This window comes from Helianthus annuus, chromosome 2 (assembly GCF_002127325.2).
Source record: "Helianthus annuus cultivar XRQ/B chromosome 2, HanXRQr2.0-SUNRISE, whole genome shotgun sequence".
NCBI classification, from domain to species: domain Eukaryota; kingdom Viridiplantae; phylum Streptophyta; class Magnoliopsida; order Asterales; family Asteraceae; genus Helianthus; species Helianthus annuus.
The window spans coordinates 73,134,515-73,206,603 of record NC_035434.2 but is presented as its reverse complement, the minus strand read 5'-3'; the positions used below and the strand labels follow the sequence as shown (position 1 = coordinate 73,206,603).

General features: G+C 36.2%; 2 protein-coding genes and 2 long non-coding RNA genes across 4 annotated transcripts; 1 reads left to right on the top strand and 3 right to left on the bottom strand.

Annotated features, from left to right (window-relative positions):
• Window positions 1-13,405: 13,405 nt before the first annotated feature.
• LOC110917264 (biotin carboxyl carrier protein of acetyl-CoA carboxylase 2, chloroplastic) lies at window positions 13,406-16,423 on the top strand. Its single transcript, XM_022161855.2, has 7 exons — window positions 13,406-13,668; window positions 14,161-14,217; window positions 14,309-14,427; window positions 14,607-14,928; window positions 15,651-15,722; window positions 15,965-16,030; window positions 16,197-16,423. The coding sequence occupies exons 1-7, from the start codon at window positions 13,531-13,533 to the stop codon at window positions 16,218-16,220; spliced, it is 798 nt and encodes a 265-aa protein (XP_022017547.1). The 5' UTR covers window positions 13,406-13,530; the 3' UTR covers window positions 16,221-16,423.
• Window positions 16,424-29,192: 12,769 nt separating this feature from the next.
• On the bottom strand, window positions 29,193-31,891 carry LOC110935331. Its single transcript, XR_002589051.2, has 3 exons — window positions 31,697-31,891; window positions 29,872-29,938; window positions 29,193-29,423 (listed from the first exon to the last, which is right to left on the bottom strand). It is a non-coding gene; the product is annotated as an uncharacterized LOC110935331 (long non-coding RNA).
• A 7,771-nt stretch (window positions 31,892-39,662) lies between these two features.
• LOC110904756 lies at window positions 39,663-42,376 on the bottom strand. Its single transcript, XR_002572760.2, has 3 exons — window positions 42,182-42,376; window positions 40,342-40,408; window positions 39,663-39,893 (listed from the first exon to the last, which is right to left on the bottom strand). It is a non-coding gene; the product is annotated as an uncharacterized LOC110904756 (long non-coding RNA).
• A 2,793-nt stretch (window positions 42,377-45,169) lies between these two features.
• Window positions 45,170-46,740, bottom strand: LOC110919100 (protein Asterix). Its single transcript, XM_022163379.2, has 3 exons — window positions 46,534-46,740; window positions 45,688-45,788; window positions 45,170-45,407 (listed from the first exon to the last, which is right to left on the bottom strand). The coding sequence occupies exons 1-3, from the start codon at window positions 46,672-46,674 to the stop codon at window positions 45,344-45,346; spliced, it is 306 nt and encodes a 101-aa protein (XP_022019071.1). The 5' UTR covers window positions 46,675-46,740; the 3' UTR covers window positions 45,170-45,343.
• Between the last annotated feature and the right edge of the window lie 25,349 nt (window positions 46,741-72,089).

Sequence of the window (72,089 nt, the reverse complement as noted above, 5' to 3'; positions counted from 1 at the left end):
TACACACATGCATTTCTACGTAACCTGAATACGAATTTAGTGATTGATATTCAGTCATACTTAACATACCAATCGATACATAACATATATGAATATGTGAATATTAATTCAACCAAGTTATCAATTCATCTAAGAATAAAACTAACATACCCAATCGATATATGAATATATGAATATTCAATTCCACTAAGAATAAAACAATGCACCAATATCAAATATGAACAACATGGTCGAAATCATGGAGTGATCATTATATTATTTGGCTGCACTTTCCAATACAAATCACATGCCTACAATTCTTAATAACATGATTGATTGGCATTTAAGTATTAGTGGACCATTGCAATGGCCAATGGCCTTCATGGGGCCGCCCATCACACCAATCGGAGATGGGCATCTCCTCTGACCAAGGCATTCTTGATCGCCACAATAGAAATTCCTAGTAACATAAATTTCGGTTGGCAATCACCTGCTATTGGGCCGCTAATACATGCAGGCAACTAGAATTCCCATTTGGCCGCTCCTCTTATTATGTGGATTGGTAAGACTTTATTATTTAACAAAATGAAAAACTCAAATCACATGCCATACAAGTCAAATATGGCCGACAAGTGTAGCTTGTTTTCAAGCTGCCATTTGACCGAACATCAGCATAATGCAATCCTATTGGACCAAGTTAATGGATACTATGCAACAACTAAATTCTAATTCGTAGGGCCTTTCATGTGATGATCTGACCACAATTATTAAATGGAAGAGAATGATTGGGGCCGATTATTGGCATGTTCTACCTCACTTGTTTTACTGCCACACATACAACCTTAAATCTCAATATGGCCACTTTAAGAAATCATGTGCAATGTCAGAGAATCAATCATTATATAAAGAATCATCAGTCTTATATTCATAAATAATCACAATTACGACAATACATCACGATTAAATATTCCATAAGTGACAAATCAACGAAACAAGATTACATCATAAACATGTGTTAAGCATTTAAATCACTAAACATGTAGATCACTAACCGAGGGTCAAATAAGAGAGGTTTGGCTTCGACTAAGAGAAGGGCTGCCGTCGGTCAAAAGAGAGTGAGAGAGAGAAGTTGAAAGATGATTAGGGTTTTCCAGTTATCGATTACGTACACTGATTAAAAGAAATCCTATATTCAAAAACTACTGGGGCGAAGCCCATGAGTTGTTTTCGACGGTAGCAAGTAGCAGTGGGCCAAAACACTTAAAGTGTTTTCATCACTTGTGTTTTCGACTGGTAGTGATTTCGTGTGGGGTGATTTCAGCCAAAACTCCATTTCATTGTTATCAAACATATAACCATAATTAATACCAAGCAAATTATTAATATGCACCCACATAACGCACACCAAGAACATATAAACAACACGTATATTGCACAACAAATAAATACAAGGACACACTTGCCAACAAGTACAAAGTTAAGTCGATTAGAGACCTCAAAAACTCGGGTTGTCACAATATGTATCAAAACGATTTCGATGTTTTAACGATGGTTTCACAACGAGTAAGATGGTTTATATCAAACTAATAACGATTTCGACAATGTGAATGAGCTTGTTGGTTGTAGTTACATAACAAATGACATTCATTAATTTCGGCCAAACCGACCAGTATTAGGTTATGGTACCATTGGATCCGACAAATCCCGTTATCAGACCGGACCCATGGTTATGTGTGGGTTAGGTGGGTAACGACTGAATCTGATGATTGTTAACTTACCCTTTGGAGGTTTGTTAATGCGAAAACGAGTTGAACAATAGACGAGTCACACAGGTTTGAATGTTATTAGCGAGACGACCAAAAGTAGTTTCACGATCTAAAACGAGAATGATTTAAACGACTAAAGAGATGTTCAACGAATTAAACGATCTGGGTAAACAATTGGAAGCGATGTCACACAAACGAGGTTTTCGAAACGAAATAAACTATACGAATTTTATTACGAAAATGATTTACGATTTGGTTTACGAAAAACAAATGTTTTGGGTAAAGACTCATGGCTTCGAGGTTTATAAATTATAACCAAACTATTTTGATTCGGTTATTCATTTTACGATACAAACATTTTATAAAACAAGGTTTTCTAATGACAATTAACAAGGTTGCACAATTTATTCCAACGTATAAACGAGCCATGAATCTGACACTCTCACAAAACCTATGTACTCGCCAGCATTTCTTTGCTGACTTTGTTTTTACATATGTTTCAGGTGAAGTTGCTTAGTCTTGATTGCGAATAGGAAGCATGCTCACTTAGGACCGAACGAGGCCTTAGTGATTTAATAATGATATTAGTCTATGTTTGATTTGTTTGTTTAACTTTAAAACAATGTTTAATATTTAATGAAATGAAACTCTTCGTATCCATGGTTTGAAACAATAATTCTGTTACAACACTCCCCGGCGTTTCCGCCACGATTTGTCGTTTTACGTGGTCGGGGTGTGACAACTGGTACATCATATGAAGAAGCTGCTATCACACTTAAGCAATTTAATTTCAATGTCATTGTGACAGTCTAACTTGCTGATGTAATATCCTTTCTTCTTTTTCACACCATGAAAACTCATTTATTTTAATTTTTCATTTTTTATGTTTTTAACTTACTCCCTCTAAGCACACGCACTATCTAAACTCTTTTTGACTTAGGGAAATTTCTCCCCCTAAATTTTTGTTTTTATGGAGCAATTTTTTTGAAAAACATAAATTTAAACACAAACAGACTCCCAATTTAACCTGACAATAAGTTTTTCAATGTTAAAGTTTAGAATAATCATAACAATCATCATAGAAAATAGTTCGTTACCAATTTTAACCAACTAATCACCTCAGAGACTTTACAGGAACAACCACTTTGAACACATCAAACAGTCCTTCTTGGTCATCCTGTACAATCTCAACAACTCAGTTAGACTTGAGAACCCAAACCTTACTGGTTTTGGGTTGACCATACAAATCCACATAAGATGCTTCTAACCAATATCCATCACACCCTACTGGTGTCTTGGATGTCTTCCCTGTTGTTGACCAAGATTTTTAATTTCCACTAGGTCTTTGATCATGAGAGTTCTAATAAACTCTGGGATTTTTCGACCTTTGAAAACCATTATCTCGAAACCTTCTTCTCCCATTATCATACCATGAATTTTGAAAAAAAAAATTGGATGTTGTTGAACATTTGAGTTACTAAAACCCCTATGTTCGTTTCTTCTTTGAAAATTTTGATTACCAGAAGTCTCGTATCGATTTTGATATCCAAACTTTCTATTTTGATTTTGAAACCGATTTGATTTACCAATATAATTACTAAATTGTGGAGAAATACTTATTGGTCTATCAAATCTTCCTGATGGTGAAATCTTTGATTGAAATCTTGGTTGATTACTTTGACAATGTTGTTGCACAATATTATTCAAACCAACCCTATTCCCATCCTTAACTTCATCAACTTTCTCCTTACCTTTCTTCAAATGACAACAACTCGTCACATGTCCTTTTTTATGACATTTAAAACATCCTTTGTTGTGACATTTAAAACAACATTTTTTCTTATAAATTCTCTTTTTGTTAATTCTCTTTTTAAATGTTTTGTTCTTTTCATCTTCAGTGTCCTCATCCACTTTATGAGGTGTACAGTTAGATCCAACAAATTCTTTCAAAGGAACTGGACAATTTGGCAAGTCCACAGTTACCGGATCCACTACAGCTTGTGTAGTAGGCACAAAATCAGTTAACTCATTCTCATCAGGTAAAAAAGAGTAGTCTTGATCCTTATAAGGTGAAGCTTTACTAAACCCCACTCCTGTTTTATCATTACTCTTTTTCAGCCCTTTTTCAATTTGAGTCTTAACTAATGAAGATATTCCAAATTTGTCTAACTTTCCAGCAAGTCAGTCAACAAATCCGCCGGAAAATGCTAAAAATCCAATCTTTTCAAAATTTGAAAAGATTTTATCCAAATTCTCCAAATCTTTTTAACACTTTCCTGCAAAATCAAACAACCAAAATCAACAAAATTTTGATAAAAATCTGAAGAACACAACGAAGAACACGATGAACAAATCTTCAAGTTTTTCTTCAAAATCTTCAAATTTCCTGCAACAAAAATGCAGAATTTAAATATACCAAAAGATCAAACACTCCAAGAATTTTAAAATTTTCAAAACCCTAGTTCCCTTAAACTTCAAAATTTTCAAAAATCTTCAAAATTCGAACCTTTTCTGTCACACCCCGACCGCGTAAAACAACAAACCGCGGTGGAAACGTCGGGGAGTGTCGTAACAGAATCATTGTTTCACAACACATGGTGATTAAAGATTTGTTTTATTTCATTAATGAACTCATCGTTTTATTACAAATCAAATAAATACAAATAATTGTCTTTCAAGTTTTAAAGTTGCTAAGGCACGAGTCCATCCTATGTGTAGCATGCATCAACAATCATCACATAGTAGCACCTGAAACATATGTGAAAATGAAACATCAGCATAAAAATTCCTGTGAGTAACATAGGATTTGTGAGTTTGATTCATGGCTTTGGATAACACAAGAAAAGGTTTTATGTTTTCAAAAATAGCCATGAATCCTTGTAAAAATTTTGTTTGTAAAATGCGTCGTTTTGGTAAAATGTTTATAGTATATACAAAAATATACTTTGGTTTTGAAATAAGCGGATGAGTAGCATATCTAAATATACTTTAGTTATGAAATAGTTAAATAGATAGTATATCAAAATATACTTTGATTTCTGAAATAATAGACTTGGTAGTATATCATATGTATACTGTGGTTTAAGAATATAAGCATTGATAGTATATTAAATTATACTTTGGTTTTGGAAGTAGCATATCAACTATGCTTTGGTAGTATATCAACTTATACTTTAGTTTATGAAATAGCAAAGTCGGTAGTATATCAAACTACACTTTAGTAAACAATATCACATTGGTAGTATGTCGAAACATACCTAAATCGTGGTTTGGTAGTATATCAAACTATACTTTAGTAAACAATAGCATATCAAATTATGCTTTAGCAAAACAGTATCACGTTGGTAACATATCGAAATATACCATATATCGCGATTTGGTAATACATTCAAAACTTAGAGCATCAAACTACACTTTAGAGACTATAGAGATACCACAAAGGCAATTCTATTTGGTTAAAATTTTGGTTTCTGACATTCCATACAACAGGAATGGGGTGTCTAGTCCTATAGCACTATATCGTACTACCAATTGGCTTGATCATTGTTAATGAATGTATAATAACAATATGAATGAACAAATAGTCTAACAAACTTTGAAAATCAGTGTTTAAGTCATGGACAATAGTTTAATTCGTCAAAAGATAGTACTATGCATGTGTAATCATATAATCGAAATCATGAAAATAGCGTATCAGCACATATGTATCACCCCAAAACATTTGAAAACGTAAAAGAGGGGACTATGTACTCACTTGAGATTGCAAGTATCCTTGATTAAGTGTCCTAACGAAGCTTGGGAAATCAAGGAATCAAGTGGCACCTAGTATGGAATCACTATGTTCAATAATCGGTACCTAAATCGGAAGATCGGGTAGAATGAGGTCTCGTAAACCAAATGAGTATTGAAACTGATGTGATATGGTTTAACAAAGCCTAGATTCTAAATCGGAACCTATCCTAAGTGCTTATGACCCGTTATGACTTGTTAAGGTAGCTTACGCTAATTTGCGTCATTTGCGCAAAAGCGCGTTCGAGACGCCTAACTAGTCCTATGACAAGTATTATATGTCCTAACATGTTTAAATATGTTGCATAATCAGTTTAAGTGACAAAAATTAAGTTACATATGCTTAAATACAAGTTATGCATGAAAAGGGCATTTTGGTCGTTTACCTAAGGCATATAAACTACCTATTATACAACTAATTAAACTAAGTGACCATAAGGTATAACCTTGGAAGGTTATTCCCTATACAACTATGGTCACAATATATATGTGTGTTCGGATCCTAATGATCGACCAAATGGGTCGGGTTTGAAAGTCTAAGAGATTGTCAAGACCGCTTGACTTACGACCCTATACAAGCACTAAACTAAAAGTGACGAGTTAAACATGTTAAAACATGTTTAACTAAGTTAGAAAACAAGTTTGATATCAAAACAAAGTGTTTTGATACCCGAAAATAGTTTCGTCACAAAATGCGCATAAACGGCATTTTGACCGAAACTTTGACTCGTCACTTCGACTAATCGACGTGGTAATCAATAGGTATAGTCACAAGGGACTATAACCATCGTGATTACGCTCACGTTGCAAAGTTTGATTGAACTTTGACTTGACCAATTCATAGTCAAAGCAGAAAGTCAAACAATGTTTGACTTTTATGCTTGAAAAGCATAAACAAGCATGAAAGAAGCTTACAAAGGGTCCAAGCTAGGAAGAATTGAACTAAAATACTCAAGTATGAAGCCTTAGCTTCAACTTAGAGCAGATTAGATCAATTTGAGCAAGGAACAAGAATGAACTTGATGGGTATTTATAGAAAGCATGAATTAACAAGATCATTACAAGTGTTTCTGCAAGGATCAAGGCATGATCTTGGCTATACACATGTGGCACATGGTTTCTAATACAATGGGAGTCCAAAAACAAGCAAATGGTATGCTAAATCAGGGATTAAAACCATGAGAATAGGTTGTTTCAACCATATTCAATGTTTCTGTCCAGATAGGGGCCTTGTCGTACGCTACGGGTATTCACCCAGGGCGTCGCCATACGCCAAGCCCCCCCTTCTAAAGTTTCAAAAATGGCAGAACAGGTCCCTGCACATGATTTTGATGATTTTTGACGTTTTAACACTCGTTAACCCATTTTCAAGGCTCAATGATGAAGTTAAAGCATAGGGAACATGAAATATGCTTGAAAACATCTCGGATGTCGGTTCGTTTGGTCGTACGGTCACGTTATTCGGTTAATTACGACGAAACACGAACGGACGCGAAAACCGATCCAAATTGCGCGACGAATGGTATTTTAGCATTCCAATCACTAAAATAAAATATTTTAGTGATCACAAAAATTTTTGGATGTCTGGATATGTTCAGAACGTAAGATATGCGCGTAAATGCAAACCTATGCACTTTTTGATACTTTTAGTCCCTGTTTGATCAAATAAGTTTATTTTCGCATACCGAACCCCTCAAAGCCTATTTCTAAGCTATGTAAAGGATATTTATGGTATTTTTAACTTATGATCATGTTCCAGAGTGTACGTTACTATAAGAATCGGCAGACTTTCGCAGTTTGACGCAAATAGTCCATGTGATCGAATAAACTTGTTTTTGCCATACCAAACCCTTTAAAACTTATTTCTAAGTTATGTAAAGGTTATTTAAGGTATGTTAAGCATATATTGATGTTCCGGAGTGTTTGTCGCGTTAAACTGATTATGTTTACGTATCAGTTTGCATATAACTCTCCAGAAAGCGATTTAAAGCTTGAAATTGAACTAGGATTGATATGTGCAAAAGTCAAATGTAATCATACAAATTCCTAGAATGAAACACAAGACTTCATTGGATTTTGCATTTGTATGATGGTCGTGGAGACACAGATGTCACATTTTCTACAGCAACCAATTCTGAACCGAGCCAATCAAGAGCCTAATGCTCTGATACCAATTGCAGGTCCCTTAATCCTATGGATCTTTCACAAAATTGTCTATCTAACCTAGAGTGAGGAATCCTCTAGATCAGATTGTTACAGAAAATAGTAGAAACAGAATTCAAAATTAAATAGTCTTCTATTGATTATCCAAACTTGCAGTTTTACAATCAATTCAAGACTCACACAACCTCACAGCCTCTCTCTATGATATTGTCTCTCTCAAATTCGTTTTTCCTTTCTCTCTCTCTACGAAATTCTGTTTAGTTTTCTCTACTTATTATAAACCCTAATCACAAAACATGTTTATATACCACATGTCTGTGAACTGGGCTTCCAACTAGGCTAGGCCGTTTTCCAAGCACAATACAACAATTAACTCATTAACCAATATGCTAAGCCCATTGAAAAATGTCCAAAGACTAAATAAACAATCTATTAAGTTGTTGTCACCAAATATGCACCAACAATACAAGTTACTAATATGCTGAACGGGTGTAAGCTATATGTCAAACCAAAGTTACAACGCAATCGTGATTACCCAACAAGAGACGATGAGGGTGTAATGTGTTTTACTTAATAATACCTCAAGAATACGGGCGAGGCGTTAATCCTATAGTGCTATAATTGGTAAGGTAGACTCGCAAAGTTAATGAGCATATAGACACAATGTATACAGAGCATACAAGATTAACAAGTATAACATGTTTTCATGTTTAATTATGGATAGAGTGTGATTTAAGTAAACAAGTATCATAGTGTTGCGTGATTTTGTATAATGTACATGCTGCACCCAAAGTGATTAAAATGAAAATAGGACCGAGTATACTCACAGTTTTGCGTAGGTTTCCACGAACACCAAGAGCTGAGTTTGATGAAGTTTGGAATACCGAAGTTACCCTAAAATGGGTAAGCAGAAGTGTAGGTATTCTGATGTCAAAGAGGTTCATATCAGATTGTAAAACATAAGAAATTACGGAATAAAATGGTTAACAGACCCTTTCGTACGAATGGGCACTTTCAGACGGATGTGCGTTTGGGACGGATGTGGACATCTGTACGAATGGGCACATCCGTACAAATGGCACTTTCGTACAAATGGGGTTGTTTTGTCGAGAAACATATGTTAGATCCATTTAAAACAGATCATTTCCTGGTGGAAATTAACCCTAATGCAAACCCTTAACTATGGAATGAGTTGAGGGCCTGATGGGTTCCAGATTCCATCAAGATTGTATATAAATTAAGATGTTAAGAACAAGTTGTAAAAATGTCTAAAGTTTATGAATCTTGATTCGAATATCGTATGTGTGATGCTCCAACAGTAGTTTGCCCGAGCAAACTAATGGAAACCATCTTCGAGATGTGTTGAATCAAGAAAGTTTTGTAAGAAAGTTTAAGAATTATGATTAAAAGGTAAGAAATGAAATGAAATTAAATGTAATAGAAAAATGAAAGAAACCCTTACAAAGTGCATCTGGTCGCAAGGAGGAAGTTGAGAGCGTTTGAGAAGAAGTAGGCGAGTGAAAGTGTGAAGTAGTGTGCCTATTTATAGGCTTAGGGTGAAATTAGGGTTACCGACAATTTTGGACGGATGTGCATTTGGGACGGATGTGTGCATCCTTACGAATGGGCACATTCTTACAAATGAGCACATCCTTACGAATGTGGCTTCCCTTTTCTTTCGAGACTTCCATTGTGCTATCTGTGTTTGTGTCTTTGATGATACCAATCTTACGTCACGATACTCCCCACTCGGGCCCACCAGGACTTGTGGTAAATATCGGGGTGTGACACAAGCTGGAGAGTTTTGGAAAGGATAGAGTTTGTAAAAGAGCAGAAAAGACTAGAACAGACTGAGGAACGCTCACAAAACGCAGCTGCTTTGGGAAGATTGAAGCTGCAACGCAAACCGTTTGAAACTGATCAAACTCCTATCTTGAGTGAAGAGAAGAAAAAAGTTAGATTCACAAAGTTCTTTGATACCAGCTTGAACAGAAGAGAATGGTGGTTAACTAAAGGAAGATTCGAGCAGAGAAAGCGAAAGAGGTAGAGTTTTTGAAGACCGAACATGACTGCGGCTACATCCAAGGGGGAGTCTGTGAGTACATATGTCTACAGCCTACGTCCACAAGTCGTGTCTAGGTTTAATATATAGATTGTATAGATTAACGTGACGAAAGAACGAGATTATGTGTTGGAAGCCCATCCGCACGAATGAGTCCTTCGTGCAGATGGAGCCCCAAATGTCCCTTTCGTGCGTGAGGACCAATCGTCCTAAGGCTTTCATGCGGATGGCATCAGCCTATAAATAAGGAACTTGGTTCATTTTATTGAGAACTTTTGGCATTTGAGGCGAAGCTTTGCCAAATTTGTTTCCTGGCATTGTAACTTCAGTTTATCAACAGAGAAACGACAGTTAATCAACATATTCTTGTGTTTGTCATCACTTTACATGGATTCCGCACATGATAAAGTGAATATCTGATCGGCCGGAGCATTTCAAGGAGCAAAACGGTCCTTATAAATATAAATATTAGGGATGTAAATGAAACGAAAAAACGAACAAGGCCTTGTTCGTGTTCGTTCATTAAGGAAATTAACATGTTCGTGAACTGTTCACAAACACATACCGAACATAAGTTTATCTCCGTGTTCGTTCGTTCGTTAGGGAAATTCAGTTGTTAACAGTTCGTGAACACTGATCTCAAACACAAACGGAGGCGAGCAAATAAAAACGAACGTAAGTGAACATTTACCATGAAAAAAATTAAAACATTATTCTCCTTGAACATTGAACAGACTTAGTTAAATACAACCATCAAATGATAAATCAAAACACAAGAAGTCTACTACAACCACTAAATGATGAATCAAGTTTAACTAACTTAGACATAATTATTCAAAGTTTAGCTAATTTAGACATAATTATCCAAAAATATGTCTTAGAATCTTCAAATTTTAGCTAACTTAGAAAAAATAGGTTTCAAGTTTTCAATATGTTTAGATAAAATGTTTATTATTTATTATTTTTTAATTAATACAATCAAACAAACACGAACGAACGTAAACAGACGAATATGAACGAACGTAACCGAACATATTACCGAACGTTCACGAACATAGTCAAATGAACGAGACCTGTGTTCGTTCTAAGCTAACCGAACGAAAAACTTTATTCGTGTTCGTTCGTTAAGCTAATCGAACGAACATAAACGAACTTCCTACGAAACGGTTTAGAAACTGTTAGCTAAACATTCGATAACGCGGTTCTAAAAATGGGAAAAAAAATTATTGGAGTGGAGTCATAAACTCATAAATCTATCTACTATAACTAAAGAAACCAATTTCTGGACACGTGTCATTCATTGAAGGTATCCTCAAATTTATACTTATCTTATATTAACTAAATAAATTATAAATTAATATTAAATCTTATCATACTTTAATAAAATAGAGTTAATTGCCAAAAGCGTCCCTGAGGTTTGAGCACGTTTGCCATTTTCGTCCAAAATGACACTTTTGTACCAAATTGCCCTCAAGGTTTGTAACTTTTTGCCATTTTCATCCAAACCACTAACTTAGTTTATTTTTTCTGTTAAGTTGAGGATATTTGGATAAAACTGGCAAATATAAAACCACAGGGACGATTTTGGCAATTTACTCAAACCCTTTTTAATTTCTTTTATTTAATTATTTTTTCATATATAATAAAAAAGAATATACATGGAGTTTTTAGAAAAAAAATTAATAGTTTTGTCACATAATTTTTAAAAATTTTCATCCAAATCATTAACTCAATTTATTTTTCTGTTAAGGTGAAGGATGTTTTAAATTTTATAAATTAAGACAGAAATTAATTTACAGCTTCTTTATATAAATCAGTTTTATAAAGAGAAAACGTCATTGGTGCAACACATAACAATTGATTACAACTTTTAGTATTTATCAGTTGTAGAGATAGAAAAAAATTGTAAAACATTACATATTTTTTAAATGTGTTGAGCACCTAGGAAATATGTTGGTAGAAATAAAATATTTATTTAATTAAGATTATGAGGGTAACTAACTAATACTTATTCTGAGTGGCTTGAGTAAAGAAACTTTTGGTTCATAGCATTATAATTACAATAATTACAATTTCATAGCATTATAATTACAATTTGATGGGTAATTTTAAGGTTTGGTAACGATGCGTTGTTTGATATAGGGGGGCACTGACTTCTGGTTTTCCTTAGGAACGAATTTAAAAGAGTAGAACATGAATTACAAACTTGGTACATATGATAGGATTTTTTTTATTTGACATTTTTCAATAAGGTCACCGGCATTTTAGTTTTATAATATTTAGAGGTTTAAGTAGATTTTATTTTTATAAAACTGATCTATATAAAAAATTAGAAATTAATTTCTGTCTTAATTTATAAACATCCTTCGCCTTACTAGAAAAATTAACTTAGTTAGTGGTTGGATGAAAATTTACAAAAATTATGTGACAAAGCTATTATTTTTTTCATATAAAAATTGTATGTATATTCTTTTTTATTATATATGTAACAAAATTAATTAAATAAAAGAAATTTAAAAGAGTTTGAGTAAATTGCCAAATCGTCCCTGTGGTTTTATATTTGCCAGTTTCATCCAAATATCGTCAACTTAACAGAAAAAATAAACCAAGTTAGTGGTTTGAATGAAAATGGCAAAAAGTTACAAACGTTGGGGACAATTTGGTACAAAAGCGTCATTTTGGACGAAAATAGCAAACTTGCCCAAAGCTCAGGGATGATTTTGGCAATTAACTCAATAAAATATTATCATCAAATCTAAATTGTTAATTTAATATATTTTTAAAATAAATACCTCTCTTTCCTACTTATCTTGTATTAAATATATAAATAATAAATTAGTATTAAATGTTATCATAATTTATTAAACATATAAATTTTTTTTATTATTTGGTATACAAAATTATATTTATTCAACTCGTGTAAAACGTGGGGTTTTTAACAATAATTTTTTTTTTTTATTATTTACTATTCAAAGTTACATTTATATAACCCGTGTAATACATGAAGTTTTTAAAGATATAACTTTTTATCATTTGCTATGTAAAATTAGATTTATTCAACACGTGTAACACACGGGGGTTTTTAAGGATATAATTTTTTTTTATTATTTGGTAGATTTTTTAACCCGACTATACACGGGTTTTTTTAAAGATACGATGTTTTTAGTATTTAATATACAAAATTACATTTATTTAATCTGTGTAATACACATGGTTTTTAAAGATATAACTTTTTTTAGATCTATTCAACACGTGTAACATACGAGGTTTTCAAGAATGTAATTTTTTTATTATTTGGCAGATTTATTCAACCTGATTATACACGGGTTTTTTTAAGATACGACGTTTTAAGTATTTAGTATACAAAATTACGTTTATTGAATTTGTATAATACACATGATTTTTAAAAATATAACTTTTTTTATTATTTGATATATAAAATTAGATTTATTTAACCCGTACAATATACGGGGTTCATAAAGTTATAACTTTTTATTATTTAATATACAAAATTAAATTTATTTAACACGTGTAATACACGGGCTTCTAACCTTTTATTATTTAATATATAAAATTTAATTTATTTAACATGTGTAATACACGGACTAGTATTAAATAGTTAAAAACAGCTCCCACACAAATGGAGTTGAGTTAGTTCACCTGTCTTCTTTGTTGATATCGCCTTCGGTATTGACACTCTTCTCTGTTTTCACCGCCCCTGAAACCCTACAAATCTCCTCAAACAAACTTCATCTCATCTCATCATCAACAATGGCGTCTTTCTCTGTTCCCTGCCCTAAAACCTGCGCTTCTCTCCCTCCACTTTCCAACCCTAACCACAATCACAACCTCCTCCGCAACATCCTCTTCAAATCCAACAGACCTTTGCTGTCTTCTGCACGTCTTCAGGTAATTATGTTTGATTCACTTCACTTTTTACGTCTGATGAAGGTCAATGTGCTTGTTTTCCTGCTCATTTTGCTCTGCTCTGTAGATGATTATTTCGCTCAATGTGAAGTTTTGATACACTGCTTGCTATGATTCAATTTTAGTAGTTGATTGAGTCGATTATTAGATTATGTATAGTTTAGATGTAGGTCCCCTAGATCGAGTAACTTGAATCACTCTTAGCACATACATGTACATAAACAATGTAAATAACTTCCTCTCTATTGATTATGAATGTAAACAATGAGTTACAGATAGCACATACAGGTATTCTTTGTTGAATCTTTAGTGGAACCGGGTATGTGGCAGGTGTTTGGTGGTAGTATCTTATATATACATATAAATATTTGTGTCCAAAATTTAAATTAGTGAAAAATCACCTTTTCAACTAAATTTCGTGAGAAAAGCAAGTTTATGTTTGCAGATTTGCTGACTTTCTAAGACATATTGTAGGCAACAAAGAGGAACCAGAATGGCGGCGTTATGAAAGTGTCCGCTCTGCTTAATGAGGTAAGTCACATATTCTTATTTAGATCATAACATCAAATATCATCTAGTCTTCCTAGTTTCGAACCTCTATTAAATCATTGTTCCTCTTCAGGTTGATCAAGGGAAATCATCGAATTCTACGCCACCATCAGAAGTATCTTCTTCTAAGACCACGGTTCCTGATGTTGCCTCCATCACCGCATTCATGAATCAAGTTGCAGGACTTGTTGAGTACGCCAACATCTTCCTTAAACAATAATAATAATAATAATCTGAATCTATGAATAATACAGTGTAGGACGTTGTATGCATATAAAATAGACTTGTGATCATTCTATAAGTAAATGAGTCGAAAGTACCATCTCATCTTATAAAAGAGATATTTAATATTATTGTTATTGTCGTTTCAGGCTTGTGGATTCAAGAGATATAATGGAGCTGCAAATAAAACAAGACGATTGCGAAGTCATAATAAGAAAGAAAGAAGCTTTACCCCCTCCTCCAGCACCTCCTATGGTGATGATGCAATCTCCACAACCTCAGCCTATGTTTCACTCACAACCGCCCCCGCCACAAGCGGCTGCCGCCTCCTCATCAGCGCCAGCACCTTCCACATCACCGCCAGCATTACCAGCCCCTGCAAAACCAAAGTCATCACATCCACCTCTCAAATGCCCAATGGCTGGAACTTTCTATAGGGCCCCTGCGCCTGGTGCTCCCCCCTTTGTCAAGGTAACCACATTCACCTGGTGCTCGTGAATAATAGTTGTTACGGTCCAGAAATGATGGGGTTGGGTTGAAATGGGTCAGTTTTTGTATGGGTCAAAAGTGGACCTGAAAACTTGCTTTTGTCTTTATATATAACTAGAATTTTGACCCATGCCGCACGATGCGGCAGCAAAATCGCATTTGTGACTTCGTTACACGTGTAATGATGATGACATCAACTTGTGGAGCGCACACGTGACATTACGCGATTTTTACTACACGTTATGTCTGTGACATTAACGTCATTAGACATAGATAAAAGAAGAGTATGTCTCAGACGTCGCGGTGTGAAGCCGTAAAAGTAATTTAGACAATGGTGTAAAGTCGTAAAAGTAATTTAGACGCCATAGATAAAAAAGAGTATAATAATGTGTCGCACGTTGCGGTGTAAAGTCGTAAAATTAAATTAAACAAAAGGAGGTCTGAGGTGTCAAGTTATTAAGTAGAAAAGGTTGGACGGTCAAAGTTGCAACTACCAAAAGTTAGAAGTGAATGTGTAACTTACTTAAAGAAGACGATTAATAGTCTTTCATGTCAAAAGTTTGAGGGTTGATAGTGAATGTTGTTAAAAGTTTGAGGGTTAATAGTGAACATTTTCAAAAATTTGAGGTTAATAGAGAAGGTCCACCGACCTTTTTCGTTAAGAGTATATAAAATTAACACTTTGCTAATGTGTGTGTTACTAGGTTGGAGACAAGGTTCAGAAAGGTCAAGTTATATGCATTATCGAGGCAATGAAGTTGATGAATGAGATTGAGGTACCCCACTTCGTTTCACAATTTGGGATATTCATTTCTAACAACCTAAGTTTCAATTAAGTGTTCTCATAAATTTCAATATTAATGTTCTCCCCATCACGTTACTATTATTTTTGTTTGAGGGTGAATATATTTTATGCAACATATTTTGGAATAAAATCCAATTAGTCATGATAACCGTGGGGACGAATACATCCAATTTATTGCGGTTAACATTCTTTTTTTATTTTTCATTTTGTCAGGCTGATCAATCAGGAACAATAGTCGATATTATTGCTGAGGATGGGAAACCAGTGAGCTTGGATACGGTAACTCTCTCTCTATCTCTCTCCCTATATATATATATATATGTGTGTGTGTGTGTGTGTGTTCAGTTCTAATCCTTTCCTATATATGTGCACTCGCGTGTGTGCCCTCACGCGTAGAGAAAGGTTTGTTCTGATTTAAAGCAAAAACAATTTATTTTGTTTGCAGCCTCTACTTGTTATTGAGCCATAAGGAGGAAGATTATGAAGTTATGTGATGATGAGTGCATAGGTAAAGTCATGTGGCAACATTTTCTCACTTTTTTGTGTTGTTACCGTCATTTATGCAGCAAACTGGTTTGGTTTGCGAATGCCTGAAATAGTACATTATATACATCTTTCTGTCTAATTATAAATAAGTTTTTGTATCTTTAGAAATGAAAGTTTGTTTCGGTTTGTTGTTTGTATGTTGGTTTACTTATTTGTATTCGGTAACTTGATGTGCACTGATCCGCAACGGTTGGGAGCATCAGTTACTGGTTGATACTTGATAACCAGTTGGTGTGAAATCAAAATCAAAAGCAGGAGAGTTGAGAGAGGTGTAACAAACCCAGAGCATCAGTTACTGGTTGATAACCAGTTGGTGTATTAACAGTATTCAAAGACGATTAAGATAGGGTTATTGGATTTTATCACCCCTAACTATTGGCTATTGGCCACTGACACCCCCAACTATCACTTTGACGCCCGTCACCTCCAACTTAACACTTAGTGTGTTCTGTCACCACGTCGTTAACTGATCACTAACTTTTGATCCTGTTACTATACATTTGGGGTGTCCTAAGATCCCTAAAACCTTCCTAAGATCCCTATGACACCCCTAAAAGTAAAGTAACGGGATCTAAAGTTAGTGATCAGTTAACGATTTGGTGACAGAACATACTAAGTGTTAAGTTGGGGGTGGCAGCGGCCAATAGCCAATAGTTTGGGGTGATAAAATCCAATAACCCATTCAGATATATTAACAGTATTCCGAGATTAGTTTAAAAAAAACTGGAATAAAAATTCATCAATAGTTAAAAATTGGTACAAATGTATAAAAGTTAAATTTGTAACAAGAGGGATTAGAATCAAATACAAAGGCTTCTTATCGTAAGAAGGGTACAAAGGCTTTAAAAAAAACTCACTACAAAAAAAAACCCTAAACACCCACCCCCAACTATCACTTTAACGCCCATCACCTCCAACTTAACACTTAGTAGTTAGTATGTTCTGTCACCACGTCGTTAACTGACCACTAACTTTTGCTTTTGGTACTATACTTTTTGGGGTGTCATAGGGATAGGGATCTTATTAAGGTTTTAGGGATCTTAACAAGATCAAAAGTTAGTGATTAGTTAACGACGTCGTGACAGAACACACTAAGTGTTAAGTTGGGGGTGACGGTCGTCAAAGTAATAGTTGAGGGTGGCAGCAGTCAATAGCCAATAGTTAGGGGTGATAAAATCCAATAACCCTAAAAAATAGTTATTATAAATTACAAGTCTTCTATGATAAATTTTTTGTTTTGTTGCCAGATCAGCAAAAACTGTCACAGGTACAACCTCATTCCATACATTTTAGAATTCTATATACATACAATTAGAAGTTTGGTCTACAATAGCTAAAGCTTTGTACACATCTTGATACCGTTAAAGGACATGCCCTTAGGTAAAAAGCTTATAGATTGATCGTTGCCATATATTTGTGTGATCTCACTTCTAAATTCATTTGAACAATCCTTCAATCCATGAGTCAGAAGCGACGCACACAACCGTTGTCGCAATTGACGAAACCATCATCATCACTCACTGCCACTTACTCAACCACAACCGTCATTGACACTAGCCACCATATATATAGGATTCGGTTCAATTAAGAACCACCACTAGTTGTGGGAACCATGAGAATTCATACTTTCCGCACGAGTTGGGCCACTATTTTTTGCACAAACGTAGATAAAAATGTTATAAACATATCTATAAAAGAAAAAAAAAAGAAAAAGAAAATTGTCGTGTAGCTAGTTACACCCGATGTAAATTCTGTTTACGGCAATGTAAGTTTTTTTATGCGACAATTTTTTTTATTTTTTCGCTGGAACAAGTGATTTTTCTTAAGATTTTTTTTTTTTTTTTTGAAAAAACCTTTTGGAAGGACTAATTCTCATAGTTTCACAACTCAAGGTGATTCTCATTTTACCCTTTCTATTTATATTCTAGAAAACACTAATTTTGGTCTGAACCCGTTTTGACTCTAACAAAAGTGATACTTAACGGATTGTTTTACCCGAAGTCGATTTGACTCGCCCATTTTGACAGCTAAGAAGAAACTATGATTTCAAGTAAACCCATAGATTTTTTGACTACTTTTGATGAGTTTTCAAACTCAACTATGAAGTGGATCAAAGAAGTTGATTTGCATGATGAAAGATGGTGGGAGTCCATGGTGATAGCTCATGGAGAGTGACTATGAAAATCAAATTATACTTGGGTGTTTTTATTTTCAGGAAGGGTTTGAACTAGAATTTCAATAGCACCAAACGCAACAATCCAAGCTTTGTTTGCTAATCATGATGATAAGATTAAAAGGGTTCCTAGTGTCACACCCGCTCGTAGCGGAAGCGCGAGGTGTGATCTGTATGGTTTTCATTGCATAAATATCGATGTACATGAACAAACTATATGAATAAAACATACTCCATTGCCATTACATAAGTTTTTCAAAAGATTACAACATAAGTTTAGTGTGTCGGTTACAAACCATTAACACAAAAGTAAAGTGTTATTGTTTCATACATTAACATGAAATAAACTACTAAGGTTTAAACCATCATATTTCCGCAAGGAGGCGGAATATAACAGTTAAACCCTCCAAAAGATGGCATGGAGTTCTGGTACTTGTTATCTTGACTGAGAATCCCGACATGGTCCTTTAATTCCCTGAAATACATGTTAAGTTTGGAAAACATCAACAAAAGTTGGCGAATTCATGCAGTTTAGTTGTAAAAGATGTATTTAAAATGTAAGTTATAGTATGTAAAGCGTCAATGAAATCGTTGATCATTAATGTTTTGCAAGGACATTAATATGTGTGACGAAAAAGGAAGCAATCCAACCCTAGACGATTTTATGCCGATTCCTATCGACTGGGACACAAAAGCACTCTTCCGTATGGGTCCACGACCAAGAGTGGGGCTCGCCAAAACCCATTAGATCTAACCACTTGTACCTAGGTCCAAACTGGATTAATGGTGCTTAGATGTATAACCCTAATTCGCACATGATCTAAGGTGTTTCATTCCCTAACTTTAACATACGTTGAACATGTATTTTCCCCGATAGTTGTAAAGTTGTAAAACATTTAAATGAATAGGGGACATGAACTCACAGTATCGCATCCTGTGAATAGATGAAAATAAGATCTCACGTGCGGTCGTCCTGAATAGCGTTGCGACCTACAAATGTTCTTATTTTTGTTAGACACTTCGGTCTTTGTAAATAACTTGAGTACAAGTCTTGTGTCTTATTTGTGTGTAAGACTTGTATGTCTATACTGTTCGTTGAACGGTGTATTTAGATGAATGAGTTGTTAATCTGTTATATATATATATATATATATATATATTTCACCAAATATATACATATATGTCATCTTGTATCATGTGAGTTGTATAGTCGGATTTAGTCCTCTTAATCTCGTGTCTTATATGTATCAATTGTATGATTGTGTTTACAATAATGGTATCATTGGGCCGAGCCCATGTTTTCATGTTTTTGGGCCCCAAATAGTGTTGGGCCTAAATAGTGTTGGGCCTCAAATAGTGTTGGGCCTCAAATAGTGTTGGGCTTGAATAGTGTTGGGCCTCAAATAGTGTTGGGCTTAAATAGTGTTGGGCTTGAATAGTGTTGGGCTTGAATAGTGTTGGGCTTAAATAGTGTTGGGCCTTGGCCCATATGTTTGGTATTGGGCTTGGCCCATGTGTTTTTGATATTGGGCTTAGCCCATGCCTTTATGTTAAGCCCATTAAGTATAATAAGCCCATTTGTTATAAAATAGCCCACTAGTATAATAAGCCTTTCATTTTTATAAAAACCTTTTTATAAAAATTTACTAAGTACATTTGTTAGTAAGTAAAAACATACTAGTTTTTGTAAGTTTATAAACATCCGAAAATTTGTTATCGATAGCATATTTATATTTCGTGTCGAAAGATCGTCTAAACATCGTAGTAACTCTTCGGATTGGCAATTCACTTATGTAGTCGTCCGTCGTTCATTTTGACCATAAATGGTGTCCGATTATTTGAATCGTCCGTAACTCGTTTTAAGGCGTAAATATGTGAAGTCTTGTAAGACTTTAGTCGAAATGTTTATTGTGTTCATTTGTATCATTGTATTCAAGTTCCTAGTTATAATACATATAACTAATACAAACATATAACACATAGCCCTTAAGTTGTTAAGTTAACTAAATATATATTTTCTCAAAAATATATATTTATATCAAACTTTGATTTTATAAAAACTATTCTTAAAAATCTTTTAATCTAATAAAGATTTTGTCAAAACTAATAGTTTTTATAACTTATGATTTTTAAGAAAACTTAGCCATATTTTATTAGAAATATGGACTTTGCAATGTTTTTAAAAAAAGAACATCTTTTCTTATAAAATCACCACCAATCTTCTCATATTTTTCTTAATAAAAACATAAGAGATTTATAACATAACTTATCAAGATGAACTCATAATCATGTAGGGTTTTGGTATGATCTTTACATATGTTTACTAGTCCAAAAATCACATTTTACTTCTAGTTTTACAAGCTTTTTATAAAAACCCATCTTGTATGTTTTCTTTTTATAACTTGTAAAAGCATTATTTTTAGTTAACCACTTTATGTACTTTAACAAAAACAAAGATCATGATCATCCATCTAATCTTTCATGTTTAACAAAACCCTTAAACACTTTCATGAACACTTGTTAGATTATGTTTTTAAACATCATCTAACAAGTTATTTGTATGCTAACCATCAAAACTAGATCAAATATGCAAGTAATCATCAATAAATCACAACATAAACACACTTTTATATTATGATTATTATTTTGCTTCTTTATATTTTCATCTTATTTTGTATTGTTGTTTTAGTTATAAGTTGTTCTTTAACAATAAATACATAAACAAGTATGAAAATAAAGGATTTAGAAGGCTCACTTCTAGCTCTTGGCTAGGGATGATCTAGGTGAAAATGAAAAGCAAAGAATATGAAGATTTGATGGTTGAAAGCCCTTAGATGGATGGAAATGCTTGCTTCTACTTGTGGTTGTCTTAGATCCTCCTAAGTTCCATGAAAATGCATCTTGATCATCATGAAAGTGGCTTGAAAATGAAGATGGGGGAAGGGTGTTCTTGACCGAAAATGGGGTATGTTTGGGAGCTTTTGGTGTTGTGAAAATGGAAGGGTGAAATGCATGAATGAAAAGCTTAGGAATGAAGTAACTAGTTACTAGTAATGATCATAATTCACCACTTGCATCCACTTGCAAGACTTTAGTAACCATCTAGGATATTTGTGGTAACAAGTAAAAAAAATGGGTCCCACAAAGGGGTGTTGCAACCGTGAATGGGGGGGGGGGGGGTTCCCTTTGCTTTTCCTTCTTGAATTACTTAGTAAAAATGTTAGAGTTCTTAGTTAGATGTTTTAGGTAGTTTATAAGTATAAGTGTTTAAGTGTTTAAAGGGTGTTAGATGATCATTACTAGACCATAATGATCCAATTAACACTAGATGATCATTAAAAAAAAGATTTGACATTGTTCGGATAATTGTTTCGATTTGTTTCGGTTAGATGTTATTTGAACGCTAAGTTGCGAAACTTGTGTGAATTGATGTAGTTATTGGCTCGGATGATACCCAAATGTATCCTCACATGAATTATATGTCAAATAATATTTTTACATGTCGTAAAAATATTAGAAAGCTGATTTTCAGCAGAATTTCTGCGGAAAAGTGTTGAAATCATCGCTTTTAGTGCTTTTCGGGCAATTTTTAGTGTTATCGGCCTTCGGAAAGGATTTAAATCAAACTCTTGTATTCCTAGTTAGGGTTTAATATATATAAGATGTTGGACTTTCGTCTAAGTCCTAAAGATGTCGTTTAGATGATTTATGCGGATTCTGCTTTTTCGTCAGAATACTAGTTTATTAGGTGCTTTTCTAGTAGTTTCGATGCATTGTTTAAACTGTTCCAAAAGTACTTAATAAAAATGAGTCATATGCATCCTAAGTAAGTATTCCTTGAGTATTCTACGTGTATGTCACGAAACAAGCAGTTCGGATATTCAAAATGAATAAAAATGTAGCTAAAAATATAGCTAAAATGAGTATTTTAAGTGTGAAAAGTTACCGTAAAGTGGCAGTTGTCACATTCTCCCCTTGTTATTGAGAATTTCGTCCCGAAATTCTAGCTTTGTTATTCTTTTCAGGAGTCTTCGGAAATAGGTGGGGATATTTTGACTTCATTTGGTCTTCACGTTCCCAAGTATACTCGGGCCCGTGACGAGAGTTCCAACGAACCTTTACTAACTTGATACGACTTCTCCGTGTTTTATTGACCTTCCAGTCCGTGACCTCAACAGGTTCCTCCGTGAATTGGAGTTTGTCGTCAATGTGAATTTCATCCGTAGGAATGGTAACGGTTACTTGTATCGGACTCTTTTTAAGATTCGACACATGAAACGTGTGGTGTACACTGCTAAGTTCATCTGGTAACTTCAACTTGTAAGCAACAGTGCCAATCTTCTCTAAGATTTCAAATGGTCCAATGTAACGCGGGTTAAGCTTTCCACGTTTACCGAACCTCGCTACGCCTTTCCAAGGTGAGACTTTCAACAAAACTTTCTCTCCAACCTCGAAAGATGTTTGTTTTCGTTTTCCATCTGCGTAAAGCTTTTGTCGATCGCGAGCCGCCTTGATACGGTCTCGTATCTGAAAAATTTTATCAGTAGTATCTTGGACTAGTTCCGGACCGATTAATTGACTATCGCCTGATTCCGCCCAACATAGCGGAGAGCGACACTTTCGACCATATAGAGCTTCAAACGGTGCAGCTCGTATACTTGTATGGTAGCTGTTATTGTAGGAAAACTCAACTAGAGGTAGATGATTATCCCAATTGCCGCCTAAATCCATAACACATGCACGAAGCATATCTTCGAGTGTTTGGATTGTCCGTTCGCTCTGGCCGTCAGTTTGTGGATGAAAGGCCGTACTTAGATTCAATTGAGATCCAAAGGCCTGTTGAAATGATTTCCATATTCTTGAAACAAAACGACCGTCTCGGTCCGAAATGATTGAAATAGGCACTCCATGACGAGCCACTATTTCTTTGAGATAGATTCCCGCTAGTTTCTCAGTGCTATCCTTCTCCCGAATCGGTAAGAAGTGGGCGGACTTTGTCAATCTATCGACGATTACCCATATCATGTCATGGCCTTTCGAGGTCCTGGGTAACTTCGTAATGAAGTCCATCGATATTTGTTCCCATTTCCAAGCGGGAATCTCGGGTTGTTGTAATAAACCCGACGGTTTTTGATACTCTGCCTTGACCTTCGCGCAGGTCAAGCATTTTCCAACATAGATAGTAATATCCTTTTTGAGGTTAGGCCACCAATAGTACTCCTTTAAGTCATGGTACATCTTATCTGATCCAGGATGGATCGAGTACTTTGACCTATGTGCTTCCTCAAAAATGAGATCTCGGAGACCTCCAAAGAATGGAACCCAAATTCTACCCGCAAAGTACAAAGTTCCATCTTCCTTCGGTACTAACTGTTTTTCCATGCCTCGAAGTGATTCTTCTAGAATATGCTCTTCCTTGAGCGCTTCTTGTTGTGCATTTTGAATTCGTGCGGTAAGATCTGTGTGAATCGTCATCTCTAGTGCTCGCACTCTTAGTGTTTTAACTCGTTCCTTGCGGCTCAAGGCGTCTGCTACAACGTTTGCCTTGCCCGGATGGTACTTGATCTCACAGTCATAGTCGTTCAATAATTCAACCCAGCGTCGCTGACGCATATTTAATTCTTTTTGGTTGAATATGTGTTGTAGACTCCTATGATCTGTGAAAATAGTGCACTGTGTACCATATAAGTAATGCCGCCAAATTTTCAAAGCAAATACCACCGCGCCTAACTCTAGGTCGTGAGTGGTATAGTTCTTCTCGTGAACTTTCAATTGGCGGGACGCGTACGCGATAACCTTTTCACGTTGCATGAGTACACAACCCAAACCTTGGTGCGAAGCATCACAGTATACTACAAAGTCATCGGTACCGTCAGGTAATGATAAGATTGGTGCGCTGCACAACTTGTCTTTAAGAAGTTGAAATGCTGCTTCTTGTTTCTCTCCCCAATCGAATTTCCTGTCTTTCTGTGTAAGAGAAGTTAGCGGTTGAGCAATCTTTGAAAAATTCTCGATAAACCTCCGATAATATCCCGCTAAGCCCAAAAATTGTCGCACTTCCGTAGGAGTCTTGGGCGCTTCCCAATTTTTAATCGAATCAATTTTCGACGGGTCTACTTGAATACCTTTCTCGTTCACTATATGCCCGAGAAATTGTACTTCACGAATCCAAAAATCACATTTGGAAAACTTCGCGTATAGTTTCTCCTTCTTGAGTAGTTCTAAGATGGTTCTCAAATGTTGTTCATGCTCGTCTGCCGATTGTGAGTATATCAGGATGTCGTCAATGAACACTATGACGAATTTGTCGAGATACGGCTTACACACGCGGTTCATTAAATCCATGAAGACCGCCGGTGCGTTCGTTAAACCAAAAGGCATAACGAGAAACTCGTAATGACCGTAACGAGTTCGAAAAGCCGTTTTCGGTACGCTTTCTTCTTGAATCCGTAACTGATGATACCCAGATCGTAAGTCTATTTTTGAATAAAAACTCGACCCTTGAAGTTGATCAAATAAGTCGTCAATCCTCGGTAGTGGATACCGATTCTTGATGGTGAGTTTATTCAACTCTCTGTAGTCGATACACATTCTGAATGTTCCGTCCTTCTTTTTCACAAAAAGAACTGGAGCTCCCCAAGGCGAGAAACTCGGTCTGATGAATCCCTTATCCAACAACTCTTGAAGTTGTGTGGACAATTCCTGCATTTCAGAAGGTGCTAATCGATACGGAGATTTAGCTACGGGTGCGGCTCCTGGTACCAAGTCGATGTGAAATTCGACTTGTCGATTAGGTGGTAGTCCTGGCAAGTCTTCAGGAAAGACTTCAGGAAACTCTTTTACTACCGGAATATCCGTCAACTTCGGTCCATCGGCCTTCTTGTCTACAACATGCGCTAGAAAGGCAATATAACCTTTCCGTAAGTATTTCTGTGCTTTCATGCAATTGATGATCCGTAATGGGGTGTCACGCTTCTCTCCATGTATAACAAGTGTCTCTTCGTTCGGTAGTGGTAGTCGAATTATCTTCTCGTGGCAAACGACTTCGGCTCGATTGTTGGATAGCCAATCCATGCCAACCACTACGTCGAAACTACCCAATTCAATGGGTAAGAGATCGATATTGAATTTTTGTTCACCAAGTTCTAAGGTACACTCCTTAACAACTTCTCCCGTCTCTATTAGTCTACCGTTAGCCAATTCTATAGAATATGGAACATCTAGCTTACTAGGTTCCAAGCCTAGAATATTTTTAAATTCTATAGAGATAAAACTTAAAATCGGCTCCGGTATCAAATAATATGGATGCGAAATGATCATTGAGGAGAAACGTACCAGTGACCACATTAGGGTCTTGGCGCGCATCCTTGGCTCCAATCACAAAAGATCGACCACGAGCTTGGTTTTCTTTAGGACAATCTTTCTTGTAGTGATCTTTGCTTCCGCATCCAAAGCATCCTTGACCACGACCATTCCCGTTCCCATTCTTGTTATCAAATCCACTTCCCGATCCAGTATTATTTCCCGTTCCCCAACATGATTCAGCACGGTGGCCATTCTTGCCACACTTGTCACACTTGACAACCCGACAATCACCCACGTGATGATATTTGCATCGCTCACACTTAGGTAAAGTACCAGCGTACTTCTTAGGACCAGTGTCGTTTGTGGCTACAAACGCCCTTGCATCCTTTTGCGGGTTATTCTGTCGCCTGTTGTTGTTGTTGTTGTTGGGGTTATTGTTATTGTTGTTGTTGTTGTTACTGTTGTTGTTGTTATTATTATTATTACCGCGGGTTCCCTTCTTGAAATTCGAGTAATTCCTCTTCCCACGGTTGGAAGACTCGGCATGTGTTTCCTTTTTATCATCACCTTTCTCACCGAATACTTTCATCCTGACCCCGTCTTCAGTAAGACTCACGGCTATAGTCACAGCCTGAGTAATAGTCGTGGGTTCAGCTGCAGTAACCAAACTTCGAATCTTGTCAGAAAGTCCCCAGATGTAGCGTTCGATACGCTTGTATTCTGGTGTAACAAGGTAAGGAATCACGCGGGACAGATCGTGAAACCTTTGCGTATATCCCGTGATATCAGCTCCGACCATGGTAAGAGTCCAAAACTCGTTCTCCAACTTCTGGAGTTCAGCACGAGAACAATACTTATCCCTCATACGTTCCTTCAGTTCCTCCCAAGTTAACGCATAAGCAGCGTTATCACCCAAAGTTTGCACTTGTAAGTTCCACCATGTGAGGGCCTCGTTAAGAAACAAGCCAGTAACGAAAGTGACTTGCTGATTAGCGGAACATCTGCTCATTCTGATTGTGGAATCCGTTTTCTCAGTCCATCTCACGTAAGCCACAGCACCGCCTGTGCCATCGTAGTTGAGTGGCTTGCAGTCCAGAAACTGCTTGAATGTGCACCCTGTAATTGGACAACGGATTCTGAATGAGCAAATAGTGAATCGTACGAATAGATTTAGAAAGAAATTTGATGAGTTGTAATTAAAACAACTAAACGTTACCCGTATTATTTGTTCCACCTGAATTACCGCCTTGACCCTGGCCTCCCGATCCGCCGGTGCCACCACTTTGTTCGACACGGGATGCCTCATACAGTGCGATAGCTTGGGCGATCCTCTGTTCTATTAGTGCATTTAATTCAGCCTCGTTTGTAGGCATCGGTGGAGGTGGGGGTGGATTAACTGTCCGTGTCCGTAAGACTCTCCTTGGTGGCATGATTCTTCCAAAGGAGAAATAGGATAAAGATTAGACGTTGATTTGATTTCTTAAATAATTTTACTAAGCATAAAAAAAAATAATACATCTTTAACATTAATAGCAATATCACCAAGAAACATATAATGCGAGTAAATAAGTTAACATAAACAATAAGATATGTCCAACCAGACCACTCAGATGCATTTAATAGATAACACCAAGTTTTTCATATATATAGTCAACCGGTTACATTATTGTTTGAAAGGAAACAAAAAAATAGACTCGGGCTACATAACCCGGTCATACTAGTCTAGTACAACAAAAGAGATAACAAGGTCTTCCTTCCAACTGTGTGATCCGCTATATGTCGGTTGTCCTAAAAACTTGGTGGAGCATCAATATGTACACAAAACGGATATAGATACCCGTCCCAAAAGCACGGTACCTGCAAACATAGTCTATGGTGGGGGGAATACTGGCGGTGGAATCGGGAATAATAGCCTGTGAACATCAGAAACCCTACCCTCCAAATCGAGCACCAAACGATGAAGGAACACACTCTGCTGCTCGAGCGCCAGAACACGGGTAGGTAGATCGACTGGTGGTATATCCACTGGTGGCATCTGGGCGGTAGTGGGGGTAATGGTGGTGACCCTGGTGGTGGTGGTGGAGCCTGAAGTACCAAGCCAATAAGGTGGGTAAGTTCATCCTCGAGTTCACTAACTCGACGGATAACAAAATCTATCTGATGCTCGAGTGTCAGCACACAGGCACGTAACTCGGTAGTAGCAGCTGGGAAATGCAGTGGGTGGTATGGATCCGTCAGAGGCATAACATGAGGGGGTGGGTATGGCGCAGTAAGAGGCTCGACACTGGGTGGTATGTGTGCATGTCCGGATGGTCCGGCCTCATCAGTATGGTCAGTCGGTGGTATGATAGGTGCGAAGTGTATGAGGCGAACATGCTCGGGAGATGCATCTGGTGCAGGGACTGGAATAGGTACAAGGATGGCTGGCTCTGCTGGCATCATGTCATCCCCAAAGTCTACATGGCCCTGTAGTGCGGATGAGGTAACGGACGCATGAGTGGAAGCATCCGACTCGGTATCTGAATCAGAAGAGATAATAAAAATCGGAACCACCGGTGCTGGAACCTCTAGAATAACCAAATCATGAACATCCCCGTCTCCCAACTCGTCATCCAAATGCTCCACAGGAATCACAGGGACTACAGCGTCGTCCTCCTCGTCAAGGTCGTCAATGAAGGGCATAATAGCAAGGGGAAGAACATCCCATGGTATAACCTCGACCACATGTTCACCCTCCGGGTGACCTATGATAACTACGTCGTTGTATATAGGGGGAATAGCTAACACATCATCATCGATGATCTCGCCCAGAAGTGCGAACGGCTGGAAATCATCCATGTCGCTGTCAGAAGTAGTGTCGCTATCAGATAAGATGACCTGAACCTCCGGCACATAGTCATCGTCGGAGGATAGCTCCATCGGGTCTACGTCGTCGTATATGTTGCTTCCTTCAGAGGAAGACATGATATCCTGAGAAATAAGTTGTTCGACACGTATGAATATTTGTTATTTTACATACATACACAAAAATGTATTTTTCACATAATGTTCATTTTAAGTTATCCTAATTGAGTTGTGTGGATTAACTTAAAGTTGCATGTCTACCATTTAGATGACTAAGACACTAATGTCCTTGCTTGATTTGTATGAGATGAATTCTTGTTGAAAATGGACCATGAAAAATGTTTATGCAAATGAAAACATTTGTTTGTATTTAACTGATTTTCGTGAGAGATCCCTAGTGATTGTAGACTTAGACTCGATAAAGAATCCTGGTTCACTACAATCGATGCTCTGATACCAAACTGTCACACCCGCTCGTAGCGGAAGCGCGAGGTGTGATCTGTATGGTTTTCATTGCATAAATATCGATGTACATGAACAAACTATATGAATAAAACATACTCCATTGCCATTACATAAGTTTTTCAAAAGATTACAACATAAGTTTAGTGTGTCGGTTACAAACCATTAACACAAAAGTAAAGTGTTATTGTTTCATACATTAACATGAAATAAACTACTAAGGTTTAAACCATCATATTTCCGCAAGGAGGCGGAATATAACAGTTAAACCCTCCAAAAGATGGCATGGAGTTCTGGTACTTGTTATCTTGACTGAGAATCCCGACATGGTCCTTTAATTCCCTGAAATACATGTTAAGTTTGGAAAACATCAACAAAAGTTGGCGAATTCATGCAGTTTAGTTGTAAAAGATGTATTTAAAATGTAAGTTATAGTATGTAAAGCGTCAATGAAATCGTTGATCATTAATGTTTTGCAAGGACATTAATATGTGTGACGAAAAAGGAAGCAATCCAACCCTAGACGATTTTATGCCGATTCCTATCGACTGGGACACAAAAGCACTCTTCCGTATGGGTCCACGACCAAGAGTGGGGCTCGCCAAAACCCATTAGATCTAACCACTTGTACCTAGGTCCAAACTGGATTAATGGTGCTTAGATGTATAACCCTAATTCGCACATGATCTAAGGTGTTTCATTCCCTAACTTTAACATACGTTGAACATGTATTTTCCCCGATAGTTGTAAAGTTGTAAAACATTTAAATGAATAGGGGACATGAACTCACAGTATCGCGTCCTGTGAATAGATGAAAATAAGATCTCACGTGCGGTCGTCCTGAATAGCGTTGCGACCTACAAATGTTCTTATTTTTGTTAGACACTTCGGTCTTTGTAAATAACTTGAGTACAAGTCTTGTGTCTTATTTGTGTGTAAGACTTGTATGTCTATACTGTTCGTTGAACGGTGTATTTAGATGAATGAGTTGTTAATCTGTTATATATATATATATATATATTTCACCAAATATATACATATATGTCATCTTGTATCATGTGAGTTGTATAGTCGGATTTAGTCCTCTTAATCTCGTGTCTTATATGTATCAATTGTATGATTGTGTTTACAATAATGGTATCATTGGGCCGAGCCCATGTTTTCATGTTTTTGGGCCCCAAATAGTGTTGGGCCTAAATAGTGTTGGGCCTCAAATAGTGTTGGGCCTCAAATAGTGTTGGGCTTGAATAGTGTTGGGCCTCAAATAGTGTTGGGCTTAAATAGTGTTGGGCTTGAATAGTGTTGGGCTTGAATAGTGTTGGGCTTAAATAGTGTTGGGCCTTGGCCCATATGTTTGGTATTGGGCTTGGCCCATGTGTTTTTGATATTGGGCTTAGCCCATGCCTTTATGTTAAGCCCATTAAGTATAATAAGCCCATTTGTTATAAAATAGCCCACTAGTATAATAAGCCTTTCATTTTTATAAAAACCTTTTTATAAAAATTTACTAAGTACATTTGTTAGTAAGTAAAAACATACTAGTTTTTGTAAGTTTATAAACATCCGAAAATTTGTTATCGATAGCATATTTATATTTCGTGTCGAAAGATCGTCTAAACATCGTAGTAACTCTTCGGATTGGCAATTCACTTATGTAGTCGTCCGTCGTTCATTTTGACCATAAATGGTGTCCGATTATTTGAATCGTCCGTAACTCGTTTTAAGGCGTAAATATGTGAAGTCTTGTAAGACTTTAGTCGAAATGTTTATTGTGTTCATTTGTATCATTGTATTCAAGTTCCTAGTTATAATACATATAACTAATACAAACATATAACACATAGCCCTTAAGTTGTTAAGTTAACTAAATATATATTTTCTCAAAAATATATATTTATATCAAACTTTGATTTTATAAAAACTATTCTTAAAAATCTTTTAATCTAATAAAGATTTTGTCAAAACTAATAGTTTTTATAACTTATGATTTTTAAGAAAACTTAGCCATATTTTATTAGAAATATGGACTTTGCAATGTTTTTAAAAAAAGAACATCTTTTCTTATAAAATCACCACCAATCTTCTCATATTTTTCTTAATAAAAACATAAGAGATTTATAACATAACTTATCAAGATGAACTCATAATCATGTAGGGTTTTGGTATGATCTTACATATGTTTACTAGTCCAAAAATCACATTTTACTTCTAGTTTTACAAGCTTTTTATAAAAACCCATCTTGTATGTTTTCTTTTTATAACTTGTAAAAGCATTATTTTTAGTTAACCACTTTATGTACTTTAACAAAAACAAAGATCATGATCATCCATCTAATCTTTCATGTTTAACAAAACCCTTAAACACTTTCATGAACACTTGTTAGATTATGTTTTTAAACATCATCTAACAAGTTATTTGTATGCTAACCATCAAAACTAGATCAAATATGCAAGTAATCATCAATAAATCACAACATAAACACACTTTTATATTATGATTATTATTTTGCTTCTTTATATTTTCATCTTATTTTGTATTGTTGTTTTAGTTATAAGTTGTTCTTTAACAATAAATACATAAACAAGTATGAAAATAAAGGATTTAGAAGGCTCACTTCTAGCTCTTGGCTAGGGATGATCTAGGTGAAAATGAAAAGCAAAGAATATGAAGATTTGATGGTTGAAAGCCCTTAGATGGATGGAAATGCTTGCTTCTACTTGTGGTTGTCTTAGATCCTCCTAAGTTCCATGAAAATGCATCTTGATCATCATGAAAGTGGCTTGAAAATGAAGATGGGGGAAGGGTGTTCTTGACCGAAAATGGGGTATGTTTGGGAGCTTTTGGTGTTGTGAAAATGGAAGGGTGAAATGCATGAATGAAAAGCTTAGGAATGAAGTAACTAGTTACTAGTAATGATCATAATTCACCACTTGCATCCACTTGCAAGACTTTAGTAACCATCTAGGATATTTGTGGTAACAAGTAAAAAAAATGGGTCCCACAAAGGGGTGTTGCAACCGTGAATGGGGGGGGGGGGTTCCCTTTGCTTTTCCTTCTTGAATTACTTAGTAAAAATGTTAGAGTTCTTAGTTAGATGTTTTAGGTAGTTTATAAGTATAAGTGTTTAAGTGTTTAAAGGGTGTTAGATGATCATTACTAGACCATAATGATCCAATTAACACTAGATGATCATTAAAAAAAAGATTTGACATTGTTCGGATAATTGTTTCGATTTGTTTCGGTTAGATGTTATTTGAACGCTAAGTTGCGAAACTTGTGTGAATTGATGTAGTTATTGGCTCGGATGATACCCAAATGTATCCTCACATGAATTATATGTCAAATAATATTTTTACATGTCGTAAAAATATTAGAAAGCTGATTTTCAGCAGAATTTCTGCGGAAAAGTGTTGAAATCATCGCTTTTAGTGCTTTTCGGGCAATTTTTAGTGTTATCGGCCTTCGGAAAGGATTTAAATCAAACTCTTGTATTCCTAGTTAGGGTTTAATATATATAAGATGTTGGACTTTCGTCTAAGTCCTAAAGATGTCGTTTAGATGATTTATGCGGATTCTGCTTTTTCGTCAGAATACTAGTTTATTAGGTGCTTTTCTAGTAGTTTCGATGCATTGTTTAAACTGTTCCAAAAGTACTTAATAAAAATGAGTCATATGCATCCTAAGTAAGTATTCCTTGAGTATTCTACGTGTATGTCACGAAACAAGCAGTTCGGATATTCAAAATGAATAAAAATGTAGCTAAAAATATAGCTAAAATGAGTATTTTAAGTGTGAAAAGTTACCGTAAAGTGGCAGTTGTCACATTCTCCCCTTGTTATTGAGAATTTCGTCCCGAAATTCTAGCTTTGTTATTCTTTTCAGGAGTCTTCGGAAATAGGTGGGGATATTTTGACTTCATTTGGTCTTCACGTTCCCAAGTATACTCGGGCCCGTGACGAGAGTTCCAACGAACCTTTACTAACTTGATACGACTTCTCCGTGTTTTATTGACCTTCCAGTCCGTGACCTCAACAGGTTCCTCCGTGAATTGGAGTTTGTCGTCAATGTGAATTTCATCCGTAGGAATGGTAACGGTTACTTGTATCGGACTCTTTTTAAGATTCGACACATGAAACGTGTGGTGTACACTGCTAAGTTCATCTGGTAACTTCAACTTGTAAGCAACAGTGCCAATCTTCTCTAAGATTTCAAATGGTCCAATGTAACGCGGGTTAAGCTTTCCACGTTTACCGAACCTCGCTACGCCTTTCCAAGGTGAGACTTTCAACAAAACTTTCTCTCCAACCTCGAAAGATGTTTGTTTTCGTTTTCCATCTGCGTAAAGCTTTTGTCGATCGCGAGCCGCCTTGATACGGTCTCGTATCTGAAAAATTTTATCAGTAGTATCTTGGACTAGTTCCGGACCGATTAATTGACTATCGCCTGATTCCGCCCAACATAGCGGAGAGCGACACTTTCGACCATATAGAGCTTCAAACGGTGCAGCTCGTATACTTGTATGGTAGCTGTTATTGTAGGAAAACTCAACTAGAGGTAGATGATTATCCCAATTGCCGCCTAAATCCATAACACATGCACGAAGCATATCTTCGAGTGTTTGGATTGTCCGTTCGCTCTGGCCGTCAGTTTGTGGATGAAAGGCCGTACTTAGATTCAATTGAGATCCAAAGGCCTGTTGAAATGATTTCCATATTCTTGAAACAAAACGACCGTCTCGGTCCGAAATGATTGAAATAGGCACTCCATGACGAGCCACTATTTCTTTGAGATAGATTCCCGCTAGTTTCTCAGTGCTATCCTTCTCCCGAATCGGTAAGAAGTGGGCGGACTTTGTCAATCTATCGACGATTACCCATATCATGTCATGGCCTTTCGAGGTCCTGGGTAACTTCGTAATGAAGTCCATCGATATTTGTTCCCATTTCCAAGCGGGAATCTCGGGTTGTTGTAATAAACCCGACGGTTTTTGATACTCTGCCTTGACCTTCGCGCAGGTCAAGCATTTTCCAACATAGATAGTAATATCCTTTTTGAGGTTAGGCCACCAATAGTACTCCTTTAAGTCATGGTACATCTTATCTGATCCAGGATGGATCGAGTACTTTGACCTATGTGCTTCCTCAAAAATGAGATCTCGGAGACCTCCAAAGAATGGAACCCAAATTCTACCCGCAAAGTACAAAGTTCCATCTTCCTTCGGTACTAACTGTTTTTCCATGCCTCGAAGTGATTCTTCTAGAATATGCTCTTCCTTGAGCGCTTCTTGTTGTGCATTTTGAATTCGTGCGGTAAGATCTGTGTGAATCGTCATCTCTAGTGCTCGCACTCTTAGTGTTTTAACTCGTTCCTTGCGGCTCAAGGCGTCTGCTACAACGTTTGCCTTGCCCGGATGGTACTTGATCTCACAGTCATAGTCGTTCAATAATTCAACCCAGCGTCGCTGACGCATATTTAATTCTTTTTGGTTGAATATGTGTTGTAGACTCCTATGATCTGTGAAAATAGTGCACTGTGTACCATATAAGTAATGCCGCCAAATTTTCAAAGCAAATACCACCGCGCCTAACTCTAGGTCGTGAGTGGTATAGTTCTTCTCGTGAACTTTCAATTGGCGGGACGCGTACGCGATAACCTTTTCACGTTGCATGAGTACACAACCCAAACCTTGGTGCGAAGCATCACAGTATACTACAAAGTCATCGGTACCGTCAGGTAATGATAAGATTGGTGCGCTGCACAACTTGTCTTTAAGAAGTTGAAATGCTGCTTCTTGTTTCTCTCCCCAATCGAATTTCCTGTCTTTCTGTGTAAGAGAAGTTAGCGGTTGAGCAATCTTTGAAAAATTCTCGATAAACCTCCGATAATATCCCGCTAAGCCCAAAAATTGTCGCACTTCCGTAGGAGTCTTGGGCGCTTCCCAATTTTTAATCGAATCAATTTTCGACGGGTCTACTTGAATACCTTTCTCGTTCACTATATGCCCGAGAAATTGTACTTCACGAATCCAAAAATCACATTTGGAAAACTTCGCGTATAGTTTCTCCTTCTTGAGTAGTTCTAAGATGGTTCTCAAATGTTGTTCATGCTCGTCTGCCGATTGTGAGTATATCAGGATGTCGTCAATGAACACTATGACGAATTTGTCGAGATACGGCTTACACACGCGGTTCATTAAATCCATGAAGACCGCCGGTGCGTTCGTTAAACCAAAAGGCATAACGAGAAACTCGTAATGACCGTAACGAGTTCGAAAAGCCGTTTTCGGTACGCTTTCTTCTTGAATCCGTAACTGATGATACCCAGATCGTAAGTCTATTTTTGAATAAAAACTCGACCCTTGAAGTTGATCAAATAAGTCGTCAATCCTCGGTAGTGGATACCGATTCTTGATGGTGAGTTTATTCAACTCTCTGTAGTCGATACACATTCTGAATGTTCCGTCCTTCTTTTTCACAAAAAGAACTGGAGCTCCCCAAGGCGAGAAACTCGGTCTGATGAATCCCTTATCCAACAACTCTTGAAGTTGTGTGGACAATTCCTGCATTTCAGAAGGTGCTAATCGATACGGAGATTTAGCTACGGGTGCGGCTCCTGGTACCAAGTCGATGTGAAATTCGACTTGTCGATTAGGTGGTAGTCCTGGCAAGTCTTCAGGAAAGACTTCAGGAAACTCTTTTACTACCGGAATATCCGTCAACTTCGGTCCATCGGCCTTCTTGTCTACAACATGCGCTAGAAAGGCAATATAACCTTTCCGTAAGTATTTCTGTGCTTTCATGCAATTGATGATCCGTAATGGGGTGTCACGCTTCTCTCCATGTATAACAAGTGTCTCTTCGTTCGGTAGTGGTAGTCGAATTATCTTCTCGTGGCAAACGACTTCGGCTCGATTGTTGGATAGCCAATCCATGCCAACCACTACGTCGAAACTACCCAATTCAATGGGTAAGAGATCGATATTGAATTTTTGTTCACCAAGTTCTAAGGTACACTCCTTAACAACTTCTCCCGTCTCTATTAGTCTACCGTTAGCCAATTCTATAGAATATGGAACATCTAGCTTACTAGGTTCCAAGCCTAGAATATTTTTAAATTCTATAGAGATAAAACTTAAAATCGGCTCCGGTATCAAATAATATGGATGCGAAATGATCATTGAGGAGAAACGTACCAGTGACCACATTAGGGTCTTGGCGCGCATCCTTGGCTCCAATCACAAAAGATCGACCACGAGCTTGGTTTTCTTTAGGACAATCTTTCTTGTAGTGATCTTTGCTTCCGCATCCAAAGCATCCTTGACCACGACCATTCCCGTTCCCATTCTTGTTATCAAATCCACTTCCCGATCCAGTATTATTTCCCGTTCCCCAACATGATTCAGCACGGTGGCCATTCTTGCCACACTTGTCACACTTGACAACCCGACAATCACCCACGTGATGATATTTGCATCGCTCACACTTAGGTAAAGTACCAGCGTACTTCTTAGGACCAGTGTCGTTTGTGGCTACAAACGCCCTTGCATCCTTTTGCGGGTTATTCTGTCGCCTGTTGTTGTTGTTGTTGTTGGGGTTATTGTTATTGTTGTTGTTGTTGTTACTGTTGTTGTTGTTATTATTATTATTACCGCGGGTTCCCTTCTTGAAATTCGAGTAATTCCTCTTCCCACGGTTGGAAGACTCGGCATGTGTTTCCTTTTTATCATCACCTTTCTCACCGAATACTTTCATCCTGACCCCGTCTTCAGTAAGACTCACGGCTATAGTCACAGCCTGAGTAATAGTCGTGGGTTCAGCTGCAGTAACCAAACTTCGAATCTTGTCAGAAAGTCCCCAGATGTAGCGTTCGATACGCTTGTATTCTGGTGTAACAAGGTAAGGAATCACGCGGGACAGATCGTGAAACCTTTGCGTATATCCCGTGATATCAGCTCCGACCATGGTAAGAGTCCAAAACTCGTTCTCCAACTTCTGGAGTTCAGCACGAGAACAATACTTATCCCTCATACGTTCCTTCAGTTCCTCCCAAGTTAACGCATAAGCAGCGTTATCACCCAAAGTTTGCACTTGTAAGTTCCACCATGTGAGGGCCTCGTTAAGAAACAAGCCAGTAACGAAAGTGACTTGCTGATTAGCGGAACATCTGCTCATTCTGATTGTGGAATCCGTTTTCTCAGTCCATCTCACGTAAGCCACAGCACCGCCTGTGCCATCGTAGTTGAGTGGCTTGCAGTCCAGAAACTGCTTGAATGTGCACCCTGTAATTGGACAACGGATTCTGAATGAGCAAATAGTGAATCGTACGAATAGATTTAGAAAGAAATTTGATGAGTTGTAATTAAAACAACTAAACGTTACCCGTATTATTTGTTCCACCTGAATTACCGCCTTGACCCTGGCCTCCCGATCCGCCGGTGCCACCACTTTGTTCGACACGGGATGCCTCATACAGTGCGATAGCTTGGGCGATCCTCTGTTCTATTAGTGCATTTAATTCAGCCTCGTTTGTAGGCATCGGTGGAGGTGGGGGTGGATTAACTGTCCGTGTCCGTAAGACTCTCCTTGGTGGCATGATTCTTCCAAAGGAGAAATAGGATAAAGATTAGACGTTGATTTGATTTCTTAAATAATTTTACTAAGCATAAAAAAAAATAATACATCTTTAACATTAATAGCAATATCACCAAGAAACATATAATGCGAGTAAATAAGTTAACATAAACAATAAGATATGTCCAACCAGACCACTCAGATGCATTTAATAGATAACACCAAGTTTTTCATATATATAGTCAACCGGTTACATTATTGTTTGAAAGGAAACAAAAAAAATAGACTCGGGCTACATAACCCGGTCATACTAGTCTAGTACAACAAAAGAGATAACAAGGTCTTCCTTCCAACTGTGTGATCCGCTATATGTCGGTTGTCCTAAAAACTTGGTGGAGCATCAATATGTACACAAAACGGATATAGATACCCGTCCCAAAAGCACGGTACCTGCAAACATAGTCTATGGTGGGGGGAATACTGGCGGTGGAATCGGGAATAATAGCCTGTGAACATCAGAAACCCTACCCTCCAAATCGAGCACCAAACGATGAAGGAACACACTCTGCTGCTCGAGCGCCAGAACACGGGTAGGTAGATCGACTGGTGGTATATCCACTGGTGGCATCTGGGCGGTAGTGGGGGTAATGGTGGTGACCCTGGTGGTGGTGGTGGAGCCTGAAGTACCAAGCCAATAAGGTGGGTAAGTTCATCCTCGAGTTCACTAACTCGACGGATAACAAAATCTATCTGATGCTCGAGTGTCAGCACACAGGCACGTAACTCGGTAGTAGCAGCTGGGAAATGCAGTGGGTGGTATGGATCCGTCAGAGGCATAACATGAGGGGGTGGGTATGGCGCAGTAAGAGGCTCGACACTGGGTGGTATGTGTGCATGTCCGGATGGTCCGGCCTCATCAGTATGGTCAGTCGGTGGTATGATAGGTGCGAAGTGTATGAGGCGAACATGCTCGGGAGATGCATCTGGTGCAGGGACTGGAATAGGTACAAGGATGGCTGGCTCTGCTGGCATCATGTCATCCCCAAAGTCTACATGGCCCTGTAGTGCGGATGAGGTAACGGACGCATGAGTGGAAGCATCCGACTCGGTATCTGAATCAGAAGAGATAATAAAAATCGGAACCACCGGTGCTGGAACCTCTAGAATAACCAAATCATGAACATCCCCGTCTCCCAACTCGTCATCCAAATGCTCCACAGGAATCACAGGGACTACAGCGTCGTCCTCCTCGTCAAGGTCGTCAATGAAGGGCATAATAGCAAGGGGAAGAACATCCCATGGTATAACCTCGACCACATGTTCACCCTCCGGGTGACCTATGATAACTACGTCGTTGTATATAGGGGGAATAGCTAACACATCATCATCGATGATCTCGCCCAGAAGTGCGAACGGCTGGAAATCATCCATGTCGCTGTCAGAAGTAGTGTCGCTATCAGATAAGATGACCTGAACCTCCGGCACATAGTCATCGTCGGAGGATAGCTCCATCGGGTCTACGTCGTCGTATATGTTGCTTCCTTCAGAGGAAGACATGATATCCTGAGAAATAAGTTGTTCGACACGTATGAATATTTGTTATTTTACATACATACACAAAAATGTATTTTTCACATAATGTTCATTTTAAGTTATCCTAATTGAGTTGTGTGGATTAACTTAAAGTTGCATGTCTACCATTTAGATGACTAAGACACTAATGTCCTTGCTTGATTTGTATGAGATGAATTCTTGTTGAAAATGGACCATGAAAAATGTTTATGCAAATGAAAACATTTGTTTGTATTTAACTGATTTTCGTGAGAGATCCCTAGTGATTGTAGACTTAGACTCGATAAAGAATCCTGGTTCACTACAATCGATGCTCTGATACCAAACTGTCACACCCGCTCGTAGCGGAAGCGCGAGGTGTGATCTGTATGGTTTTCATTGCATAAATATCGATGTACATGAACAAACTATATGAATAAAACATACTCCATTGCCATTACATAAGTTTTTCAAAAGATTACAACATAAGTTTAGTGTGTCGGTTACAAACCATTAACACAAAAGTAAAGTGTTATTGTTTCATACATTAACATGAAATAAACTACTAAGGTTTAAACCATCATATTTCCGCAAGGAGGCGGAATATAACAGTTAAACCCTCCAAAAGATGGCATGGAGTTCTGGTACTTGTTATCTTGACTGAGAATCCCGACATGGTCCTTTAATTCCCTGAAATACATGTTAAGTTTGGAAAACATCAACAAAAGTTGGCGAATTCATGCAGTTTAGTTGTAAAAGATGTATTTAAAATGTAAGTTATAGTATGTAAAGCGTCAATGAAATCGTTGATCATTAATGTTTTGCAAGGACATTAATATGTGTGACGAAAAAGGAAGCAATCCAACCCTAGACGATTTTATGCCGATTCCTATCGACTGGGACACAAAAGCACTCTTCCGTATGGGTCCACGACCAAGAGTGGGGCTCGCCAAAACCCATTAGATCTAACCACTTGTACCTAGGTCCAAACTGGATTAATGGTGCTTAGATGTATAACCCTAATTCGCACATGATCTAAGGTGTTTCATTCCCTAACTTTAACATACGTTGAACATGTATTTTCCCCGATAGTTGTAAAGTTGTAAAACATTTAAATGAATAGGGGACATGAACTCACAGTATCGCGTCCTGTGAATAGATGAAAATAAGATCTCACGTGCGGTCGTCCTGAATAGCGTTGCGACCTACAAATGTTCTTATTTTTGTTAGACACTTCGGTCTTTGTAAATAACTTGAGTACAAGTCTTGTGTCTTATTTGTGTGTAAGACTTGTATGTCTATACTGTTCGTTGAACGGTGTATTTAGATGAATGAGTTGTTAATCTGTTATATATATATATATATATATATATATATATATATTTCACCAAATATATACATATATGTCATCTTGTATCATGTGAGTTGTATAGTCGGATTTAGTCCTCTTAATCTCGTGTCTTATATGTATCAATTGTATGATTGTGTTTACAATAATGGTATCATTGGGCCGAGCCCATGTTTTCATGTTTTTGGGCCCCAAATAGTGTTGGGCCTAAATAGTGTTGGGCCTCAAATAGTGTTGGGCCTCAAATAGTGTTGGGCTTGAATAGTGTTGGGCCTCAAATAGTGTTGGGCTTAAATAGTGTTGGGCTTGAATAGTGTTGGGCTTGAATAGTGTTGGGCTTAAATAGTGTTGGGCCTTGGCCCATATGTTTGGTATTGGGCTTGGCCCATGTGTTTTTGATATTGGGCTTAGCCCATGCCTTTATGTTAAGCCCATTAAGTATAATAAGCCCATTTGTTATAAAATAGCCCACTAGTATAATAAGCCTTTCATTTTTATAAAAACCTTTTTATAAAAATTTACTAAGTACATTTGTTAGTAAGTAAAAACATACTAGTTTTTGTAAGTTTATAAACATCCGAAAATTTGTTATCGATAGCATATTTATATTTCGTGTCGAAAGATCGTCTAAACATCGTAGTAACTCTTCGGATTGGCAATTCACTTATGTAGTCGTCCGTCGTTCATTTTGACCATAAATGGTGTCCGATTATTTGAATCGTCCGTAACTCGTTTTAAGGCGTAAATATGTGAAGTCTTGTAAGACTTTAGTCGAAATGTTTATTGTGTTCATTTGTATCATTGTATTCAAGTTCCTAGTTATAATACATATAACTAATACAAACATATAACACATAGCCCTTAAGTTGTTAAGTTAACTAAATATATATTTTCTCAAAAATATATATTTATATCAAACTTTGATTTTATAAAAACTATTCTTAAAAATCTTTTAATCTAATAAAGATTTTGTCAAAACTAATAGTTTTTATAACTTATGATTTTTAAGAAAACTTAGCCATATTTTATTAGAAATATGGACTTTGCAATGTTTTTAAAAAAAGAACATCTTTTCTTATAAAATCACCACCAATCTTCTCATATTTTTCTTAATAAAAACATAAGAGATTTATAACATAACTTATCAAGATGAACTCATAATCATGTAGGGTTTTGGTATGATCTTTACATATGTTTACTAGTCCAAAAATCACATTTTACTTCTAGTTTTACAAGCTTTTTATAAAAACCCATCTTGTATGTTTTCTTTTTATAACTTGTAAAAGCATTATTTTTAGTTAACCACTTTATGTACTTTAACAAAAACAAAGATCATGATCATCCATCTAATCTTTCATGTTTAACAAAACCCTTAAACACTTTCATGAACACTTGTTAGATTATGTTTTTAAACATCATCTAACAAGTTATTTGTATGCTAACCATCAAAACTAGATCAAATATGCAAGTAATCATCAATAAATCACAACATAAACACACTTTTATATTATGATTATTATTTTGCTTCTTTATATTTTCATCTTATTTTGTATTGTTGTTTTAGTTATAAGTTGTTCTTTAACAATAAATACATAAACAAGTATGAAAATAAAGGATTTAGAAGGCTCACTTCTAGCTCTTGGCTAGGGATGATCTAGGTGAAAATGAAAAGCAAAGAATATGAAGATTTGATGGTTGAAAGCCCTTAGATGGATGGAAATGCTTGCTTCTACTTGTGGTTGTCTTAGATCCTCCTAAGTTCCATGAAAATGCATCTTGATCATCATGAAAGTGGCTTGAAAATGAAGATGGGGGAAGGGTGTTCTTGACCGAAAATGGGGTATGTTTGGGAGCTTTTGGTGTTGTGAAAATGGAAGGGTGAAATGCATGAATGAAAAGCTTAGGAATGAAGTAACTAGTTACTAGTAATGATCATAATTCACCACTTGCATCCACTTGCAAGACTTTAGTAACCATCTAGGATATTTGTGGTAACAAGTAAAAAAAATGGGTCCCACAAAGGGGTGTTGCAACCGTGAATGGGGGGGGGGGGTTCCCTTTGCTTTTCCTTCTTGAATTACTTAGTAAAAATGTTAGAGTTCTTAGTTAGATGTTTTAGGTAGTTTATAAGTATAAGTGTTTAAGTGTTTAAAGGGTGTTAGATGATCATTACTAGACCATAATGATCCAATTAACACTAGATGATCATTAAAAAAAAGATTTGACATTGTTCGGATAATTGTTTCGATTTGTTTCGGTTAGATGTTATTTGAACGCTAAGTTGCGAAACTTGTGTGAATTGATGTAGTTATTGGCTCGGATGATACCCAAATGTATCCTCACATGAATTATATGTCAAATAATATTTTTACATGTCGTAAAAATATTAGAAAGCTGATTTTCAGCAGAATTTCTGCGGAAAAGTGTTGAAATCATCGCTTTTAGTGCTTTTCGGGCAATTTTTAGTGTTATCGGCCTTCGGAAAGGATTTAAATCAAACTCTTGTATTCCTAGTTAGGGTTTAATATATATAAGATGTTGGACTTTCGTCTAAGTCCTAAAGATGTCGTTTAGATGATTTATGCGGATTCTGCTTTTTCGTCAGAATACTAGTTTATTAGGTGCTTTTCTAGTAGTTTCGATGCATTGTTTAAACTGTTCCAAAAGTACTTAATAAAAATGAGTCATATGCATCCTAAGTAAGTATTCCTTGAGTATTCTACGTGTATGTCACGAAACAAGCAGTTCGGATATTCAAAATGAATAAAAATGTAGCTAAAAATATAGCTAAAATGAGTATTTTAAGTGTGAAAAGTTACCGTAAAGTGGCAGTTGTCACACCTAGTGCATGATCAATCAATGGATGGATTTGTTATTATACGAGTTTTAAAAGTAGAGGAATCATTCTTGATATCAGGCCATGCGGTATGGTGATGGTCCTCCCTTAGGGGATGATCCGCCACGTAGACGCCACGTAGATCGGGTGTGAGGATGGGGCAAAGAGGATGGAGGTAAGGAAATGGGGGATGAGCCTAATATATATATATATAAGATATATATATATATATATATATATATATATATATATGGGTTGAGTTATAATGCAAAGAATTTAAAAATAAGAAGGGTAAGAAGCCATCAGAGAGTGACAAGTGTCCTATAAGGAATTAAATGAAAAAGGGTAATTTTGTCTACAAAAGGAAAGAGAAGATGCACATGCAAGTCACATGTTATTTCCCCCGAATTTTTAAACATCCGTAACTTTTTTATACATCATTTGTTTTAAAAAAAAATTATACCATAAAATCGAGCGTTTTTTTATCTTTAATTTGAGTACCATATTGTTATATTTTTCAAAAAAAAATTCAAAAACCCAGTTGCATATTACACAATGGACATGATGTAAAACACAATGTAAAGTAGATAAAAAACACAATCAATGACAACAGATAAAGACACAATGGACAACATAATAAAACACAATGACCATAACGTATAACACAATGGCGATAACATATAACACAATAAGTATCAGACTAAATAAAAACACAATTGATGACAACAGATAAAAGACACAATTAATGACAACAAATAAAAGACGCAATAGAGAGCAGATGAAGACACAATGGAAAACAAACTAAAAACACAATACACAACAAACTAAAACACAATGAACAAAGATAACAAAAAAAAAAAAAAAAAAAAAAACTGAACAAATTATTAAAACACAATGGACAACATATTAAAACACAATAAATAACATATTAAACACAATGACCTGAACTAATAACACAATTTATAGAAAACCAATATATGACACAATATATAACACCATCTTCATTGTGTCATATATTGTGTTATAGATTCTTACCCTTCTTACCCTTCTTATTTATTTTATCCTTTGTATTTGATCCTAACCCATATATATATATATATATATATATATATATATATATATATATATATATATATATAGGGTAATGCTAGACAAAAAACCCTCAAATTCTTAGAAAACTCTGGAAACCCAAATCTCCCCCCATTTTTACCCAACCTCCCGACATTTTTTTTTTTGAAAAAAATTACACATGTAATATACATGTTTTAGAGTGTTTTGGGCCAAAAAAAACAAAAAAGCGCCGAAGGGATTTTTTTTTTTTTAAATAAACAAAATTCAGTGCCTAACATGTGTTAGACAAAAATGCTGAAAGTTGCTAAAATTTTTTTTTTTTTTAAATTATCCCTTCGGCGCTTTTTTGATTTTTTTGGCCCAAAACTCTTAAAAACATGTATATTACATGTGTTATTTTTTTTAAAAAAAAAAAATGTCGGGAGGTTGGGTTTTCTAGGGTTTTTTTTATATAGATAGGGTTTTCTATCTAACCCTACCCTATATATATATATATATATATGAGTTGTATGTATATGTGTGTGTGAGGGGAGTTTGTCCTGTAGTGGACTGACTTGACCGTCTTCCACCCGAGGATTTGGACGCCGCTATGGGGGGGGGGGGGATGGATTGAGATGCGGCGCTGGTGGGGGACGCTCCAAGGCTGCTCCCCACACTTTGCAGCCTGATAGTGGAAAGTAAAGCGGTTGTAATGCTATATTAAGAAATGTAAGAAGTAAATGTTGTTAAACAACTATAATCAAAACCCATTTATTCCAAGTGTCCAAAGCATAACAAGTTTCCATCTTTTAATGCCACCACAAGTCACAACACTAGTCATCTGCAACATAGAAACTATCCAATTACAATCGAACGAAACCTCCAACAACTAGCGAGTCGAAAATCTCAAGTCTTCACAGCTCCACGAGCCGGGCTCAAGTAATTTGTCACCATTCCCATAATAGCAAACCTGAATCACAATATCAACGCATTTTGTTGTGTTATGTTTTATCTCTAACGGTCGGTCAAATATGTTATTTAGCTAAAAACAAATGGGTTGAAAATAAACCAATAATCAAAGTAAGTTTATGCGAATCAGTTGAACATGTTTCAGTTAGTTATAATCCTGATTGTATAATATTAAGCTAAGCTATTTACTGAACATGTTGCATGAAAGCCAGTGGAACCGAACCCTGAAGACCGCTACAAGTTGGTGTAATGAATGATATGATATGAGAAAACAAACTTACATAAAGCCAGTGGAAATCTGCTTTAAATCAGTCTCTATATTCTTCATATTAGCAAGTGACTGGGCACAGAATATGAGAGCAAGCCATGAACCAAGCTTGTACTGCAGCAGCAGAAGAAAAAAAAATCCATTAAGTTATGCGAACTTTGAGGTTGCTGAAAGGGTGAAACATTTTAACACAAATCCTAATAGGTACAACTTACACTCAAAATCTTATGTTGAATCTCCTATTCACCTGCTGCTAAGACTATGGGGGTGTGGAAGGGCTTGGGTTGGAGGCACTCCTCGACACGTGGCGAGGGTGGGATCCACAAGGTAATACTCAAAAACTAGGGGTGTGTTGTGGCGTGGCCAGCCATGTGGATTTTTTTTGGTTTGGCAACGGCTACCCCCAACGGCTAGATCGAACCAGACAACCAAAGCCAGCCATGTCACCCAGCGCCCCCCCCCCCCCCCCCCGGCCCACGCCAGGCTCAATCCCCACGCCAAAGAGGCAACGCCATGCCCAACGCTTGCCCGGGATGGAGCAGCCGGCGTTGAACCCAAACCGCCTCCCATCCCAAGCCTCACACCCCACAGTCTAATCCAGTTATCGGTAGTTACTGTGACCTAATTCTAAATCTAATTCAGTTATCATCCCTAAAATTAACCCAAAATTGCTTAACTAAACCCTAATATTCTACCGCACCTTCTAAAAATAAATAAATTGCTTAACTAAACCCTAATATAAATAAATGTTCCAAATCATTACAGTTACTGAACTAATCCTCCAGATCTTAATGTCATAAAACAGACAGCAATTCAACAGACATACGTATTCTTATAATATCAAATTGAAGAAACTCACTCGGAACATAACACCGGCGACACCGAAGATGATGGCGATGAAACCGGAGTAATCGATGGGGAGATTGTCAGGGTGAACCGGTTGAGGCTTGTACGGCTTCGCCGACGACGGTTGCCGGGGATCGTTGCCGGACGACGACATGGTTGCAGATCTGATTTCTTTCAATCTTCTTGTTTCACGGATCACAATATCAAATAAATGCCTTTGGGCATGGCTAAGCTTTTTTAAAGGCTACCTTATTCCCACAACCCCTATATCTTATTTTCACATCCCTACTGTATATGGGCCGTATACAAAATATACGGTCCGTATAGAATGTTTTTGAATAGAAAAATGCGCAGAGAATGTTTTTTTTTATTTTATTATATACAGCCCGTATATAGTTATACGAGCCGTATACAAGTGTATACGATTTATAAAAAGTATACGGCTCAATGGATTTATTTCTGAGGTTTTTATGTTTACCAAATGTATACGGGCCGTATAACTGTATACGGGCCGTATAGATTGATGTTTTTCAATTATCAAGTTTTTTCCCGTAAAAACACCATCATTCTAGGGTTTCTAAACTCTTCATCACCTTTAAACAACGTTGATCGGAACACGCCGCTTAAATCGGAGCACAAGTAGAGTAACGTTACCGATCAGTTCGTTGATCAAGTAACTAGCAGAAGAACCCGACACAAACAAGTTCTCCACAGTTTGTTATTCAGATCTCTATTCGGTCATCTTTCCAAACTACAACACACGATAACTTTAAACTTTATAGTGTGTGATTTGACCAGGAAATGATTGGAGATGATTGCTACTTTTAATAAGCTGTCATAGTTGTCAAATTCGATTTCAACAAATCTTTTCCTTTTCCTTCAATTTCTAGAACATTCTCCGTAACATGAAGACGTGTCGGGTTCTTCTACTAGTGGTATTTTAATGAAGTATTGAAGATTGAATGTGCAAACCCAACCGTTTTTTACTACAGAAACGGTGGCTATGCGAAATACAAACCGCAACTGTTTTTTACTACGGAAACGGTGGCTATGCGAAATACAAACCGCAATCTTTTGTGACTATGGGAAACACAAGTTTTCTTTTTGAGCTTGATGATGTCCGTTATCTCAGTTGAGGCGGGCATTGTTTAAATCTGAATATAAGTAGATGTTACGTGTAACTTCATTAAACCAAGAACAAAACCTATTTCGAAACACATGTGTTCGTATCAACGTTGTTTATCACCCTGTGTGAGCATTGGAAACCCGACAAACAGTCTTGACAACTGTGACAGCTTATCTATCTGTGTGTGTCACATCCATCCTGTTATAGCAATCGATATGATTAATTTTACAGATTTTTTTCTAATTAGCATTGTTAACTACCAAAAGAATGCATACACAAATAGTTCTAGTGGACGAAGCAAAGAGACCGTTGTGTATATGAATCACGTTTTTTTCTAATTAGCGTTGTTAACTACCTAGAAATTGATATGGTGAGTTGGTAATCAAAATCAAGATGTCAGACAACGTGCCTTTCGAGATCCAAGAGGAAATAATCAAACGGCTTCCAGTAAAATCACTGATTCGATTCCGATCAGTCTCCAAATCATGGAAAGCTATTGTTGTTATTGTGCCTATTTCGGTTGTTCAGTACTTTCGTGATAATAAAACAAGAAATAATCAAACGGTTTCCAGTAAAATCACTTATTCGATTCCAATCAGTCTCCAAATCATGGAAAGCTGTTGTTGTTATTGTGCCTATCTCGGTTGTTCAGTACTTTCGTGATAATAAAACAAGCAGACATTGATTTTGCCAAGATTGAAGGAAAGAATCTGGCCATAAGCGTTGTGGATTCTCAGCGTTATTCGAATGTAAGTGGATCGGGTTCTGCTAGTTATTCGGAATGTTTCGAATCATCACAGAAGACGTGTCGGGTTCAACTCTCCTATATCAACATACTCTTCTCCAGACGCTTAGTTGTTACGAATGACAACTTGAGGGGTCTAGTTAACTTTCAGATTCAGATTCAATTCAGGAAGCATATGATTGGAGCGCAGGAATCAATGCAAAACCCTCACCCTCAAAATCAACCAGAAACCAAAGGAAAAAGGGCAGATAATGGCTGATGGTTCTTCGTTGAGGAAACCAAACGTAGACGGAAATGATAGGCCTGGTAACCGGAAGAGAAAAAACCCTAGTGCATATTCAATCTTGATTGCTTCATTAAAATTACAACACACGATAAAATGCTTGGAACTCACCTGATAACAAATAATCAGTTCAAACTTTCAACAATCGACGTCTGGTCCTTGTTTTTCCACATCATTCTGTCACTTTGTGTGTTGACGAAGCTAACAAACACATTGGTATTTTCTCAAAATGTGCAAACTTGAAGAATCTCACTTCATTATGTATGTGCTTGTGCGGTAGAAACCGGTGATGAATTTGTGTATCTAAATCAGGTTCTCTGCCTTAGATCGGTCATTCCTTGTGATACATGAACGTTGTATTCTTGTCTTTTAGAAGAGTTGGTATTGAACCAAGAATACTTCAAACATTCTAAACCCTACTTGGAAACAAACCAACAAAATCCTTATACTCTTCTAGCAGAACCCGACACGTCTTCTATCATGTGACGGACACAGGTGCAAGAGAATGGCGAGTTATTTTCAGTTATTTCTGTTGATCCACAAATTCCATTGTTTAAATCAGAATCAGGTTCTCAAAACAAGGATCGTTCTAATAGATTAAAGAGAATAAACCAATTTTTACCATTTTTTACCCATAGTATACGGGCCGTATAACAATATACGACCCGTATACATCGTTCGTATACATTGTATACGATCAGTAAAAAAAATTTACCGAGAGTATACGGCCGTATAAACCGTATACGGCCCGTATACATATGGTAAAAACCTCTGTAATCTTTATATAGTTTGTGATTTGACCGGTTGTATTAAGTTATCTCTGTTGAATTTGATTTCAACAAATCTTTTCCTTTTCCTTCAATTTCTAGAACATTCTTCGTAACATGAAGAGAAATCAATTGTATTTTTTTAGTTGCTTCTCTTGTTAAGTTTCTGAACCAACCGAAATCCACAAATTCCAACAGTTACTTCGTTTTTACCGTCCGGTTTCCAAACTCTTTCACTCAAAGTTAATATTCACTGTGGTGGATGCAAGCATAAAGTTAGAAAAATACTCAAGAAGATTGAAGAGTACACAACTGAAGGTTCAGTGCACGAAAAGTTTCTTACGAACGATATGTATCAGGAAGCTCAGTATCAACAACTTGTGAGTGGGAATATGGCTATGAAGAATAGTATGGATAAACAATCACCGGTACGGATTTTGGTGTTTTGGTAGGTTGAAAGAGGTGAATGGTCCTTGTTTTTCCATGTATCAACAATCACCGAACGTGTCGGGTTCTTCTGCTAGTAATATGAGTCTGAGTCCATTGTGGTTCGTGAACGTATTGTTGAAATCGTCCATCACTTAAGACCTTGAAAGATTTGTTGAAATCAAAGAAAAGAGTAACTAGCAGAAGACGTGTCGGGTTCTTCCAATAAATTGTGTATGTGCTTGTGTTGTAGAAACCGGTGATGAACTTGTGCTGTAGAAACCGGTGATGAACTTGTGCTGTAGAACGTTGGAAACCCGACAAACAGTCTTGACAACTGTGACAGCATATCAATCTTCATTGCTTCATTAAAATTACAACACACGATAAAATGCTTGTAAAATTGCATCAACTCTCCTATATCAACATACTCTTCTCCAGACGCTTAGTTGTTATGAATGACAACTTGAGGGGTCTAGTTAACTTTCAGGTTCAGATTCAGGAAACAGATGATTTGTAAAAAAAACTGGTTGATGAAACCGAAGTTGTTATTTCTGTTGTTCAGTACTTCCGAGATCTGATCCAACCGAAATCCACAAATTCCAACAAATTGCATCAGGAAGCTTAACTTTAACGGACGATATGTATCTTCTACCATGTGACGGACCCAATTTTTGCAAGTTAAATCCACAATCAACGTATACAGGTGCAAGAGAATGGCGAGTTATTTCTGTTTAATCTATTACAAGCTACAACACACGATAACTTTACACTTTATATAGTGTGTGATTTGACCGGTTGTATTCAGTTATTTCTGTTGATCCACAAATTCCAACAAATATTTCACTCCAGTAGCTGAAACCAAACGTAGACGGAGATGATAGGCCTGGTAACCGGAAGAGAAAAAACCGCAGTGATTCGGAATGTTTCGAATCATCACAGAAGACATGTCGGGTTCTTCTGCTAGTAGTATGAGTCTGAGTCAATTGTGGTTCGTGAATGTTTCGAATCATCACAGAAATCGTGTCGGGTTCTGCTAGTAGTATGAGTCTGAGTCCATGCGACGGACACAATTCTTGCAACTTAAATCCACAATCAACGTATACAGATGCAAGAGAATGGCGAGTTATTTTCAGTTATTTCTGTTGATCCACAAATTCCATTGTTTAAATCAGAATCAGGTTCTCAAGACAAGGATCGTTCTAATAGATTAAAGAGAATAAACCAATTTTTACCATTTTTTTACCCATAGTATACGGGCCGTATAACAATATACGACCCATATACAATCATCGTATACATAGTATACGATAGGTAAAAATATTTTTTACCAGTCGTATACGGCCGTATAAACGGTATACGACCCGTATACGCATGGTAAAAAATGGTAATAGGTTGTGGTTCAGCCAAAATGACATCTAGCATTACTAACGGTTCAAGTAAGTATCTAAAATTTTGAAAATTCAGGTTTACCTTGTTAGTTTCTCAAACACTAATAAACATCTGCTTCCTGAATCTGAATCAGAATGTTAACTCTTTCACTCATAAACATCTGCTTCCTGAATCTGAATCAGAATGTTAACTCTTTCACTCATCAACATCGAGGGTTGTATCGGAATCAGGCGTTGGAAGGATTGTAGTAGTAGGACATTGGTACCACTGTGAAAGTTGCATCAGGAAGCTCAACTTTAACGGACCGGTTATTCGACCGAGTAATCAATTGGATTTTTTTAGTTGATTCTCTTGTTAAGTTTTTCTGACCCAACCGAAATCCACAAATTCAAGTCAAGGATCGTTCTAATAGATTAATGAGAATAAACCCTCGTTTATTCATCTTCATCTTCATCTTCAAGAACAATGATGAACAGATGATGTTGGGAATTAAACGCATGTACGTGACAAAACAAGGATCGTTCTAATAGATTAAAGAGAACAAAGCAAGGATGTTGTGAATTCGCATAAACATATATTCGTTTCATAACCTCCTGCTATAAATCAACCACAACTGACAAAGAGCCTATATTAGAAACCATCCTATGTCTTTTACCAACCGAAGAGGCAGCAAGGACAGATAATACTTCATTTGTCGAGAAACCATATTGTCAAGAAACTAACATCTTTTAATACTTCATTTGTAACCGTAAGGATAATGCAAATTTGTACGTAAAGATCTCTACACAAACTGTGTATGTGCTTGTGCTATAGAAACTGGTGATGAATTTGTGTATCTAAATCAGGTTCTCTGCCTTAGATCGGTCATTCCTTGTGATACATGAATGTTGTATTCTTGTCTTTCAGAAGAGTTGGTATTGAACCAAGAATACTTCAAACATTCTAAACCCTACTTGGAAACAAACCAACAAAATCCTTATACTCTTATAGCAGAACCCGACACGTCTTCTATGATGATTCGAAATATTCACAAACCATAATGGACTCAGACTCATACTACTCACCCTTCCCTGAGGAAAAGTTTTCCCGACGACTCAAGACAAAGCAGTTGGTTTAGGTTCATATCAGCGTTGTTTATCACCCTGTGTAAGCATTGGAAGCCCGACCACTAGCAGAATCATTGCATTACATCCCCGTTGAAAACAAGTGATTAAAACGCTTCTCCTTACAACTCTCATCAAATGCCTCACCCTTCCTTTTTATTACAGTCATACGACACGTATTTTTGTTTTTCAGTCTTTGTTACTTGTTAAAGTTTTATTTTTTTCTACTTTTAGAAAGATTTGACCACCTAACGACTGTAAAATGTCTCGTGTGATTGACACCTTAAATCCATTAAATACTTTGGGTAAAATCTAATTTTCTTTTCATACGGCCCGTATACAGTTATACGGCCCGTATACATTATTCGTATCTATTGTATACGACCAGGCAAATTCTTTACACATGGTGTATACGGGCCGTATACAGTTATACGGTCCGTATGGAATGAAAAAAACTGACAAAGTCTGAAGGCACAAACTTTGTTAGTTTTATTTTATTATATACGGGCCGTATAACTGTATACGACCCGTATACACCATGTGTAAATAAGTTTTTGCCATGTATTAATATTAGGACCCTTTTTAAATAAGTTATTATTGAGTTATTTGCTTTTTGAAAAGTAATAAGCTTTAAAATGATGTTTGGTAACAAGGGTGTATATGAGGGGAAAAAGCCAATAAGTCACTCCAGGCTTTTTCAAAAAGTTAATAAGTTGTTTTAAAAAGCTTAGGCAAACATGCCCTTAGTTTTAGTTAAATGCTTGGACGTGGTTTCCTATTTTTGTAAAGTTTGTTTTGATTATCAATACCTAAAATAGATTAAGCTTGTTTTATAAGTTTTTCTCTATTATATATGGTCTCTTTGTACCTCTTATAATATACACCTCAATCAATGAAATATTAGATTTCTTCTTCCTATTATTTTCTCGTTCTTCTTTGCTATTAAGCTAGTTTCACAACACATTATCAACACGACTTGCTTTTGGAGTTGGACTCGTATTATCACAAGAATGTTGAATCAAATTATCCTACAAGTAAGTTTTATTTTAATTCATTGAATTTAAGTTGTTATTTATTAATCTCGTATTTACTATTGGTAATGATATATTATTATTATTTTGGATGACTGGTTGAATTATTTCATTGATATCATCCAAAAGAAAGAAAAGAAAAATACATCGTAGACATCACCATTAAAGGGTTTGAAAAAAAAAAGATTTTTCAAACATCACAAAATAAACTTTTGGATCGAACTTAAAGCCTGAAATCGATGAGATTTTATTTGACTTTTGTCAAGTAATGTATTCTATAAGTTTCTGACAAAAAACATCAAAACAATTATAAACAAGAAACGCAATGCGTTCGGATAAACAAGAAACGCAATGCGTTCGAAAAAAATTGGTTGTAAAACTTCACATTCTTTTATTGATTATCTTTTTTTATAGATCTTTTATATATTAAACCTTAACTCTGGCTATTGTATTAGCTTATGGTAAAGATCCGGATTTTAGAATGTATTAGCTCTGTTTGTAACAAATACATTAATTTATTAGAAGAATAATTTAAAGACTATTATTAATTAAGTCACTCTAGTTTTGTGAATAGATTAAATTAGTATAATTAATCAAATCTTTATTCTTATAAACTCTTATTATATTATATAATTTTTTGATATAACCGATTATATGAGAATAAAGTTGTTACGTACATGACTAATAATCTACTAAATGATATTACAAATTAAGATTTGATTTTATTAGTATTTTAGTGGATATTATCTTTTGTTTGAAAATTTGTGACCAACATCTATCCTCTTCTAGAAATTCTTTTCACTCCGTATTAATTGGTGTCCATTTATTTGATGATAAATGCTTTTAATATGCATGCATTATATGAGAATTGAATATATGAAATATTTGTTTGGCAAAACATATATTTCTAAATTAATTTAGAACCTTAGGATACCTTTATAAGAGCTGGAACAATAAAATATATCATTATCCATCCATCCTAATAAAAGACATACCTAGGGTGCCACGTCTTCTTTTTTTAGCCTTTATATGATATGTGGCATTATTTTAACCCTATAAATGACACATGGCATTACTAAGCTTCTTTTCCCATACCCAATCATCAAAAAATAATAAAAAATGCGGATCGTTTTACAAAATTCGGGTCAAATACGCGTTGGTATAAAAGGCTTATTATAATCTGAATTTGTTAAGTTTTCAACATCGCATTAGGGTTTCACCATATTCCCTCTTGCTTTCTTCTCCGTCGATCCTCAAGATCTTCAAATCAAGGTTAGGTCACAGAGACTATCAATTAATCATGTTTTCTCTATTATTCAAAAACCATTCAAATTTGATTTTGATTGTTTTTGTATTTGTATTTGCATTTGCATTTGTATTCGTTCATATCTAGGGTTCTGTATCTTGGGTAAAGCTGGATGAATAGACGAAGATGGTGATCGATGATGGTCGATTGAGACGAAACAGGAGACGGCGGCAACCAGAAAGTTAGGGTTTCTGGCGGTAACAAAAATGAGTTGTCTGGCGAGGTGCAGTGGCAATACTATTTCAGAGGTGGGGTTTCGGTGGACTGAACTCAATGGCGACGACAACGGGTGTAAAATGTAAATGACTTTCAAAATATAATATTATTTAAAGTTGCGTCTAACAAGCCAGTAAATGTTGTAAGCTTTTCCTGATTTGGTTTTTTTTATGTTCTTGACTGGTTTCGTTGTTGTCGATGTGTGATTTAACCTCTATCCAACCGATGTGTGAACAAGGTGGGCGTTGAATGGATCAAATGTTTACTATATTCACTCCTATTTACAATATTAATATATGATATCACATAATATCCATCTAAAATGAGCACATATAATATCTGCATTTCTTGATTCAGTGCTCAATGTTTTTCATTTTTCTTATAATTATGTAAAAACTTAAACACCAAATTTAGTTTACAATTTTCTGAATCCACAACAATTTCGAATCAACAAACCAATGTTTCTTAAACTGTAACTAATTTTTTTGGAGTAAATTACGTTTTTGGCCCCCGTAGTTATATCACTTTTACTATATTAGCCCAAAATAAGAATTTTTAACATATGTGCCCCCATGGTCTCTATAACTAACTATTTTGGCCCCTAATTCTAACCAAACCCCAAACTCTGGTTAATTATTACTCATATGATAGGCACATGATGTCTAAAATGGTAATTTCCCCTCCCCCCTTTTACTGACACATATTAAAAACAAATTAATACTCATTTACACCACATAAACCCCTAAATTCCCATCATCTTCTCCAAGAAAACCCCCAAATCTGCCATTGGAATTCTATTCAGCAAACCACGAGATTAACGACGACGATCAAGCAGTACAACAATGGTGCTAACCCTGTGGTGGGTGCGTGAGAAAAAGGAGCAGTTTGACCCCTACGAAGTTTATGGTATGTGTTCTTAACATCAAAAAATCGTTGCCTTTAGATTATTACAGTAATGTGTTTAAATCTTATACTTTATCACTAATTTTTGAATGGTAATTTCTTCACAACAGGGGATACTCCTAACATATTCACTTTAAGAATCAACCATGGTGGTGTGTGTCACACCCCGACCGCGTAAAATAACGAACCGCGGCGGAAACGTCGGGGAGTGTCGTAACAAAATCATTGTTTCACAACACATGGTGAATGAAGTTTTGTTTTATTCCATTAATGAACTCATTGTTTTAATACAAACCAGATAAATACAAATAATTGTCTTTCTAATTTTAAAGTCGCTAAGGCACGAGTCCAATCCTATGTGTAGCATGCGTCAACAATCATCACATAGTAGAACCTGAAACATATGTAAAAATAAAACGTCAGCATAAAAATGTCTGTGAGTAACATAGGTTTTGTGAATTAGATTCACGACTTTGGATAACACAAGAAAAGGTTTTATGTTTACAAAAATAGCCATGAATCCTTGTATATAGTTTGGTTTCTAAACACATTGCTTTGATAAAAAGGTTTGTAGTATATGCAAAAAATATACTTTGGTTTTGAAATTAATCGGACAAATAGTATATAAAAATACACTTTAGTTTTGAAATAGTTAAATTGATAGTATATCAAAATATACCTTGGTTATTGAAGTATTAGATTTGGTAGTATATCACGAGTATATTTTAGTTTTATGAATGAAAGCATCGGTAGTATATCAAATTATACTTTGGTTTGAAAGTAGCATATCAAACTATGCTTTGGTTTGAAAATAGCATATCAACTATGCTTTGGTAAATAACAAAGTCGGTAGTATATCAAACTATACTTTGGTTTTGTAAATAGCATATCAAACTATGCTTTGGTAAACAATATCACATTGGGAGCATATCAACTATGCTTTGGAAGTATATCAAAATATACTTAAATTGTGATTTAGTAGTATATCAAACTATACTTTGGTTTTGTAAATAGCATAAGATAAGTTTTTGTGGCTTAACTGGAAAACATTTGCAATCTATACATTGGTTAACATAATATCACGTTGGCAACATATCGAATTATGCCTTAGTGGTATACCGAAATATACCATAGATCGTGATTTGGCAATACATTCAAACCTAGTGTATCAAACTACACTTTGGAGACTATAGAAATACCACAAAGGCAAATCTATTTGGTTTAAACTTTGGTTTCTGACATTCCATACAACAGGAATGGGGTGTCTAGTCCTATAGCGCTATATCGTACTACCAATCGGCTTGATCATTGTTAATGAATGTATAAAATAAATACGAACCAACAAATAGTTTTACAAACTTTGAAAGTCAGTGTTTAAGCCATAGATAATCATTCAATTCGTCAAAAGATAAGTACTATGCATGTGAAAACATATAGCTTGAAATCATGAAAATAGTGTATCGGCACATATGAATCACCCCAAAACATTTGAAAACGTAAAAGAGGTGTCACACCCCTTTCTTAGGCGGAAGCACGAGGTGTGATCATGAAAGGTTCTCATTGCATACGAAAGGTAAACATACTACATGCTCGTAAAAATAACTTCAAATACCAAACATTTCTTAACTGAAAACATGGTTTAAGTGTTTACATCACAAGACAGCATATTTGTCTGAAAGTTTACAACTTTATTCAAAAGCAAACATAAACAACATCCGCGAGCAAGAGTAAAACCATGCGCACATCCACTTTTAGTTACCTGAAATACATGTGAGTTTTAAAAAAAAAAACGTCAACATAATGTTGGTGTGAATTCATGCAGTTCTTGTGTTGAACGTTTGTATACTTTGTATGAAAAACATGGTATGTGTTATAAATCAAGTATTCTTGTATAAATCAAGTATTCTTGTATAAATCAAGTATTCATGTATAAATCAAGTATTTCTATATGTATCATGTTGTTAATGGGTTGCAAGGCCATTACCATGTGACACGACATAGGAAGCAACCAAACCATAGGCATTTTTCTAGTTGTCGATTCACGACGGAGACACAAAAGCACTACTCGGTACTAGTTTTCACCAAGAGTGTGGCTGCCCGAAAACCCATTAGATCTAACCTTTTGTTCTGCGGTCTTAGTATGTACACGATTAATGGTGCTTATGGTACTCTATTCGTGACACGATTTCTCGTATCATTCCTTAAAACGCATCATACTTGGTACTAGTTATCACCAAGAGTGCTTCTTGTTTCTGTATCAATCATACCATTTGTAAACTTTGTAATATTTGTAACATGTATTTCACCCCCGAAGTTATAAAACTGAAAACAGTTAAAAGAAAAGGGGGAGCATGAACTCACAACTTTGTGTTCCTTACATCGTAAACTTCACCGGATTTGCTTAATTAGCGTCGTGACCTAAACGTGTTTTATAAACGTTAGTCACTAGACTTGTATCACACAAGTACAAGTCACTATCTTTTGTATATGTGTTCTTGTGTTAAAAATAATTTATATTTTTAACTATGTGTCTTACTTATATTATTTTCTCAACAATAAATATAAGTATCTTGTATTTTTCACCCGAATTATGTATCTTGTCCAAAAACTTCATTTCATGTTCATAAGTTGTCCAAGTTATTTGTGACAACTGGCACCAAACCGGTAATTTCCGTACACTTTAATTATTATTTAATGACCGTAATTATGTGCTTTAATGTCAACATTATCTGCTAGCATACAATACAAGTGAATTCATGCACGTTGTATACTACAAGAATTACTTTATGCATTAATGAACAAGCGTTGCGTCAGAAATACTAGTAAACTCACCGGTAAGACACAATGTGTCAACAGAACTGCAGAAAGCAGTCAGACATTAGAATTAGGGCCTGGGTGTAGGTCCAACGACAAGAATACATTAAAACCCAAGAGTACATACAAGGGTTTATATATAGACTTTACAGAAGCTAAATACGCACTAAAAGGCACCCGAAACGCAGTTAAGTGCAAAATTCTGCACTATATACAAAATTTAGCATTTAACAATGCTAGTAAAGGCAAAAACTTGGTAAAATAGTCCTAGACACTTTCCAAAGTGTTGGGAATTTATTGTGATACTAAAAACAATATAAAAGACACTTTAAAGGTTAATTTAGCACTTTAACGGACAACACCAAGCCGAACAACCGGACTTCACCCGGAACATAAAAATGTTGCCAAAAACATTGTTTTCACTTTTCTGAGCTAGTTAGGGTCCCCGAACACCCTAACACACTTTATATTATACTACACATAACAACACACTAACTAAACACTTCAAACATAACTAACTAGTTTATGTAACTAACCATTGAAATTCAACTAATACCCCCCCCATTAGGACGGTTCACTATTGGGTCCCACATGGGATTTCTTTGATTAATTAGTTGGATCATGTTGGGAAAGTGATGGACATTTTAACCTAAGGATTAAAAGATGTTGGAACTTTTCCTATAAAAACCAAGGGATAACCACATATCATTCTCATCACCTTCAACCTTCAAGAACCTCCTCTCCTTCCTCCATTTACTACGGCCACCATACACCACCACACTACCACCATTTTCCAATCCATATCCATCCATTCTAAGGTGTTATTAAGGTGTAAGAAGGTCACTAACGAAGCTCGGTGCAAGCGGATCTTAAAGGACCTTCTTCATTTGCTTTTATCCACTTCATTTACCCTCTTGAACTCCCCTAGCCTTGTGCTAGTGGTAAGTTTCTTAAATCTTCATCTTGTTCTTGTTTTTGGTGGTTAATAGTTGATTGAATGGTAAAATGTTAAGAAACACTAAAGAACTTGAACTAATCTTAAACATAAAGGATAAAGAATGGCTTAAATGATGAAGTAGTGTCATGTTGATGAAGAAATCATGTTGTTTCTATGTTGTGATGATTATTGATGTTGTTAGTTAGTAGAAGTAAGATGGTTCATCACCTAGACTTGCTAGATCATGTTTAAAGACATGAACTAGCAAGATGTAAAGGTTGAAGTTATGAAGGATGATGAAACCATCCACACATGAACTTTGAACTTGAATAATCATAAGATTTCTTGAAAAATAAAGATGTAAACTTGTAGATCTAAAGATCTACAAGTGGGTTTTCAAAAGAACCAAGTTAAAAATGCAAGTTTTACTTAATCTTGGTTCTTAAACAAATAAACCTTATTTTTGGTGGTTAATAAAGTAAAGATACACATGTGTAACAAGAAAAATACAAGAAGTAGTATTTTTAGAAAATATGGTCACAAGTTGTAAAGAACTAAATTCTTTAAAAATGAAGTTTTTAAAGAAACAAACACACTTTAAAGAGTAACAAGACTTACTAAATACCCTAGTAAGTTACTACACATTTTTATAAATTTTCAAGTTAATGAAATAGAAAAATTAGTGTATATTGTTGATGATTGTTGTTGAAGTTGTTGATGATTTAAAAGAAAATAAACACATGTTTTGAAAACATGGGAAACCTCCATTATTTGGGGAAACTCTGTCAAAATTTTTATAAATTTTGACACTTAGAAAAATATATGAGTTTTGAGAAACGTATTCCCTAAAAATGTATACCAAGGTATTTACCAAGGTTTCCTTTATTTTTGAGTTAAGAAACGATGATTTCGTCAAGGTTAAAAATTGACATTAAGTATATATATTTTTGAGGAAAATATATATATTATTTTATCACCAAATTTTGTGCTAAGTGTATGTAGTATGTATTATACGTGCTAGTGTATTAGGACTTGAAAATACACTAAATACTCTTGAGAAGTAAAAACACAAAAATACACATACAACATACTTAGACAAATACAAGAAAATATATTTGTGAAAATATATTAGTTGATAGAATAAATAACTTGGACAAGTTATGAACATAAAATAAAGTTTTGAACAAAAATACATAATTCGGGTGCAAAGTGCAAAATACAAGATACTTATATTAATTTTTGAGAAAATAATATAAGTAAGATACATAGTTAAAAATATAAAATATTTTTAACACAACAATACATATACAAAAGATAGTGACTTGTGCTTGTACGATACAAGTCTAGTGACTAACGATAATAAAACACGTTTAGGTCACGACGCACTATAAGCAAATCCGGTGAAGTTTACGACACAAGGAACGCAAAGTTGTGAGTTCATGCTCCCCCTTTTCCTTTAACTGTTTTCAGTTTTATAATCTCGGTGGTGAAATACATGTTACAATGTTTATAAATGGTATGATGATACGAGAAATGATACATGATACGAGAAATCGTGTCACGAATAGGGTACCATAAGCACCATTAGTCAACAATATACCTAGACCGCAGAACAAAAGGTTAGATCTAACGGGTGTCGGGCAGCCACACTCTTGGTGAGAACGAGTACCAAGCAGTGCTTTTGTGTCTCAGAATATGCCAACTAGAAAAATGCCTAAGGTTTGGTTGCTTCCTATGTCGTGTCACATGTTAATGGCCTTGCAACCCATTAACAACTTAATACATACATGAATACTTGATTTATACATGAATACTTGTTTTACACAAAATACATACCATGTTTTTCATACAAAGTATACAAATGTTTAAAACAAGAACTGCATGAATTCACACCAACATTTTGTTGACGTTTTTCCAAAACTCACATGTATTTCAGGTAACTAGAAGTGGATGTGCGCGTGGCCTTACTCATGCTTGTGGATGTCGCTTATGTTTATCTTTAAATAAAGTTGTAAACTTTTTAAGATAATGTTTTATGCTATCTCGCGATGTAAACGCTTAATTATGTTTTCAAATTATGAAATGTTTGGTATTTGAAGTTATTTTTACGAGCATGTAGTATGTTTACCTTTCGTGTGCAATGAGAACCTTTCATGATCACACCTCGTGCTTCCGCCGCAGAAAGGGGTGCGACATTATTAATTATATCAAGTAATATATTTTCATAAATATATTTTCTTGTATTTGTCTAAGTATGTTGTATGTGTATTTTTGTATTTCCACTTCTTAGGAGTATTTAGTGTATTTTCAAGTCCTAATACACTATTACATGTAATACATACTACATACACTTAGCACAAAATTCGGTGATCAATAAATATATATGTTTTTCTCAAAAATATACACACTTAATATCAGTTCTAGTCTTGAAGAAATCATCATTTCATAACACAAAAATTAGGGAAACCTTGGTAAATATTTTTAGATACATTTTTAGGGAATAAGTTTCTCAAAAACTTATATTTTTCTAAGTGCCAAAATTTATAAAAATTTTGATATAGTTTCCCCTAAAAAGGGAGGTTTCCCATGTTTTCAAAACATGTGTTTACTTTCTTTTTAAATCATCATCAAACATCAACAACACAATCAAGTCTTACCATAAGTCTAGATCATGTAAATCATACTACATCATGAACTTGAAGTTCTTGTAAAAACTTGTAGTAACTTACCATGTTATTTAGTAGGTTTAGTTACCCTTAAAAACATGGTTATTCGTTTGTAAATCACATTCTTGAAAGATCTAGTCACTTACAACTTGTAAGATGTTTTTTCTAAAAATATTTCTCATGTATTTTTCTTGTTGCATACATGTTTCTAGTCTTGTTTAACACAAAAAATATTATTAGTTTATTTAGAAACCATGACTTTGAAAGTCTTGTAAATAAACTTGGTTTCTTGGGAAAATTATTCTTGTAATCATCTATTTACAAGATTTGTATTTTGTTTAAACCATTTTTACATATGAAAATCACTTCCTTCATTCAAGTTCATGAAGACATAAAGTATGATGATCTTGGTCTTTCACAAGATCGCCACTTTAACTTACTAGATCATGTGTTTAATCACAATCTAGTAGGTTTCTTATGATGTCTAACATTGCTAACACTAATAATCAATCAACAAAAGCAAATCAACATATTCAACATGTATTCTTATATTTTTTTAGCTTATGTTGAAGATTCATGTTCATATTCTTTAGTGTTCTTGTGCTTAAAAATAAATATCGTCTTTTAACCATCAAGATATGAAATAATAAGAGATCATGAGGGCTCACCACTAGCAACAAGGCTAGGGAAGATTACTAGAACTTGAAGATGACAAAAGTGTTGGATAAAAGCAAATGAAGAAGGTTCTTCAAGATCCACAAGCTCCACACTTCGTTAATCACCTTCTAGCACCTTATGTCAAGCTTGGAATGGATGGACAATGGATGAAAATGGTGGGTGTATTAGGGCCGAGAACAAGGAGGAGGGAGGAGGAGAGTTTGTGGTTATGAAGAAGATGGAGTGATGGTGTGTATATATATATATATATATATATATATATATATATATATATATATATATATATATATATATATATATATATATATATATATATATATATATATATATATATAGCACTTGCAAGATCTGTAGTAAATCTTTCAAGATTCATAATATCTATTGAAATCTTACAAGATCTAGATAAAATCAAAACAAATCTAAGTAATATCCAAGTAATATCAAAATGAATCTAATGGGATTTAGTAGGATCTTATAAGATTTCTCAAATGGTATAATCCTTGAAATATTCCCAAAATAAAATCTAATAAAATCATATAATATCTATGGAGATCAAGTAAAGATCTTGGAGGATTTGACAAGATTTTGGTGGGGTCACCCCTATTGTGACCGTCCATTCTTAAGGGGGGGGGGGGTAATGTGTAAAATCCAAATCTAATTTTATAAACACGTTAGCTTTCAAGTAATAAGTTTGGGGATTTAATGCGTTACTGTGTTATAAGAGGTGTTATGGTGTTCGGGGACCATAACCAGTTCAGAAACATTAAAACAATGCTTCTAGTAATATTTTTATGTTCCGGGTAATGTCCGGTTGTTCGGTTAAATACCGGTTTGTTAAAGTGCTAAATTGCACCGTTTAGTGTCCTTTATGTATCCTTTTGTAACCCTTTTAATTCCCAACTTAGGAGGGTATTCTGGATAATAAAACATGAATTCTGCATAATATTTATATGTTAAAAAGCTGATTATAGCTGATTTATAGCTGAATTATGTAGATTTCTGCATTTAAAGTGCATTTCGGGTGGTTTTTAGTGCATATTCTAGCTTCCGGAATGTTTATAGGATAACCCTTGTATGTACTCTTGGGTTTTAATGTATTCTTGACGTTAGACCTACACCTAGGCCCCATTTCTAGTGTCTGACTATTTTCTGCAGAATTGTTGACAAAATGTGTCTTACCGGTGAGTTTACTAGTATTTCTGACGCAACGCTGTTCATTAATGCATAAAGTAATTCTTGTAGTATAAAACATGCATGAATTCACTTGTATAATATGTAATCAGACAATGTTGACATTTAAGCACATAGTTGCAGTCATTAAATAATAATTAGAATGTACGAAAATTACCGGTTTGGTGCCAGTTGTCACAGTCTCCCCCCGTTAAAAGAATTTCGTCCCGAAATTCAGGCTGAGCTTACTCTTGCAGGAGTTTTCTTGAATAGGTGGGGATACTTTTCTTTCAACTGGTCTTCACGTTCCCACGTGTACTCGGGTCCGTGCTTTGAGTTCCAACGTACTTTGACAAGTTTCACACTGCTCCTCCTGGTCTTGTTGACTTTCCAGTCAGTAACCTCAACGGGTTGTTCTGTAAATCGGAGGGCTTCATAAATATGCACTTCATCCGCAGGAATGATCACATTTTCTTGTGTTGGACTCTTCTTGAGGTTAAATACATGGAACGTGTCATGTACTCCATTAAGTTCTTCCGGTAATTCCAATTTGTATGCCACGGTACCAATTCTTTCCAAGATCTTGAATGGTCCGATGTATCGTGGATTCGGCTTTCCACGTTTTCCGAATCTTACTACGCCCTTCCAAGGTGAGACCTTTAGCAAAACTTTGTCTCCCACCTCGAATTCTAATGGTTTTCGTCTTCTATCAGCGTAGCTCTTTTGTCGATCTCGAACCGCCTTAATGCGCTCTCGGATCTGCATAATCTTGTCGGTTGTCTCTTGTACAAGTTCAGGACCAACCATACGTTTATCTCCAGCGTCTGCCCAACATAAGGGCGATCGGCACTTGCGGCCATACAGAGCTTTGAACGGTGCGGCTTTTATGCTTGTATGATAACTGTTATTGTAGGAAAACTCAACTAAGGGTAGATGAGTATCCCAGCTGCCGCCTAGGTCCATGACACATGCGCGAAGCATATCTTCTAACGTTTGTATGGTTCGTTCGCTCTGGCCATCTGTTTGCGGATGGAAGGTCGTGCTTAGATCTAGTTGAGATCCAAAGGCTTCCTGAAAGGTTTGCCAGATTCTTGAGACAAAGCGTCCATCTCTGTCTGAAATGATTGAGATAGGCACTCCATGACGTGCCACAATTTCCTTTAAGTATATCTCAGCAAGCTTTCCTGTGCTGTCTTTTTCTCGGATCGGTAGGAAGTGCGCAGACTTCATTAATCGATCAACTATCACCCATATCATATCGTGCCCTCTAGGGGTCTTGGGTAATTTCGTTATGAAGTCCATCGAGATTTGCTCCCACTTCCACATGGGTATCTCTGGTTGTTGTAGTAGGCCAGACGGTTTCTGATATTCGGCCTAAACCTTAGCACAGGTTAGGCATTTTCCAACATAAACAGCAACATCGCTTTTGAGTCGTGGCCACCAATAGTATTCTTTCAAATCTTGATACATCTTGTCTGATCCTGGATGGATCGAGTATCTCGATTTGTGTGCTTCATCAAGGATGACTTCTCGAATGTTGCCATAGAACGAAACCCAAATACGCTTCTTAAAGTATAAGGTTCCCTCTTCATTTGGCACCATGTATTTCAACATACCCCGGAGGTATTCAGCTTTACGATTTTCTACCTTGAGAGCTTCTTGTTGTGCGTCACGAATGCGTGCAGTGAGGTTCGTTTGAATAGTCATTTCCAGAGCTCGAACCCTTAGGGTCTTAACCCTTTCTTTTCGGCTTAACGCGTCTGCTACAACGTTTGCCTTTCCAGGGTGGTACTTAATCTCACAGTCGTAATCATTTAGCAGTTCGACCCATCATCGTTGATGCATGTTTTGTCACACCCCGAAATATCAGAGCATTGGCGTGACTGGACTGGTATCTTCATTGCACAGCGGAAACAAATAAAGCTAAGACTTCTAGAAATTGAATGCCACTAAGTACTCGACTCTTCATGGTCCTCCTATTCCAACCGTGCCTCGTCTTAGAAATGCAACCCGAGAAAGAAACATGCGAAAAATCAACATAAAGTTGAGCGAGTTCATAGTTTGTTTGTAAAAGATTTGAAATAAATCTTTTTGAATAACCGGTTTTTGAAGTATTGTTGAGAAAACGAATTTAAAATCATTTTCTTGTCAAGTTATATGGAAACTTTGTATGAAAACATGGTATGTAACTTGAAAAACGTATCTGTAATTATGTACTATGAATGTTTGTATGTATCATGTAGAATGTATCTGTAACTGAGTACTATGAATGTTTGAGATCGCTAGTGGTTTGCAAGGCCACTAACATGTGTCACGACATAGGAAGCCACCAAACCTAGGCATTTTTGTCAACTTTGACTAAGACACAGAAGCACTCATTGGTAGAAGTAGGCCAAGAGTGGGGTTGCCTGAAACCCATTAGATCTAACCTTTTGTTACGCGGTCTGAATGTATACGTTGATTAATGGCGCTTATGGTACCCTATTCGGGACATGATCTAGAATGTTTCACTTGAATGTTTTTGTACTCCGTCATACCATTTTGTAAACATTGTAAGCTCTTGTATTTGTATTTTCCCGTAGTTTAGAAAACTAGAATTTGTGTGTATGCATATTTTGAGAAATACGCTAGTTTGAAAAACCGGTATAAAACATAAGCTTTTCGTAAACCATTTATGTCAGTTAAAACTTGCTTGTAAAATGGTTTAGAAATATGTAATTCTTGTATGCTTTGCAAAAAGTGCATGTCTTTCCACCCCGAAAACATTTAGAAAAATGTAAAACCGTAAAAAGGTGGGGTTATAAACTCACCTGAATATTCCTTGTGCGAAACTAGCTAATTTCGACTTCGCGATGTCGTTTCCAAGACGAGGCTCGCTAGCGTGTATTCTACAATATTCCTAACATGGAATATCTTTTGGCGGGAGCGTCATTCATAGTTGCAAGAGTTTTCGCCTCCTGTGGCGGGTTGGTGTCACGCTTCTTGTTGGAACCCTTGTTGTTACGAGTTGCTAGATTCAGGTTTGATGTTTTCTTTTCTTGCCACCTGACGACTCAGCATGCGTCTCGGTCTTTTCTGTTGGGTTCAGTGATAGCTTCTTCATTCGAACAACATCTTCAGTAAGGCTGACAGCCAGAGTTACAGCCTCAGTGATTGTTGCGGGTTTGGCCGAAGTTACCATGCTGCGAAATTCTGAGGCCAATCCCCAGATGTAGCGTTCAACGCGCTTAAATTCGGGAGTCACCATGTAGGGAAGCACTCTAGACAGATCGTGGAACCTTCGAGTATAACCAGTAATGTCAGCACCTTCCATGGTCAAGTGCCAGAATTCCGTCTCCAACCTTTGGAGTTCAGCATGGGAGCAAAATATTTCCCTCATTTTCTCTTTCAGTTCATCCCAAGTCATGCCATACGCGGCATCATCACCCAGAGTTTGGACTTGCAAGTTCCACCAAGTCAGAGCTTCATCAACAAACAACCTAGTAGCAAAAGTGACTTGTTGGTCCGCGGGACACTTGCTCATGCGGATAGTGGCTTCAGTCTTTTCCGTCCAGCGCACAAATGCCAATGCTCCTCCAGTGCCATCGTAGTTCAGCGGTTTGCAGTCGAGGAACTGCTTGAAAGTGCAGCCCTGAGCTGCGTTTCCTCCAGATGAATCTCCATTTTCATTTTGTCTAGCATTGCTTGGTCCTCCACTGTGTTCAGTACGGTTCGCCTCGTATTGAGCGATAGCTGCGGAGATCCTTTCTTCTAGTAGGGCGTTCAGCTCTTCAGCAGTTCTTGGCAGTGGGGGAGGAGGGGGTTGATCACGAGCATTCACAGCTCTTCTGGGTGCCATGTTCAGACAGAACATAACACAATAGGGTTAGACATTTGTTTGATATCGTCATACGAGACAGTAGTGTGTATATATATATATATACACAGGCATATACCACATAAGTGACATCAAACAATCCGCCAAATGTATCAATTTAAACAGCAGCAAGCATGCATAAATAGATAAACACTGTTGTGTCATAAGATATTCACGTTGGCGGTTCTTGTTTTTATACCCTAAGTCATTACTCCAAAAGAGTATTTAATAGTCTGGGGGAAGGGTGTTCACATTTGCCCTTTTCTTGTACCGAGGGAATCTATACGCGACAAGACTTGCTGTGGTTTCTGTGCACTAAATTCAATAATTATGTATGCATCCAGAATTACGTTACTCCTTGCACAGTCCGCACAGTTCGTTTCATCCTCTTATCTCTTCCTTCATATAGGCCATTGTTTTCAGGTAAAGTCACGTACAGTGTTGTAAAAGTCGCTAGGCGGTCCTTAGTCGGCCGACTGGGGAGTTGGGAGTAATCGGAGTACTCGGAGAGTACTCGGGGAGTACGCGGACATGGTAAATATAAAGAAAATTAATTGTTATATATTATTTATGTGTTAAAATAAGCATAATTCATGTCAACTGAGTATAATTTAAAATGAAACATGTTTAAAGTTCAAATATTCTGAATACAAGTCCGACTAGTCTGAGTACAAGGCCGAGTAGTCCGAGTACAAGGCCGAGTAGTCCGAGTACAAAGCCGAGTAGGCCGATTTTGACCGAGTTTGACCGATTAAAAGTCAACAAACCACGTTGACCGCCTAGACCGACTAGGCCGACTACGTCCGACTAGGCGCCGACTAGGCCGACTAGGCACCGAGTACTCCCGAGTAATCCCAAGGCCGACTAATTGAGACCGCCTAGGAGGAAGTCGTCTCGGAGGGGGTCCGAGGACCGAGTACTCGCCGAGTACTCGGCCGAGTAATCCGACTTTTACAACACTGGTCACGTATACCTGTGACATTCTACTTCTAGTATATGTATATATCAATTATCACACATAATTGCAAGTAATTTCTAGTCAAAGGCAAGTGCTACTCTAGTGCACCCTAAGTCTCATAGTGTCTTTTCTTGACTCTTGTAAACAGTTTCAGGTAGTGGATGTCGCGGGAAGTTTTATGCAATGAAAACTTTTTGAAAATTTGTTTTCGTGAAAGGATCCTAGAGATTGTAGACTAGACTCGAGAAGGAATCCTGGTTCACTACAATCGCAGCTCTGATACCAATCTGTCACACCCTTTTTTAGGCGGAAGCACGAGGTGTGATCATGAAAGGTTCTCATTGCATACGAAAGGTAAACATACTACATGCTCGTAAAAATAACTACAAATACCAAAAATTTCTTAACTGAAAACATCGTTTAAGTGTTTACATCACAAGACAACATATTTGTCTGAAAGTTTACAACTTTATTCAAAAGCAAACATAAACAACATCCGCGAGCAAAAGTAAGACCATGCGCACATCCACTTTTAGTTACCTGAAATACATGTGAGTTTTAAAAAAACGTCAACATAATGTTGGTGTGAATTCATGCAGTTCTTGTGTTGAACGTTTGTATACTTTGTATGAAAAACATGGTATGTATCTTGTATAAATCAAGTATTCTTGTATAAATCAAGTATTCTTGTATAAATCAAGTATTCTTGTATAAATCAAGTATTCTTGTATAAATCAAGTATTCATGTATAAATCAAGTATTTCTATATGTATCATGTTGTTAATGGGTTGCAATGCCATTAACATGTGACACGACATAGGAAGTAACCAAACCATAGGCATTTTTCTAGTTGTCGATTCACGACGGAGACACAAAAGCACTACTCGGTACTAGTTTTCACCAAGAGTGTGGCTGCCCGAAAACCCATTAGATCTAACCTTTTGTTCTGCGGTCTTAGTATGTACACGATTAATGGTGCTTATGGTACTCTATTCGTGACACGATTTCTCGTATCATTCCTTAAAACGCATCATACTTGGTACTAGTTATCACCAAGAGTGCTTCTTGTTTCTGTATCAATCATACCATTTGTAAACTTTGTAATATTTGTAACATGTATTTCACCCCCGAAGTTATAAAACTGAAAACAGTTAAAAGAAAAGGGGGAGCATGAACTCACAACTTTGCGTTCCTTGCATTGTAAACTTCACCGAATTTGCTTAATTAGCGTCGTGACCTAAACGTGTTTTATTAATGTTAGTCACTAGACTTGTATCGCACAAGTACAAGTCACTATCTTTTGTATATGTGTTCTTGTGTTAAAAATAATTTATATTTTTAACTATGTGTCTTACTTATATTATTTTCTCAACAATAAATATAAGTATCTTGTATTTTTCACCCGAATTATGTATCTTGTCCAAAAACTTCATTTCATGTTCATAACTTGTCCAAGTTATTAATCTATCAAGTAATATATTTTCATAAATATATTTTCTTGTATTTGTCTAAGTATGTTGTATGTGTATTTTTGTATTTCCACTTCTTATGAGTATTTAGTGTATTTTCAAGTCCTAATACACTATTACATGTAATACATACTACATACACTTAGCACAAAATTCGGTGATCAATAAATATATATGTTTTTCTCAAAAATATACACACTTAATATCAATTTTAATCTTGAAGAAATCATCATTTCTTAACACAAAAATTAGGGAAACCTTGGTAAATATTTTTAAATACATTTTTAGGGAATAAGTATCTCAAAAACTTATATTTTTCTAAGTGTCAAAATTTATAAAAATTTTGACATAGTTTCCCCTAAAAATGGAGGTTTCCCATGTTTTCAAAACATATGTTTATTTTCTTTTTAACTTGTAACACCCTTACTATTATATAACGGTTTTTGTACAAATAACGGCTAATTAAATGTGTATTTACGAATACACATTCATATAAAGATACTGGGCTTACTAAAAACTTTTACAATTTAAAAATAATACAACATAATGAAATTGAGTTCATCGTTTAAAAATTTCAAAGAAACGCAGTGCGGAAACTTGTATCTTGATCGTGTTCGGTTCTTCGTTGAGCTTGATTTTCATCCGGGAACCCTTGACATTACCTATGATCAAAACCAACTAAAAAGTTAGTTTTGATAACTTATAAACGAGTTTAAACAAGTTCTATAGTCAAACTAACAAAAATAAAATAAAATTTCCAGGTTTTACGTCTCTCGCGCCACGCGAGAGACTACCTTAGATCGTTCGCGTGCTGCGACAACGCCATCGTGTCGCGCTAGTTTGATGGTTTCCCTTCGCGTGGCGCGGGGAAGACCATTTTCCAGCAGGTCTGGTTCTAGGTCTGCATTTTTTTGCCCAGCTCAAGTTTTTACAAAAACACAACTTCAAAATGCCACAACTTTTTATCTACTTATCCGTTTTGTACGAATCTTTTTCCTACGCGTCCGTAATTAAATTACGGTCTCGTTTATCACCTTGGTTTGCATAAAATCTAATTTATACACGAATGGATCATAAATTTCTTAGGTGATTATTCGACCCGTTTAGGGGACTTTTGAGCATTTAGACGTCAAAGTCACTCTTTTCACTTCGCATCTTTTATTCACATACTAAACAACTAATTTTATTCCACCACAACAATTTTTTGGTGGATTTAACATAAGGAATCCAAAATCCCAATTTCTACCCTTCGGTTAGAAATTTTACGTATAAGACCCGTTTTTAGACATTCGCCCCACGAATGTCATTACCTATAATTTTTATACATATCTATGGACTTCGTAATCAGAATACAAATTCCTAAACAACCTCTAAGGGTCGTTCCCCCGTTTTACCCAACAAGGATTTTTTGGTCAATTTTATGTCCTTCATTTTACGGTGAAGGACCATCACTATCTATTTGACCAAAATTGCACATTTAACTTTAAATTCATTTAGGCGTACCTGGCTCAAGTCACAGGATTGACCCGTTTAAATATCTCTCACAATTAATTTCTAATTAATACCAATGCGAAACGTATGATATTTCCTGTAATCACAAAACTCAACAAGCGATCATCAATTAATATTGTCAAATGATCTTGCCAATGCCATTTGACCCGTTTAGTCCGAACGACCATTTTCCATTATGAGATGTTATCTAGTTACCATCTCGCCCCTTTTA

Bases quoted from the DNA above. Each gene is read 5' to 3' on its own strand.
- LOC110917264 (XM_022161855.2), top strand. From the start codon at position 13,531: ATGGCGTCTTTCTCTGTTCCCTGCCCTAAAACCTGCGCTTCTCTCCCT. The intron at 13,669-14,160 runs GTAATTATGTTT...GACATATTGTAG, and splicing joins TGTCTTCTGCACGTCTTCAG to GCAACAAAGAGGAACCAGAA. The intron at 14,428-14,606 runs GTACGCCAACAT...TTGTCGTTTCAG, and splicing joins CAAGTTGCAGGACTTGTTGA to GCTTGTGGATTCAAGAGATA.
- LOC110919100 (XM_022163379.2), bottom strand. From the start codon at position 46,674: ATGTCGTCGTCCGGCAACGATCCCCGGCAACCGTCGTCGGCGAAGCCG. The intron at 45,789-46,533 runs GTGAGTTTCTTC...CTGCTGCTGCAG, and splicing joins TCGCCGGTGTTATGTTCCGA to TACAAGCTTGGTTCATGGCT. The intron at 45,408-45,687 runs GTAAGTTTGTTT...ATTGTGATTCAG, and splicing joins CAGATTTCCACTGGCTTTAT to GTTTGCTATTATGGGAATGG.